Raw genomic sequence first — 72,089 nt, 5'->3', positions numbered from 1 at the left:
GAAAGTGTGTGGGTTTGAAAAAAATATCGCTGTGCTCAGAAAACGAAGCTCTTTCAGATGATATATAAAAACCGATATATTTTTTTAAATTAAAGAACTCAATTGACATCCTTTTCAACCAGAGGGTTACAGACTCAAACACTTAAAACTAGACAGTATGGACAACGGACATCACACAATACCGAGTAGATCTTTAGGGAAATTTATCTTAAGTCCAGGATTAAAAAAAAAACTAGTCCGGAGAAAAAAAAATCAAGCAACAGAATCTTGCACATTTTACTAAATCCGAAATCTCCAAAACTAACTTTACAATTTTGAAAACATTTCCAAATTCAAGTTCCAGCTTTCAAAATTCAAATCGTTCAAAATTTTAAAATACGGAGACTGCAAAATTTTAATTTATCAACATTATTCTCATTTAAAATCCTCTAGAATATTTCTGGAGTTCACCTCAGAGCCTTGAAATTTCAATCAGAATTATTTTTGAACTCTCCTAAAAATGTCCATAGTCCTAATTCCGTCTCAGAATTAATTTGCTTCCTGAAAATTCTTGAAATTCTCTTCTCATAATCCCCTTGCAGTTCTTGTGCGAGTTCCTTAGAAATTATCCTCAGAACCTTGTCGGTATTCCTTTCGGATTATGCTCATAGGACCTATCCCTTTGAAATCGCCTTATAATTGCCATTAAATTTTTCTCAGAGTTTCCTACACTGAACCAATATGACATATTCCCGTTATGTGGAAGTCTAATAAATTTGCGCTATTAGAAAATCCAATGAAAACACTATGATTGAAATAATGTAATTTAATTATTACTTGACCGTCTAATTGAAAAACATAATTCGCAAATAGATAAATGTATATCTATAATCTATAAACATCTTTAAAGACTTGTAACATGAATATTACATTATTATATGTATCCACGCAGGAAAACTGATTTTTGTTTCAGGGCCTAATGTATTTTGTTATTGATTCAAGCATATTGTATCACTATTTCAACAAAACATATTTTTGAATCAACAAAATGGTTTTTAGAATCAACAAACAGATTATTGACTCTACAACTGGTTTGTTGATTCAAAAATATTTTTCTTTGAATTAACCGAATAATATATTTGAAACAACATCAAAAATATATTAGGCCCTGAGTCAAAATATATCCATTTGAATTTAAAAATAATTTCTCTACGTGTTGCTTATACATTTTATATATCTGTCCAATCCTTTTTATGTATGTGAAGAGATGCTATTTTTAAATAATTGGTATATGAATACAAATGATTTATTTGTTTATTGAAATAACCATTTTTTTCTTCTTGATTTGTTTTCCGTCGAAATTGTTTTCCGTGCTGAACACCAATGCTACCGACGCCAGGGAGGCAGCTCCCACACCTGGACCCTACCTATCGACCCATCAACTCATGAACCGGGGACCAACGGCTTTACTTTCCTTATGCCTCAGAACATCCCGGCGGCGCCGACTGGGATTGAACCCAGTCCTAAACCACGGCATTTTTCTCCGATGGTGAATGTTGCGAGTAATCGTGTAACTTCCCACTACTGATCACTCCGTACGTAAAGAGCAGTCCATTTCTTCTCCGAATCAGTGATTGGATCAGCGGTTGAGCTGCCGTCGAGTGAACATCATGCTGGGTAGATGAAGCCTTGAACACATGCTTGAAGATGTACTGTGTTTCCATTAGGTTCATGATCTTGATAGTTGATTGTAATCCCAGGTTTTGCCAAGACAACCGTATTGTAAGCCGTGACTCGAGGACAGATCGAATTCACACGGTAACGGACGGACGCGGCAGTACATCTAGTTGCTAGAATTTCCATATTTTTGCAGGGGCATCACCTTCGGCCTTGATGGAAGTTTTCTGGCATCTGTTATCGAAGGAAAAGTTTAACCAAAATTTCAAATCTCTCTCCAACACCGTTTTTCACTTACATCGTTTTCATTTTAGAAGCTGTGGTATTTCGGCAGTCCCGTCCCGGAGATCTGCTAATTTTGGTGCAATTTTACTCCTGGGGTCAACCATGGCTAGTTTTCTCAACGATGTACTGCAGGACGTACTCGATCAGTTCTGGATTGATGCGAAGCGGATCTAGCAGATGGTTTTGCCGGTTGGCTTGGAGTAGTCTGAAATATAATATTGAGTTTTTTACAATGGATTAGAAGAAGTCGTAAACTGACCGGAGTACTTGGCATCTTCAGGTTATCATCCTTGATCGACTTGGCCGGGCAGCATTGGCTGCTTTTGCATTATAGTATTATAGCTTCTGAAGCAGTTCTTCGCCTGTCCGTTGCTTTCAACAGAACTGCGAGTCAGCCTCCAAAACGAATCCACTTTTCTCAGAACGTAAGGAAAAAACGGAATTTCCTCTAGATTTTTTTTGCTATTAGTTTCCCCTTAAGTGTCCAGCTTCGAAGAAACCCTCTAATTCATAATCCAATTATTTCTACCTTCCGTTGGATCACGTTCAGTGCTTCACTAGGGAAGTCGGCAAACAACCCGAATGGCCCCCAGCTTCACCTGGCATTTACGGTTTTCATGAAGCTTGGCTTCCAGATCAATGATTATATATGGTGGTACCTGCCCTGCACTGCACCACCGATTTTTTTTTTATGGTCTGATGAATGATGAAATCACATGTACATCACTTGGCACTCGCCATATTACGTACACGGAGATGAAAAACTACCCAAAATTAAGTACTTTTGCCTCAATTCCGGGGTTCAGCCCAATAACCCAAATTTGAGTAAATCGCATATAGTAGTTTCCATTTAACACCAGCAAAAAAATTACCTACTCTTAAGTATATTCTACCCAAAATTAAGTTTAATTCACGTAAATTTGAGAATATGCAATTTACTCAAAAGTAACTTATTGGGCTGAACTATATCGTTGGGTCGAATCTCTCGTTCCTTTTTTGACAACAATAACGAGTGCAAGTGAGAGGCTGAAGTCAATATTAAGTAAAAAGAACTCAAATTTTGGGTAGTATTTTTTCTCCGTGTAGAATGTCACATTAAAGAAAAATTTCGCCCACCGGTTACGTTAATTCAAAATAAAAATTGATCATGAAAAAATAAAAGCACATCAAATGACAGAACTTTCTCCCGACTTACAGTATTAAGCAAGCTGTCATTTCGCCGGTTTTTCGGCACTTCTTGGTATTGTGCACGGACAACGATTCCTTGCCGCTGTCGGCGTTGTTGCTGTCGCTTGCGCCATGGCTTGAGCTATCCGACACCCACATCTGTGCTTTGATTGATGGAAAAGCTGGTCTTGCTCGTGTTGTCCATATTGGGAACTGCATGCCACCAGAACGAAAATAGTTTCACGGGTTTTTGCAAAATTTCGCTCGGCTTGCTTCGTCTCCGGGTACACATCAGATCAGGTTGAACCACGTGCTCGCTCACCAGATAGTTCTAAGCGCTGGTGCCCAGCGGATTGATGCAAATTCCCATCCCGGAGCTGACCAGTACCATCACGAACCACAGATACGAGTACATGCAGTGGATGGCAAAGATAGCAATGTCCTCGTCATCATATGATCTGGCTACCAAACATGAAATATAACGATGCCAATAAAGCTAGCGACGAACAGACCGACATCGGCTGACTTCAAATGTTTGGTCAACAGACACGTCGAGATTTCCGTTAGTCCACTAAAGATCGGTGCTGAAAAGATATAAATAGACAGTAAGCATGTATAAGGGCGTAAACGCGGTAATCTATTATCTTCGTCGATTTTCTCTCTTCAGTTAAGCGAAACAATTTTCTGGAATGTGTTCAATATACTGCTGTGACAGGTTGTATTGGCTATCAACAAACTCACCGAGAAACGTTAAACCAACCAAGTTATTAATAAGAGAAACACGACGAAAAGAATCGATCATCGCGTTTACGCCCTTATGCATGCTCACATGCAACAGCCAATAGGTACCAACGCAGGTAATCATCAGTTCGGAATAGACGGTTCCACCAATGATATGTCCCAGTGGATATCTTTACGACTCGTCGAACCAGTTCAGTTGATGTACTCGGTAATGTTCGGTACCTGAAAATATGAATAATAATTTCAATGGCAGGTAATTCCTCGAATGTAACTCATACTTACATCAATCAGCTCCTACACCCTCTAGAGTGACATCCACGCATCGGTCAGTCCATATTTAACGGGTATTCCGAACGTCAACACATACATCAGCACCGACGTCGTCGCCCAAGAGTTCACACAACGCATCCGGGGCAAGTAACCGACCTCCTCTCGACGAATTCGTTCGATCTTACGGATGAATACATCTTCCCAGGCATTGTTTCGGTGGTATTCCGGCCCAAAGCATTATAGTCTTATATTCACCTGCCACTTGTGACCGATCCAGGGAAAATCCGAAGGAAAATCGAGAAAACAATGTAACTTATAATGGTTTACATTTATGTATTTTTTTTGTTTGTTTGTTCGCTTGTCTCAAAACGGGGCTTTTATTGAAAACTAGCTACACGGTAAGAAAAAAGTATCCAGAGTGTGAATGTCAAAGATTTTTTGAAAACTGTTCTAATGCTTCATGCATGATTATCATATAAGATAGATCCGAGGACAGATCTTCTTGGCAGCAATGTTCATCCCAAAAATAATTATAAAATAAACATCTGAAGGAACACAGAGAACACGCGCGCAGTTAGACGGACCGACGGAGAATCGCTGGTGCTGTGATCAATGTGATTGGTGAGGCAGAAGGAAAAGTCAACTCTTTCATTGTCACGACGTTCTTATGCATAATCTAGTGTGACGTAACGTTGGATCATGCATCGTAAGAACACCGTGAGAACGAAAGAGTCGACTACAATCCTTCTGCCGCACCTGTAGTAACGCACACGGTTCCCGCGCTGACTGTTCCTTACTTTCTCACTCTAACCAAAATTTTCTTTGATGAGTGAGAAAACAGCACTCCGTCAACGCGAGTTGCCAGATCATTGCACACAAAACCAACTTGAATAAATTCAAAACAAAAATACTAGCGAACCTGGCGGTGAGCGGCGGAAGGTGGACTAAAATTCTATTACAGATAACCACATTTTTTTAATTAATTTCTTCGGAGAAAGTCGTCTGTCACTTCGTTTGTGTTATTAGTGTAGTGTTCGTGACATCCTGCTTGGAGAACTCAATAATGCAAGGCCCAATTTCATTTACTTTTAAGTTAGCGTGTAAGGATCGAGTAAACTGGGAGCGAAAAGCGCAACGCGTCGTTTGCCATAAGCCTCTCTCACTGATAAACGAGTTCACTAAAGAAATAAATTTAATGCTAAAGCATGACATGCAGTCCATTCATGTTTGTTTATTGATCCTTTTAGCGAAGACATCAAATCAAGAAGACTGGCAACTCTGTCAGAATCCAAGCGACAGATACAGTAGCGCTTCGCTCGAGCGAAGGTGGAAGTAACGCATAGAGAAATGAGTAAATACACACACCTTTCTTCTGAGGTTGTAATATTTGCTATCAAATTCGTTCGAAGCATTTACCTTTGCACGGTAGATGACGCGACTGTGCCGGCCTTATAGCGGTCGTATGAGAAAATGGAAGAGTTGCCAGTCTTCTTGATATGTAGTTTTCGCTTTTAGAGAGTTCAATAGTTTTTTTCAACTGATTCGAAACCTTCACCCCATTCACCTTTCGTAACCCTACGTAAAATTTGCGGTCGTGTTTAGGATACAACCTTATTTTAGTGTAATAGAGGAAATCGATAAAAATTGGACACTTTCGGTTTTAGAGGGCAGCCATGCTATTAAAATCTGTGTCTATAACAAACCGTAAGATCAGGAGTGTGAAATTTATAACGGAGCACAAAAGAAATTGACAACCTAATGTGATATTGTGGATTTTATTTTCTCTCAGTTTTTTGTATTTGTAATAGTACAGTAGATGTCACCTCTTCGATCATAAAATGGGGCTACTTATGTGGTATTCCTATGCATGTATTACATACCATTATATTATTTTGTTTTGTTCGTTCGCAGGCGACAGCGATGCTCAAATGTGTGTTAATGTTGTTGCTTAAAATGATAAATAATAATAATTACGATGTGTTTTCGTAGACGACAATTAATTTAACATGCTAAATTGCTTAGCTTCGAAATGTTTTATACAGAATAAATTAAACGGATAAACGTAAAACGGTAGTGAAATCGCGCTTATTGCTGGACTGCATAAATTAATCTATTTTACATGTGTGAAAATTATACAATTAATTACATATTTTCTACATAAACCATTCAGGGTTTCATTTTCTTTTCAAATTTAATAACCAAGTTGTGCAGTGGGGGTGTTTTTGTTTTTAAATCGAACGTGTTCCGTATGTTACGCTTATATGTCTAAAAACAAAAATCTTTTTTGTGTGTTTGTGTGTAAGTGGGTTTACCAAGGTAGCTGATTACTATGTTTATCTTGTTTGTTTTCGCTTTGAAATATCTTTGAGTTATCCCATTTTTTTTTCTTTTATCTTACATGCCATCTGCTCGTATATACATTTTAATACAAATGACGTGCAGTTTTGGCTTTACTTTGAATGTTCTCTTGTAGGTATATTGATTCCAACAAAATATTTCACACAATCAATCCGAATCGAATAAGCGTTATTGCGAAGTGACCATCAATTGCACCAAAGTAGATTGCTCCTTTTTTTGGTGGTTTAAATCACTTAATCGATTGGTTGGGAATTGGGAATCGTATCCATATTTTAGATGATTTTGCCAAGGTAAAACTAGCGTATTTGTCAGCCTATTAGTCAACAAATGCATTATCTACAGTAATGATCAAAGGATTGGCTACTTACAAGTAAATTACAAAATTTAATCAAGAAAAATCCTTTCGAATTCAAGAAACAAAAATTAAAATCTTCCGCACTCTACGGGAGTGCTTAAAATAAACTGCTGCATTAAAAACTTTGTAAAACATTGTGATTTCCTATTTACACAATCATCATTCAAATGTACAACGACAGGAAATCCATAAAAAATATGTTGCTTTCGAGGTGTAGTTTATTCATGTTTCCCTGCTATAAGCTATGTGTGGTTCAATGGCCATTTCTATTGCCACGATGCTTTTTGACTGTTTAATCAGAAGACGCTCTTGCCGTCGTCTCTGCTTTTCTATTGATGCTAATTATCAATGTTCTCATGTCCAACTCATCTAAAATCGCTATGTTCCTTGGATATTTGCTATGAACTTCTAGAGATGTCTAGAGGGTTATTCAATAATATACTGCGATACGACGGGTGTTTACAAGACAGGATACCCTTTCTAGATCATGAGGATCGATGTTACACGTTCGTCTATTTCATTAAACTTATTTTGTACGTTCTAGAATGGCGAAGGACGACTACCTACATATGTCCGTCGAACCAGTTTAATTCAAACAATAGATATTCGACAGACGTTGGCCGAACATAGCCGAAAAGTGGGGAAATAAATTGTAAAATATCCAACAACGCATGGCAGTTTCGTTCGACTTTGCTGTTTTTTTTTACCACGTTGGATAGTGTTTTGTAAAGTTAGATCTCGACTTAAGGAACGATAGTTAGGGTGAACACGAATGCGAACAAAATGCAGTTACATTTGTCTGATTCTGTTGGTTGGTTGTATGTTAAATTGGTTTGAATGAAAAGTATGTTCCTAAACAAACAAAATGTGTACCTATATGACATACCTACGGCAATTCCATGAAAGCTGGGTGTAATGGTCTTATTTCTTTATTGAATGTATTTGATTTTATTGACGAAAATATTCCACTTTAATATCTGTTTTATTTTTTTTTATTTTACAGCAACTCCGGTTTTGCAGTCCACACGTTGATATCCCTGCAATGTTATCCACTCTCGCGTAACATTTGAAAACGGCTCAAAAGTTGAAAGGCCTAGAGGTGAAGCGAAGTTCGCCTACGATGATTTTTTTTATGAACAAGAATACATTCTTGATCAATCCGAACCTATTCTTAGGGGTATGACTTTACCTAATACAGGGAACCTTATGTTTCCTTCCCCTTGAGGTTGGTTGCGAATGTAAAATAAGCTATTCCGGACAAGCCGGTACTTAACAGCGGGTTCTATTAAATTTCTTCGGAAACCTACAGTTTCCGTCAATCGAGTTTCTACGGCTATACGTATAGGGCAAGGTGGAGCAAGATGGATCATCTACATGATTTATTTATATTTTTGTCAGACAACATCAACAGGCTTGGCCCAATGCTGGTTTGAAGCAGCTTGCATTGCATCTGTTGATATTAAGAAACAAATAAATTAATAAATGTACTAGCTGACCCATATCTTGTCCCTTCCTCCATAGGTGCACGTAGTATATGGATAGCCCCCTTTTTTTTTTGCAAAAAATCATGTGTGAGACACATGAATACAATTTGAGGATTTTTTCTAGTGCACGTTGCAACTTAAACCCTTAAAGAACGCAAAATTTCACTCAATGTTGAGCATCAAATGAGGATGGGAGTGATTTATTTTGTACGATTATCACCACATTCCGGAAGAAAAATTTAATAACCATACTCAAATTATGCTTATGGAATAATTTCATAGAAATGTTTGGGGAGTCGAATGGACTTGGTCTTGGGGGAATGTAATGGCGATGGTTCCATATTATGTAGACCTCAGCAAATGACTAATTTTGCCCGATTTTTCCTCAAATTGTAAAAACTAGATTAATCAAACGGAAAAATAATTGGCGCAATTAATATTGAATTAAATACCTATGTGAATTTATCTAGAGAAATAAATGGTGCTAATCTTATCTTGAAAAACATTGAGTCAATTGGAAGTTTGAGCAATTTCAGTAAATCTCTTCTTTTTTAGCAACCTTTTCCAAACTGCAATATTTTCAAGAAGAAGGAGCCAAATGAGCTGATATTTTGCTCATTTATTATAAAAACATAAATATTTTATTTGGCTTAAACTTTTTTTAAATATGCTCAATGCGAAAATAGTTACAACAGTTTATTTTTTCTGATAAAAAATGATCGTTTGTTAGCAAAAAACAATTTGGCAATATTATTGGTACTGACTAACAAAGGGTTAATAATAGCAAAGAGGCTCATTATCAATATTTTAAATTATTCTTTATTTCAAAGCTTATAAAAAATGTAAAGCAGTTCGCTTTCAGTTGTAGAAGCAGCAACAGTTGTATCTTTCGGTATCGATTGCTATCGACAGTTTGTTTACTCGATCAAGTGATTGTTCGGAGCGCTTTTGTTCTTTGCCTGCAACTCGATCGCTTTTGTGACATTGCCCTTGGAAGCAAATAATTTGATAATGAGTGGCGTTGAAATTAAGATTACCGTCAAGTTCTCCTCCGGAATGGAAGTGCGAAGCCCACCATGGGCGAATACTAATTTCATAAAAGCCCTGGACGCAAGTCTCGTTCAAATGCAAGCGATATACAGGATAGCTGAGGAGAAATCTCTTTTCATAAAATTTATGTGTATAGACGTTTAATTTGAATATTTAATTTTCCCTTACGCGAATTCAATGGCGTGGCCTTAACCTCAATCTACCTGTACATCAACTCCCAAAACAAACAATAGTTAAAATATTGCTTAAAATTGCTAGCTATCGAGGAAACTAGAAGATTTTGTGCATTTTGCAACCGATTCGAGCATGAATATGGCATCAAATCTGGTTTTGGAAGTTGGTGGTAAAGGGTGTCCACGATGAAATTGCCACACTATGAAATTACTCTAACTTTTCAACCGTTGGGTAGAATTTAATGAAAATTTGGGTGGATTTAGTTCATAGTGCATTATTTACATCCTGCAAGTTTTAAAGTCCTGTGATCAAAACTCGCGGAAATGGAGTCGAAAGAACAGCTCGTGCGTGATAAAATCTTGCGCATTCATCACGAGAACAAGGATCTCTCGCATCGTTCCATCGCTAAAACGTTGGGAATCGCGAATTCCACGGTGTCGCGAGTGATTAAGCGGTTCGAGGAACGGTTGACCACCGATCGGAAGCCCAGAAGTGAAGGAAAAAGTATTCCGTACAACACCAAAAATCACAACCGCGTAGTTGGGGCCTTCAACCGAAATCCGAACACCTCCGTTAGGGATGTGGCTAAGAAGCTGCACCTAAGCCGAAGTTTTGTCCAGAAGGCCAAAACTAAAGCTGGGCTTCGAACGTTCAAGGTACAAAAGGCCCCTAATCGCGACGAGAAGCAGAACAAGTCCGCCAAAACCCGTGCCAGGAAGTTGTACCTCAACATGCTGACGAAAGTTGAATGCTGCATCATGGACGACGAAACATATGTGAAGGCCGACTTCAAACAGATCCCCGGCAACCTGTTTTTCACGGCCAAGGATAAGTTCAGCGTTCCGGAGCATGTCCGCACTCAGAAGATGTCCAAATTTGCGAAGAAATTCCTGGTTTGGCAAGCCATCTGCACGTGCGGGAAGCGGAGTGCACCTTTCGTGACCCAGGACACGATGAACGGACAGGTGTACATAAAAGAGTGCCTCCAGAAGCGGCTGCTTCCTCTCCTGAAGGCCCACAACGTCCCAACAATCTTCTGGCCGGATTTGGCCTCATGCCACTACTCCAAGGACGTGCTGAAGTGGTATGCGGACAATAAGGTGAATTTCGTGCCGAAAATGTTCAACCCTCCCAACACTCCGGAGCTCCGCCCCATCGAGAAGTACTGGGCGATTATGAAGCAGCACCTTCTTAAACGACCTAAGGTAGTGAAGACAGTCGAGGAACTGAAGAAAGTATGGGTTTACATGCAAAAAACGGTTGATTCACAGGTTGTGCAGAATCTTATGGCCGGGGTTAAGGCCAAGGTGCGGGCATTTGCGTATGGACTGTAAATAAAATACGAGTAAAATGGTAAAATGAAGTTTAATAGTTATTTCTCAATCCCTGAAAATTTGATGGCAATCGGATGAAAACTCGAATTTTGCGAATCAATTTTGTGTGTGGCAATTTCATCGTGGACACCCTTTAACTCTAAGACAAGTAGGTCCCGAAGAAACGTGCTCAACTTTTTGGCTCACCTCTGGTACTATCTTCGGTCCCAAGCTTGTCGAATCACCCCTCGAAACATTGGAAAAACCAATAACCCCTCATTTTATCTGTCAAACTTTCATAGCGAATCAAAACAAACATTGCGTAGTACTAGAATTTCGACTAGAATAGGGTACGTTAATCGTTTGCTTGGGACCAATAGGCTACTAAAGTGGTGAGCCAATTTAAAATCGTTAGTTTCATATTGATTGTTGGTAAAAGTGAGGTTACGCGACGCCACTGTACGAATGGAAAGCCAGTTAATGTACGCATGTCGCATGTGAGGGATTATTATGTTATGTGCGAGTTGATGATCTTCTACCATAAGTTTCTGACCGCGATCTAGCGTTGGTGCTAGGGAAATACGGTAAAGTGAAGCGTGTCATCCGGGAAGAATTCTCAGCGTACCTGTGCTTCGACATGTACACTGATGTGCGTGGTGTATATAAGAATGTGAAAAAGTAAATTCCTACCTCGGTGCATTTCCTCTATCAAGGAAACAGATGGAGGGGCAAGACCAGGACAAAGAACGAAAACAGGGTTATGACAACCGCCAAGATTGACCCGATAGCATTTAAGGCCATCTATTTTCATCAAAATCATATCAATAAATGGCTGAATTTCAGCACAAATAGTCAAAAGCGAACACTTCTGCAAAAATTCAATGAAAAACCGGAGACTTTTGATGATCGATTCTTCAATTGAGAGAATAAATCACAGATCCAATGGAAAATATTCATTAGAATTTCACATGACTTACATGTGATATCATAATTGGGAATTGCACCACAAAATCACATGAACCTTATGTGTCAAATGAAATTTAAGTGATTTATCATATAGAACTCATGTGATCACATGAATGTTATGTGAAATATAATATGCATTCCCAATGGAAACTACATGAAAACTTTTTTCCGTGTATGATAATGACCTTCAAGAGAGTGTAAACATATTCTCTATACACCTATATAAATTATTATACTAACGTTGTAAACATAATTATGCTCTAAAGTGAGCGGTGAACGGGCACCACACGGTACTTGAAAAAACTTCATATGCCCCACGGTTATGACTCTAATTTGCCTACGCCAGCAAAATTACATGCAATCTATTCGATTGTGCTATATTTCCCCGAATGTCACTTCCCCGAACGCCATATCCCCGAAAAAAAAGTTAGTAAACAAATCCATAACAAATTATTATTCCTATCTCCCGCATAACTGAAAAGTATCTTAGTACAAGTTGCCGTAAGGTCCCATTTGGCATAAAACTTGTATGATCGATGGGGAATCCATAGAAAATAACCTTAAAAAAGTGCTAAGTTCTCAGTACTCAGTTCCATATACTAAGGTTGAACCATTTGTGGTATAAGGTGGTGTGGGATAAGGTTGAACCATTTGTGGTATTATATGTATATATGGTACTTTTATATTAGGGTTGACAAATTGAAAATATATATATCTTTCATTTTTGAATTTATATCAAAAAATTTGGCAAAATATCGTCGGTTTTACAAATTGGTTATAAATTTTAAGGAGATTTTGCCTTCGAAAACTTTGGAAAAACATGTGAGATCGATGGTTTGATAAATTGGTAAAATATTTTTATTCCTACTTTTTTACAAATCAGCAGTTCTTTCGGGAAATTTAGCAAAACTTGTTTGTATATATATATATATATTGGTACAGAAGGTGGCTTATATTATGGCGCAACACCCCTACCAAATATTTTTTCTCGTTTCGCCTCCACAAACGATAATTTAATAAAAATGTTGAAATCTGCATACATTATTTTTCGGTTTAACTTTTCGTCCATAGAAGGTGGCGCTATGCTGTCAGTTGTTGTGAGTGTAAAACTCACAGCATTCCTCGATTCATTTGTCAAATCATATATCTCACAAGTTTTGTCAAATTCCTCGATTTGAGTTTATAAAAGAAAAATCTCGTAAAACTATGTTATCAATTTTTAAATCCATAGACCTAACATAAGTTCTCGGAAGAACTGCTCGTTTATAAAAGAAGGAAAAATTTCCTCAAAATACATTACCAATTTGTCAAACCGTCAATCTCACGAGTTTTGAGAAAGTTTTCGAAAAAACATTTATAAAAGAAGGAAAAAATACGGCCTACGGCTGAAAATCTCCTAAATAAATTTAAAAAGAAGAAATCTCCTAAAAATATATTAGCAATCTGTCAAATCATCGATATTTGTTTTGCCAAAGTTCTCGAAAGAACTGCTCATGTATAAAATAAGGGAAAATCTCCTAAAAATATACACTCAGGTCTTTTTTTACACGGGGGATACGGTCCGTGTAAAAAAAAACCGTGTAAAAAAAAACCTACGAGATTTTGATTTTTCGCATGCTCAAATGTTTTTAAAAAATCGGATTTTGATGCCATTTGTAATTAAAGCATGATATGGTCCATATAGACATATTTTAAAAATTTCTGTATTTACACCAAAAATTGTGATTTTTTTTTTTAAGTATGCCATTCGATTACAAATAGCTTGAAACGGATAATGTGATTGGAATCAAGTCGATAGGTTGTATCGTTGTCAAGAAATCGTTAAAAACGTACCGTGTAAATCGTGGAAAACCGTGTAAAAAAAACCGTGTAAAAAAAAACCGCGTAAAAAAAGACTTCAGTGTATTACCAATTTTTACACTTCCACTTCTGGTACTGCCGCCGCCTCACTAAAACTCTCGCCCCATTGATTTACTTTGAACAGAGATTTTCCCTTCTTTTAATCATGAGCTGTTCTTTTAAGGTTAATTGTTGCAATATTCAAAGATGTCTTCTTAATACTCGCGAAACCAACCTAAGAAAAGTAGTACAGTCAAGGTATTTTATAAATTTTTGGATTTGTATTCGAGGAAATTACATTCGGGAAATGGGGTATATGTTAGTATGAATTTCGGGGAAATGGCGTTCGAGGAAGTGACATTCGGGGAAATGTAGCACAATCAATCTATTCCTATCCATTGAGGTTGAAAAATCGAACACAAGTTGCATAGTTTTAGTACAGACAAACAGACATAACGCATTGTATATTTTTGACTGTAAAACATCGTCACAAAATTGGAATTGCGCATACGCGGAAACTAGATCCTGGAATTTAAAAGTAAAATTTACCGACATATGATAGACAGCGGAGACATATTGCCAACGTCGGAAACACACAAAAAATGGCAAAAGTCTAGTAATTATATTTTTTTAGTCTACGATACACCGCTGGTAGAACCTTTTATCATGTCAAGTAAATGCACTGATTAGATAGAAACTTGCCGTAGGTATGTGATTACGATGATAATGCCAAACAAATTACGTAACTGGATGGTGATTACACATGTAATTATCTTTTTTTGTTTGGGTTCATTTTAGTTAAAATTCAGTCTTTCAACAAATGTATATTAGTTCCGGCAGGTTTGAATAACCATTAAAAGGTTGTGTCATATGTTTTACTACAATGAATTGAGCAATCGAACGGTCTCATATATGAACAAAAAAATATAATGTAAATTTCAACTATTGGTTTACATGAATAGGATTTATAGATAGTAATTTATAAAATTCGACTCGACGCTAAAGCTCAGTACGCAGCTCCAAAGTAAATGGACAACTCCTTAAATTTTAGCTAAATCTTGTATCCAAAGCATCAATATTAGATCAAACGTCAAAGAAAATGTCTGAAATACGCTAAAATAAATATTTGAATGCGTCACATCGATGTCTTGAAACGTCATGAGAGGCCACATGGATTTTAATTCTGGTCCTATTATTTTGCACCTTGCTTTTGGAGCTCCGTACCAGATTTGAAACTTAAACAATTAAAATAACAGAAGATAGTAACATTGGAATTTGAAAACTAGGATTGACGGCGATACCTACAGATTACTGGTTTACAGAAATGATTATGTAGGAGTGTTTCCCGAGCGATGTCGATGTGAGCTAGACGAGGAGGTATTAGAATGCTCATCGTCCCAGTTCCAGTCCTTGCCTTTCGGACGAAACTTGGCAGATTTGTGCTTGTGATGATGTAGCAGGTTGTCGCTGTGCTGTGAATTTTCTAGTGAATTTCCACTGCTCATACCAATCGAAGCACCTCCGGTAGCGCTACCAGTCGTTGTACCACCGTACCCATCGGCAAAGTCCTGATCCATTGGTTCTGCGCTACCCGTGGAACTGAGTCTTCCACCGATGCTTTCCTCGTATTCCTCCCAGTTTCGCTCTCGGAACTTTTTCTTGTAGTGCTTTTCCGATGGTACCTTAGATTGACGTTGGTATTTCAAAGGGATCTTCAAACTGCTTCCACCGTGTAGCAGGTTATGCGCTGCAGATGATACAGCTGATGCGGATTGATAGATTAGAGGGGGACTCGATGATGGACTCGGCGTTCGCGGAAGGCCTACATCCGAAAGCGGTGGGCTTTCTACTGGTTCCGCTGGTGATGATTTTATGATTGGCACAATGTGTTTCATTAGGCCGCTACTTGCACTGCTGCCGCTACCGGCACTTGAACTACTCGGTGGAACGTCCAGCTGAGAAGAGGAAGACGACGACGATAAGAAAGTGCGACTGTGGTCACTCTGGTTAATACCGGAATCTGGTGAGGTAGTGCAACTCGTCGATGAAGGTGGAGCGTCCTCGTTGGACCTTCGAGTTTTATCCAACTCCGTTGAAGCGAATGCCACCAGTCGGTCAAATCCAGAACTGACCCGATCGTGCCAACTGGACTCATCATCTCCCACATCGTCTGTTTTGAAGCAATAGATCAAGGAAAAGATGCAGAAAAGTTGAATGATTATTCCAATCGTTCTAATGTATGATTGACTGTAAAACGCACTCAGCGTAATTGTAGGTATGGTTATGTGTTTTGATTTTTTATGATGGTATTATGAATTCATGAGCTGCAAATCGGATATACTCGTTTTGATGACACTATAAATCACAATACCGAGATGGTTATAAAACGCCACTACCACCGGATCGATCTAATGTATATTAAATGGTTTAGAACCAGCGCGTTATATACAGCTTATCCTTAGATACTCCAACACCCAGCAGATTCGTTTCTTTATAACGGTTGAAAGTCTAACAGTTTCGGATGGAGTAGGATAGGACGATACAACAAATATAAAATTTATGCAATTAACGAGAGAAACGACAATACTACCATAACCAAATTTATGTGATCAGACGTTCATAGAGAACCATACAGTGAACATAGGCATGCATTTTTTTAGTATGAACTTACTACTTATTACAAACGTAACGTACACAAACGTGCTATAAACCGACCTTTCAAGAAAATCTAATAAAATTATACCCGAATTACTACGATACTCTGTTACCTTTCTTCTTGAATTCAATCACGAATGAGTTTTCATTATTAATATTGTATTGTTAAATTTTTGATTTCCTGGGATGTTCCATAATTTTAATTTTGAGTGTGCACTTATACAATATATGAAAATGGAGCACTGGTTGTTCATAAACTACGTATTTCTTAATTCTAGTGACCTTCCTTTCACCAGCACGAACAAAATGTCCAATTTTTGTATCATATAGAATCAATATTGTTTATGTTAGATACAAATGAACAGAAAACATTTTTAGCATTTGGGATACAAAATTTAAATAATAGAATTAAAAAAAAAACATTCATTGATTGTAGAACATTTTTATACCCGAACATATCACGAATAAACTAAAATGAATTATAGTGACTATTATAGCTGCGTCGTAGCGTTAAAATGTAGTGTTCGCAATTCAAAATGTTTATTAACCATTGAACTAATTTCCGGATTAAAATTTACGCCCAAGTGCAAAACGCAATAAAGCTGTCCACGAGACAGTTGCGATCAGCAAACTTTTTTGTTTACCAAGAACTTTGACCGATCACGGTAGAACTGGCAGTTTATTCTCATATGAATTTCTGCTTTGTTTATGCATCATTAACACCAGACCACTCAAACTCTGTAGATTTCTAGCTGTCAGTTCAATTGATAAACGGAATTCGGCCAATAGGAGCAACATCAAAAGAAACAAAAAACGGTAGCAAGACAACATATCAAAAAGACTGGCAACTTTACCACAATCCATGCGATTAACATAGTTTCGCTGCGCTTGAGTAAATGTGAAACCAAACAGATAGAAAAATGTGCAAATTAGCAACAAAGCTCTTTTTTAGGTTGGCATCTCCGCTATCAGATTCGTTCGGCACTTTAACTTATGACGTTTGTGCACGAAAGCTTAAGAGTTGCCAATCTTCTTGATATGTTGCCTTCGGTGGTAGCATAGAGGTAACTCTAAGACCAGAAGGTCCCGAAGAAACGAGCTCAACTTTTTGGATCAGCTCTGGTACTATCTTCGGTCCCAAGCTAATCGATTCACCCCTCGAAACATAGGAAAATCCACGAACCCCTCATTTTATCTGTCAAACTTTCATAGCGAATCAAAACAAACATAGTGTAGTACTGGAATTTATACTATAATGGGGTACGTTAGTCGATTTGCATGGGACCAATAGGCTAGTCAAGTAGTGAGCCAATTAAAAATCGTTAGTTTCGTATTGATTGTTGGTGGTAGTGAGATGGCCTCACTCCGGTGACAGAAACGTCACCCACCAATATTTTGCTTGAACCTTGTTGGTTCTTTGGCTCGATTATCTGCCAATCTAAGACAGCTGATGCAAACATTGGGAAATTATGCTCCGTCCACATAGATATTTGATTTGTTGCGTGGTAAAATAATCGTGATAAATGTTCAACAAGCGCGTACATGCAGGAATTATATTAATTTATAAATTAAGCAAGCTAATCATGAAAAATTCAAGTGTCATCAATGATTATTCACATAAGATTTTTTAACGCATACGTGTCGTTAATGCACATATAAACATAGCATAAAGACTACAGTGCTGACACCACCAATGGTGGTGACTTCAGCAACCCTCCTTCTTGGCAGAGGATTGGATGACCTTCGTGGGCAGCGTTACCACACGGCGAATGAGAACGACCCAAATATGAGTTTAGTTTACTTATAATCGCCAAAAGTGCAAGAACTCAGCGATGAGTAAATTTGCCTCATGTTTTTCTGGGGAAAACCTCAAAAATCTGCCGGAAAATGATGAAAATTTACGAAAATTTTACTCAGTACATTAGTAGTATCAACAGGCTGAGTGAATCCAATCTTTACTTTTCTCATATTCGGGAATTTGTTCCTGGACAAACGCTGGGTTCCTGAACTTTATGTGATGTATGAATAAGCTAAACTCAAATTTGGGTCGTTCTCATTCGCCGTGTAGCCCTACCGATAAATGACTGTTGCCACCTCCAAAATGAAACCTTACAAAAATTGCAAAAAAAAATAGTTAGCCCAGATTTTCATAATGATGAATAAAATTAGGCTAGAATGATATGGTTGCTGAGAGCCAGAGACCACGTCCGGCTCGCGGGCCGCACGTTGGACAGCGGTGGTCTGTACTATACCCCGAATTGAATGTTTACGGTCTGGTGGTGCAATGGTGCTACGTTAAAAATTGTACATTCTATACACTGGAGTCGCTTTTTACGCGGGTGATACGTCCCGCGTAAAAAAAAACCGCGTAAAAAAAACCGCGTAAATTCCGGAATCCGCGTAAAAAAAAACCGCGTAAATTCCGAAATCTGCGTAAAAAAAAAACCGAGTAAAAAAAGACCGTGTAAGAAAAAACCGCGTAAAAAGCGATATACCGCGTAAATTCTGAAATCCGCGTAAAAAAAAAACCAAAATCCGCGTAAAAAAAAACCGCGTAAATTCCGGAATCCGCGTAAAAAAAACCGCGTAAATTCCGAAATCCGCGTAAAAAAAAACCGTGTAAAAAAAACCGCGTAAAAAGCGACTCCAGTGTATATGCCAAATAGTGGATATTTTTATCATCATACATGGGCAATGTAATGCAAATTAAATCTCTGCAATTTTTCCAAATGTCATCTTTTTTTTTTTTTTTTTAACTCTTTATTTGTTCCAAATTCAAAATAAATTACATTTCATTTTAACCTAGGTGCTCCAGTTACTGCAGTAACGTACCAGCCTTAATTGTTATGATATATATCTAAGTGTTTTTACATTGTTCATGTCTTGGCAATTCAGTATTTTAAACAGGTTTTTTTAACCTGCATGTCAGTATAACAATTGATATCTTAAAACTAAAAACTAAAACTAAATCTTATCTAAGTATAAAGGGAATTAATCGTTGCAATTGAGGATTGCAACGATTTTTGCCTGAAATTATTAATTATTTTGTTGGACATTTGTGCTAAAGTCTCAACATTCGAAATTCTATGTACTTCGGTTGTACTGTACCAGGGAGGCAACTTCAAAATCATTTTCAGAATTTTGTTCTGAATCCTTTGAAGTGCTTTTTTCCTGGTAGTGCAGCAACTAGACCATATTGGCACAGCGTAAAGCATGGCCGGTCTAAAAACTTGTTTAAATATTAGAAGTTTATTCGTCTGGCAAAGTTTGGATTTCCTGTTTATAAGAGGATACAAACATTTTATATATTTGTTACATTTGGCTTGAATGCCCTCAATGTGATCTTTAAAAGTTAATTTTTGGTCAAGTATTAATCCAAGATATTTCACTTGGTTTGACCAGGAAATTGGAACTCCGTTCATAGTGACTATGTGACTACTACCAGGTTTCAAAAACGAAGCTCTAGGCTTATGTGGAAATATTATAAGTTGAGTTTTGGAAGCGTTGGGAGAAATCTTCCATTTTTGTAAATAAGAAGAGAAAATATCTAAACTTTTCTGCAGTCTGCTGCAAATAACACGTAGACTTCTTCCTTTAGCGGAAATGCCTGTGTCATCAGCGAACAAAGATTTGTGGCAACCCTGAGGCAAATCAGGGAGGTCCGAAGTGAAAATGTTATACAATATAGGCCCAAGAATGCTACCCTGAGGAACTCCTGCCCTAACAGGTAGTCGATTAGATTTGGAATTTTGATAATTTACTTGAAGAGTTCTGTCAGTTAAATAATTTTGAACTAATTTCATAATATAAAGTGGAAAATTAAACTTTTTCAATTTAGCAATCAAACCTTCATGCCAAACACTGTCGAATGCTTTTACTATGTCTAGAAGAGCAACTCCAGTTGAGTGGCCTTCAGATTTGTTTGAACGAATTAAATTGTTAACTCTTAAGAGTTGATGAGTAGTTGAATGCCCATGGCGAAATCCAAACGGCTCATCTGCAAAAATTGAGTTCGTATTGATGTGAAGCATCATTCTATTCAAAATTATCTTTTCAAAAAGTTTACTTATTGAAGAAAGCAAACTTATTGGACGGTAGCTAGAAGCTTCAGCTGGATTTTTATCCGGCTTCAAAATTGGAACAACTTTTGCATTTTTCCATTTATCAGGAAAGTATGCCAAATGGAAACATCTGTTAAATAATTTTACCAAGAAAGACAAGGTACTCTCTGGGAGTTTTTTGATGAGGATATAGAAAATTCCATCATCACCTGGAGCTTTCATATTTTGAAATTTTTTAGTTATAGACCTTACTTCGTTCAAATCAGTCCCCCAGGAATCATCAAAAATATTTTCCCGAGAGAAAATATTCAGAAAATCCCGAGCAACCTGATTCTCAATAGGACTACCAAATGTCATCTATTTTTTTTTATATTGAAACGCCAATGGGACAAAAAAAACCCCTATGGGGAAAAAGGGCCATGCGTCTTAAATTGAGTCAAATATATGAATGAGAAATAAACAAAATGCATCTCAAAACATTAATCGACCAAAGATACAGCCATTAAAAAAATCAAGTTTAGAAAGGTTGGGCCAGGCTTGCCATAACTCCTCGAACTCAGATTATGCCGTATAGATGCTCATCCATCGTGAGCTAGTTCATCCCTCACATATAAAGAGCAATGATGTCAAATCGAAAGAGCGCAAAAGAGCTCGAGCTCAGATTGATGCTTAAGCTGGACTTCTACAAACAAGCATCACGATGAGTGATGCGGGGTTCGTTCTTGAGTGAGGCGTGGTTTACATCGGCTCTGCTCACCAAACAACATTTTGAACTTCGGGATGGAATCGGTGAAACCGTAAATATAGAGCTACGTTATGCATTCGGTGAGAGCACGGACGGCCTTTGATTGATGCACGGTTCTTCCATTTATTATTATGATACACAACAATACATTCAATAGGACTATTCCCAGAGAACGTAACATTTTGAGAGATTAATATTTTTTTAACATGGGACCCCTTTTTGGACTCAGTCACAACATTTTTTGATCGTTTTTTTCGCTAAGTGCTTTATGAGTGGATAAACGAAATTATATTTCTGACTTAGAATGTACGAAGAAAAAACTAGTAAAATCACTAATTTCTTCGTTAATTGATTATCCCTTGGTGGTGTTTTCGTATTCTCCTGTTGTCTTTTAACATGTTAATTCATTCAATTCGCTACCCTCGCTTCACACACGGTAGTTCGGAAATCTTTCTGGACCAACAATTGAAATAAGCGGAACAACCCAACTTAAGTAATGGCTTTAAACACAACATTCTCGAGAATCAAAACACTACCACGTAAACTAAAATTGCCATTCTGTAAAGGAACTTCGCTCTATCAGATGATTGTGTTAGATTGTTTGGATGTGCTTTGAATTTCGAGGAATTGAGGGAAGGGAACATGAATTGAAAAGATTTCCCATTTCAATCTCTCCGCATTCCCGATTCCCAGATTTTCAAAACCGCCGAAAGCCTACCAATTTTTTTTTTATTTAAATCAATATTAATTGAAACGTTATTCAATGAACGCGTGATAACTATAGGTAGCATAATTATCTCGCGTTCATCGATTAACATTTTGAATAATCAGTTGGGTAAAAAATTGCTCTACCTAAAAAATCAGCATAGCATTAATATTGCATGATAGATAGCGTAGAAATTTCTATCTCTGACTCTATGTATATATTCCCGGTTTAGCCTAATATCTCTTGAATCTCAACTGCGATTTTAGTTTTCGACACAAGAGATGATCCACTATACGACGACGAGACAGTTGAAAGGTGGTTGAAATGCCGAAATCGAGAGCTATTCTGCTTTGCCTAAAATAGGGGCGTTTGCCGAGAATATAGACAGTTACCCTACGAATACAATTGCCACTTTGGAGTTACGGAATATATGCATAGTCAATTCTATGCGCACGAGTATTCATGGTCCGAAAGTGAGGATCAAGGTGACTACATATAGGTGTTCTAATGTGTCAAATTCATGATTCAGCCATAGAGGTAACTTTAAGACTAGAAGGTCCCGAAATAACGTGCTCAACTTTTTGGCTCAGCTCTGGTACTCTCTTCAGTCCCAAGCTAATTCACCCCTCGAAAAAAAGGAAAAACCAATAACCCCTTATTTTATCTGTCAAACTTTCATAGCGAATCAAGACAAACATTGCGTAGTACTAGAATTTCGACTAGAATGGGGTACGTTAATCGTTTGCTTGGAACCAATAGGCTAGTCAAGTAGTGAGCCAATTTAAAATCGTTAGTTTCGTATTGATTGTTGATTCAGCCATGTTGGATTTTTGTATGGGACAGCGACCGAGTTTGTTTACAATTTGCTCTAAAACCGCACTTCTCCCCCCCCCCCTCCCGCGACCTCCTCGCCTATATAGTGACAAAGCTGTATCACCATTTATATACCCACCATGGTGAGGATAACAATAACCAACCATTTTTTTGGCTGAAGCGAAAGTGAGGATAACAAACTTCGCACTTGGAAATGGGATTACGCAAGTGTGCGTGTTATAAACGTCAGAAATGTCAATACGTTCCATAATGTTTTTTTTTCATTTCTTGGTCGTGCACTTCTTTCTCGAATACAATACAAAATCACTCATTCATGCGCACTGGGAGAAGCCAGAGACGTTGATAGAGACGAGCAAAGAGAATTTATGTCAAAACAGCAGCACGGTTCTTGAGGGATCTTTTGGCAATGTCACCGGCAACCATGTTTGTTCGAGTCGCTTCAAATGACTTTCATACAGCGCCTCAATGTTGTTGAGAAAATTTGAACGTTTGACCGGAACTGAATAAAAATGAAGTGCGCGGCAACATTTTGCAAAAATAAAGCGAAGACGAGAGATGAAAATGACTCCATGACAGTATAACTATAACATATATTACTTACATATTGACGCAAAAAACTTGAATGTGGACCATTATTCATCAAAGAGAAATTAGTTCTACGAACCTCACTTTGTTGCAAAATGTCTCCTTTTTGCAGTGCAAAGAGAAACAAATTGTTGAGATATTGTTAAAAGTCTAACACTGCTTCTTGACGCCAAACTCGGTCTACGGCGCTTCATTTGTTTTTGCGAATATTGGGTGCAAACATTCATATTACGCGTGCTTATTGACTTTGCTCGGTAGCACTAAAGTATCGTATCAAAAACAAAATTTACCTGTTAAAGCCAAAATCATGGATTTATTTGATGTTTTCTGCTTGATAGGCCCAAAATGGGCGCTTAGGCCGAAGTAGTTCTCTATCCTAATGGTTTTAAAATTAGTAGCTATGATCAGAGATGGTAAATATCTCGGCCCTCATGTGACAATGAGAAAACAGGTTCTCTCACTATCACGAGACGAAACTACCTATCATGAGCTTTTTTGTCATTTTCCAATGTTCATGCACTCATGAGAATAATTTCCATACGGTTTTGGCATCTAAATTTCAAGCTAATTTAGATGAATTTGCAATGGATGTAATCTGATTAGTGAATATATTCTTAAGTTTGTTGCGGTGCATATAACAGTAATATCAATAAATGAGCTAGTAATTGCATTGATCTCAACATTGTCACTTTCTGTCATGACAAAAAAGTCAATGAGATTTGGAAGAAAATCTCTATCACTGTTTTCTCAGCCCATGATAGTGACAGAAGTATCTCTGTAAATATCGCGCGAGATCTTTCATTGAAAATTACATTTGTCAGCCCTAGCTATGATGAGGTCTCTATAATTCTGCATGATTACTTATCACTCAAGTTTGTTTATTTTTATCTCAAATTTGAAAATATCGATAATAGGGCTCTAAGGCCACCGAGTTTGATCGAGTTGTTGCAGTCATTCAAACCCGGCACCGACGAATACGACGATAATTTTCACAAAACACGATGAACAAGTAATGTGACTGTGAAACTCTTTCATATGATGGGGACTGGGTTTGATCCCATGATTTTCTGCTCAGTAAGCAAAAACGGCTGTCTGAGGCAGCCGAGCTCTTCATATCAAAACACCATTTATGATGGAGTTAATGGTATAACCGTTCAAACCCAACGGCGGTGCTTATTATACCAGAAGTGTGGAACTATTTACTTAATTTTAATAAATAAAGTTGATCACAAATTTCTAGTAAGTAATCGTTAATATTCCTTCAACTGCTACATAATTAGACAATGGTTTCTTGTATGACACGAAGAAAAAACAAAAACAAATACTATTCACATTAAACTTGTAAATCTATCAAAAATTCAAATACACATATAAGGACTGGACAGTAAATAAATTGTAAACAATGTGTTATAAATAAAACCCTTTAAAATATTTTAAATTGGTATAAGGTTATTACATTGTGTATGTCGTGTCGTTCTTAAGCAGTTAACTTCACAATCAAATATATAAAAATATTATTTTGGAAACTTTTATGATCCTAAATGTTGACCTTCTTATAAATTTTGGACAGTTTTTCGCACTTTGTGATTCCTAATCTTCTATCCGTTGTTATCCAGTTCCTGACTACTTCAAACTAGGGGAACAGGATTTTTCAGTAATCCAAGGAACACATCTTAGTCCTTGTTACTTTTTATGCCTTGTTGATTGTGACAAGACTCGGCTTTGTCTACCGAGGATGATCTTGAAACAAGGCAAAAAAATGAGTTAGTTGTCTTCATCTATGTGATTCCTAATCTTCTCTTCGTTGTTCCCTAGTTTGAAGTGGTTAAGACTAGGGTTCTGATGCATGGTCATTATCGGTGTCATACCTTAATTTTGTTGCTAAGGAATCCGATTTTGACTGACAAAGGGGCGTGCCTTTGGAGGGTGTTTCAACACTCCGAAGGGTATAAATAGCGGGACCTTTCAATTAGAGTCGGATCTTTGCGATAAATGCAAGAGTGGCAACTGTAAAAAAATAGAATACTTCATCATTTCTCAATAGTGATGGAGTAATACGACATGCACTAAACTAAGGACACGGGATATACTACAATAGATCAATTTACTGGTCGCAGTAGTGTTAGGTCCCGAACAGAGGAAAAAAAAACCATGAGTTAACGGGTTGATAGGAAGAATCCAGTTGTGGGAGCTGCCTCCCTGGCGTCGGTAGCATTGGAACTGGAACTGAACTGGAACCCCCGGACATCCACCCCGACGGTCACCCGGATCCCGAACTAGAACACCACCATCCACAGACCACCCTTAATCGACCCGAAAAATAGCGGGCATTCAGATGCCCTGTCTGCTGATCTTTTTTTTCATTTATTTAAAATAAATTCAAGATATGTAGGGGTAAGAGGGGCATAGTGAACAGGTAGGGCATAGTGAGCATCTCGTGCACCAGCTTGGACTTCCGGCCGTTTGGAACAAATTGGTTGGTAGTAGGATCAATATCGCAATGATATTGAACCTACTACCAGTTGATTTGTTTCATGCAGCTGGAGATCCAGAGCCAAACTGCGGGATGCTCACTATGCCCCTCCTCCCCTATGTTTGTTTTAAAAATGAAAAGCATGTTTAAAACAAACATATTTATTTTTGTTCACAATCAAACAAAATTATTCACGTTTTTTATCAATACGAATATTGTTAAAATAAACGTAACATTATTTTTATTTTAAACATTGATATCACGTGACTTCCAACATGGAGTACGTTTGAAATCAACCTAGTTTATTTTTGTGGCCACTGGCCAGAACAAACTGAGATTACGTTTAAATTTACTTGAAATATTTTCGATACGACGATAGATTTTTCCGTGTGACTGAGTAACTCCACTTTTAACAATTGTGAGTCGAATTCGACGCACTTCTGAGCTACTCTCATCGGCCGTGTATGATTGAAGATTTATCGCAGGAAAGTCTGCGGGAGTCGAAGCACAAACGAACGCATTATCTCTTAGATATGTTATTTAGAATGCACGACGCACCTTGGAACTATATGTTATTTCCTGTCATCCTAAGCCCGTATCATATTTACAAATTAATATTCCCAAACAAAAGAAAACATCTATTAGTCAATTGAATTTCTGCAATTCTTATTCCACAACAGCAGTATCTCGTTTTTCTATTATTGTGATGTTCATCCCAAATGTTATTTTCGATTTTAGAAATGTATGTACAACAAACCCTGATATCCGATTTTTTTTGCGAAGATGAGTTATGAGCGATGTCAGTAAAAACTGAATTTCAGCATAAGAAAATAAAACGAAATTAAAATCAATGTGAATAAACTAAAAAAAAAAAAACATAAAATAATAAACTAGAAAAAAGAAACATTTTGCAAACATTTTTTTCTGTGGTCGTGGTACCTGTATATGAGTTTTGATTGGGTGCGCTTTGCGATCGAGATAGCTCTCTTTTGCTCACTCGGACTTACCGTTTTAGAACATTTGTAAGTGTGGCTTATAGGCGCCCTGGTGGCGTCGGATTGTAATTAAAATTGGTCACTTCATGCTGCCACTGTCATTTGGTATATGAACTAGGGTACTTGTTTGGCGCGTGATGATGTCTTTGCGCCGATGGCATTTGTGCATCGTTACGAGATTGAACGCGATATTGTTGATTCTGTTGTTGTTGATGTGGTCTTTGTTGTTGTTGCTGCTGCATTTGGCGTTGATGCTGGTTATAGTTGCTTATGCCGTGAGGAGTCGAACAGCCCGTGTTAGCACTGTTCGTACCACTACCATACGGCAAGTTGATTACCTTCACAGATGACGAGGATGATGGTTGTTGTATACCCGCAACAGTGCCACTGTTGGTGGAACTCGCTACTGTCGAAGACATTTGAACAGTTGAATTGGTTACGATGCTTGCTACGGTTTGTGGAGCTTTGTACATTGTTGCGGTTGATGTGGATGTTGTTGTCGAGGAAGAAGAGAAAGTGGTAGTGGTAGTAGAAGAACTAGAGGCACAGGTACCGCGGCCTAGGACCAATATACATTATTTTTTTTTACATATTTTGGTTTCTGACGGAGCATTGCTTAGCGTACATCACACAATTGAACGCGCTCAATACCGATATGTATCGTTGAGGTTTATGTTTTGTTAGAAAAGGCAAATCATAAATATAATTAAAACTGAATAAAACAAAAAAAATAACAATACAATGTAGTGGAAGTACTTTTGCAATAAAGCATCTAGTGTATGTCCCCACGTGATCGGTGAAGACCCTTATATTGCGATGATGATAAATGAACATCCAAAATAGACCCTAGTATACACCTCCGTGTTGGTTGATAGGAAATTTTGAAATAAACTTTATTCATCTCGCTGCTGGTTTCGATGCGCTGCACATAATGGCTACGATCTTAGTTTTCGGTGCGAATCACTGTCATCCAACAAGTAAACACAACTCTACTTCTACCATTTTGCTAGAAATGAAAACATGCAGGAAACGCTAGCACAACCCATGCTGTATTAATAGTGAGAAGTGTCAAAAAACAAACATAAGGAACCATCCACAAATGACGTTGCAAATATACGACCAATTTAAGACCACCTCTCCCCATTGTAGCATATTTGACTGTACCTAATACATGGCCGGTCACAATTTTTCAATCTCCCGCCCTCCTCCTATCTCAAATGCTACGTCATTTATGCTTATTCCCTAAGAATTTTTTTTTTGCTGTTAGCCATCTACTTAGACTTAGAACATTTTGACCTAAAAATCTAAGGAATTTTGAAAACAGCAATACCCTTCTGGTCCCCAATCTATCTGAATCGCAGATAGATGTGGGATCGGAAGTAATGAAAGATACAATTGATTATTCTAATAAGGGAAATCTTTTCGATGCTTGTCACTTGAACGTTTGCTTTGTGAGTCATTCCATGTCAAATCAATTTTGCTAATGCTTTATCTGTTCTTTAGCTCAAAAGAAGGAAAACTACCCATTAAGGGCCGATTTCTTCATCTCCGCTTAAATTTTAAAACCAGGTTTACCCATGTATATTAAATCTGGTTGGAAACTTAAACGAAGGTGAATAAATCGACCCTAAATGATAATTTTTGCGAAACATTTGATAAGGGTCGATCAGTTTTTTGTAAACAAAACTTGCAATGTCACCCCTATGCCTATGCAAACCAACAACAGCATGAATGAGGAAAAAGACTACTTATAACGATAAAAAATAGTGTTGAATCTTCTATTTCATGGGCTGTTGTACTTCTACCGGAATATGAAAGAACAGCTCATGATCAAAAGAAAGGATAATAATTATTTAATAGGTATTTTCCTTTCTTTCGAACATGAGCAATTCTCCCATATTTTTGAAGAATAAACCATGATTTAAAAAAGCAGTTATGTTCGAAAAGAGCAATTATGCCAAACGGCGTTATGGCAAATGGGGTACTGCCGTTATATTAGCGGTTATTTGACGGATTTTTTTTTTGTTAAAAAATCCCAACAAAATTCAAGACTCTCAACTGTTCAAATGTCAGATTCATTTCATTATTGCAACTGCTTTGACATGGCATGATTGGTTTGCAGTGATTGATGTGTAGACCCGTCCATTACAAGAAACTCTTGCGACGTCAAGTGCATATATTAAGCAACATCAAACCAATCTTGTTAAAGCGTCACACCAATCGGTAAATACCTGCTTGATCGCCAAAATAACATTTTAAAAACAAGTTTAGTGGAAATCGCTTTGGTTATGGATAAATTCGTCGTTTGCAAAGCATCCTTTTTCGTATAAAAGAGAAAGTTTATTAGCAATTAGTGCAAACAATAATTGTTTACCGACAAGAGGAAAAGGTGTTGAAGCTTTCGAATGAATGTGGTTTTAGGTTTTGGAATAAAACGTAGGGAACTACTCGGTTAGACAACACGAAAAAGCATGTGCGGGATGAATGCTAGCGACAAGATAGGTGACACAGAGGAAACGTACGTATAATGAATCTATGCTAAATTAATCTTGAAGTGACAAGAGACACTATTCAACGGGTTATCACATGTAGTAAAACATACAGAACATTAGACAGCGGGATATGGCAAAATTAAATAGAAAGACATACCGTCAACGTCGTTCCTGCCATGACGCAACAGATGCTGCCGATCGTCAACGGCGGAGAGTGAGTTGATTTCGGGACTCATAAGCGGTCCCATTCCTCGTGATGGACCTGAATTGCTTCGACCTACATGCAGTAGGTCGGAATTGATCATGGCGTCCGAGCAATCGGTGTACAACATCTTCGGAGGCCTAGGAGGATTCTCTATGATCGGCGATGTACGCTTCATTCCGGTTGAATATTCTACAATTCGAAGGGCAGATTAATGAGACTTCATTACTTAATCACTGAAAGATTTAACTTACTCTCGGTTTTGACGTGGGGTGTTTGTACTAATTGTATGGTATTGTTGCTGCTGCCAGATCCGGTATGGTCTGTCCGTCGGTGCCGTTCGACATCTTCTTCTTTGCTGTTCAACTGTGCAATCACTCGAGCTCGTAACGATGCAGCCAAGCCTATGGATAATACAAAGTTTAGACCTAAACTTTTATTCATAAGTGTTTTGAAATTCATGCAAACCTTCCAAAGGTGGACTACCGTTCATTCGATCATCCACTACGTGGGAAGCTACCGGTTCTCGGCGAGGGTGTGACTGTTCAATCGCTCCAACCGCATGACTGCGGTGATACAAATCACCCATGGCACGCATACCGCTACCAGTTTGATGATGGGAAGTAGGTGGATGATGATGAGGACCAACCGACTGGGATTCCTGCCTATGCAGTTGATGTTGTTGTTGCTGCTGTTGATGTCGTTTATGTTCATCGATAAAGTACGAATCTAGGTGCGGCTTTATGTCAGCTCGCGGAAGAGCCATATAAGTTGATTCAGATGCAGGACGTTCCGAAGGCTGGTAGGACGGCTTATCTCCCCTTGTTGGTGGATACACGACGGATGAGTGCGGCGTTGCACCTTGTTGTGGGTATTGCTGCGAAGACACAGGATGTACTCGGCTGTCGACTTGCTGAACAGGTCCACCACGAGGTGATATGACCGTCGACGAGGCAGACGATGAGGACGATGATGGCTTCTTGTGATTATAGGTAGCCACCTGGGCTAGTGTGGCCAAATTGCTTTGACCATGTATATGTACGGGCGATTTGTCCATTTCTCTGCTGTTTGGCCGAGAAATGGGACTGTAGGATGATGATGGTTGGGCACTGTGAAAAAAGATTTGATTCATTACAGAATGATAAGCTTATATTTCCAAGAATCTTGACTATCCCGACTATGTTCCGTAAGGTTGAAATTTGGTTAATTCTATGAATCTCGAAGCCTCTGATTCTTGAAAATTTGACTGATTTCCGAAGTCTTGAGCCTTTTTGCAAATCTTGGAATTTTGAAAATTGTCTAAAAAAAGGTTGGTATGTTTGAAAATGTATGCAAGCTCAAGACTTACAAACATTTTCAAAGGATATCGAACATTTGGTCTTGTTGTTTCAGAGTAGTTAGCCAAGAACTCCTGCACAAAGCTATCTCGCATGAACAGGAAATCAATTTCTGGAATCATGAAAATTTGTCCAAGTCTTAGAAGCCTAATTTTTATCTCATGTTTCGGAAGTTTGATTACTCTTCCAAGTCCCGTATTTTTTTTCGGATACTTCAAAATCCAGCTAAAAGCAGAAATTGCAAATTCTCGTAATCATGTTATTTTTCAAGACCTGTATTTTTTTTACAAATTCACGAAATCCTCGAATCTTAAAAATTTGATAATGTACGGAAATATTAGGCTAATATATTTGTATTCTAACTGCCAAAACCTTTTTTAAAGCACTGGATGCAAGCAAATGTGACCCGTAAGTTCAGGATGCATGAACATGTATGTCCGGGATCAAGACAATTTTTGTAAGCCATAAGGGACATGCATTTTATTAAGTAAGATTTTTCTTTGTAATTTGCTACACCAGCCCCTTAGTAAGTTAGCTTACATCGAACATTAATATGTTCTGTATTCTTCATAAATGCGTTAGGTATCTATTTCTGATATTCTTTTACTCCCTTGTAAGAAAAAGTAAGAAAGTTTCGCTATAAATCTTGCGTAATATGTGGATTATCCCTAAAATGTTTTCCAAATTCTTGAATCTTGAAAGTATGGTTAGGTCTCACGCTCCAGAATCTAGAATATTTTTCTTAGTCCCATAAGCTTAAGAATTTTGCTTAATTTCGATAGTTCTTGATATTTTTCTCAAGCTCCGAATGTTTTACATTTTTTTTTCTAGTTCTGGTTATTTGAAAATTTGGTAGATCTTTTTTCCTTTATTTAGGTTAGGTTAGGTTATCTTTATTAGCGAGACTTTTAGCCAGAGGCTGGTTCATCTCTTCTTTCCTTTATTTAACGTTGGTCTCTGTTCCGCAATCTAGTGCCAATCACCGACGGACATCTATTGCCATCAATTGACGGCAATCGAATGTGTAGGAAGGCAGCTTCCACCCCTGCGTAGGATATCGCACCCATTCAACACACATGAGCTGGGACCACCGCAACGGCTTTACTTCCCTTCCGAAGGAAGACGTGACCAGAGATTTTTATGCCTCAGAAAAATCCCACCGACCTCGACTGGAATTGAACCCATATCCATTGGGGTGAGAAAGCAGCCACGCTTACCACTACACCATCGGTGCCGGCAAAAATTTGGTTTAGTATTTTGAAGAAAAAAAAATCTGATTTCAGGGCAAAATCGTAACCTTTATTTTGGACTGATAGCTCAAAATACCTGTCTGACGGAAGATCAAATTCTTATTCTAGCTCAAAACTCACCTGCCATTGAGAGCGGCTTCTTCCAGAACTCGAATGCTGACGCGCTCCGGTCGCTGAACGTTGGTATTGATAACGGTATGCCCTGCAGGCAATGCTGCTGCAGCCGCTGCCACTGCCGCCGATGTGCTCATGTTGACCGCTGCGTTGATGATCGATTGGTTGGAAATTTCCAACGTTCGTTCGATTTCTCCATTCACCAAATCACCGATGGTCTTTACGGTGCTGGTCGACGGCGGTATCGGATGTGTCAGTTTCTCTTGAGAAAGGTGTCGTCGCAGTGCCATTTTTGCCGGCGATACCTGGGTGTAATCCGGTTGCGAGGATGACGATCCCGGCCGAGAGTTGTTACCTCCGGGCAGCTGTTGTTGTTGCAAAGGTGCTTGTTGAGGTTGCTGCTGTTGTTGTTGCAGCGTTTGAGGGTTTGTGGGTACACCAACGTAGCGCACGTTTACCCCAGCAGGATGATATTCGCCATCCAGTGAAGTAGCTGACGAGCTTCGTGTATGGCTCTGAGCCATGGGAGGTTCGATCGGATTGCGATGATCATAGCGGAATTGCTCGGGCGTTTTGAATTCCATTTTACCGTCCAATGCGCCACGCAGTGGCAGTAGTTGAACATGAGGGTTTTGTGGATCCACAACTGTGGAATGGGATTGGCCACTGTGAGATCCGTAATGCATGACCATTTGAGATTGTCGGAGTTCGCGTTCTCGTTCTCTTTCCCGTTCTTGCTGTTGTAGTATCTGCTGATGCGTACTGTTGGCCCCTGGTGAATGGTGGTTGATTGGCATTGATTTCTGATAGTACTTGGAACTCGGTGATATTTTCGTACTTTGGCTAGTGCCGTGTCCTTTATACGGCGAAATTGGGGCCGATGTTATGGTAGTGGTGGCATTTAGATGGTGCGTAGATGTCACAGTGTTCATCATAGCAGGATACTGACTTGGCGGCTGGGAAGATGATGGGCCACCGCTAGACGGATGAGGTAGATGGTGTTGATTGCCACTACTACTTCGGGACGTCGTATCGTGTAAAGAACTGTGCATCGTATTCGGTGGTGGTTGAGCACCAGCTGCAAGGTATACCGTTTTTCCGTACGGCGATGATTTGCTTGGTGATACATGTTCTCCGTGACTGAGAAGTATCGGTTGTGGCAAGTCTCGCAAGTGATGTTGCGTTGAGACTTGGTGCGGTGGAGGTTGCTGCTGTTGTAGCGGTCCTCCAGTGCTGAGCGTCTTCGGAGGTGCTTGAAGAACTGAGGTGATGATACTTTTCAATCGATCTTCGAAATTCACCACCTTGTGCGAATCTTGCAGTTTTGCGCGCGATTCGACTTTGACACTTGTTGTATTACCTCCTGCCGGTGCTCCTACCATTTCTCCAGCAGCGGTTGGACCAGGTACATAAGTTTTAAGTATGTTTACGTTGGCAGTAGTATTTGCGCTATTGTTGCCACGATGGTGCGATTTACTTAGGGTCGAAGGAGCGGGCATCAACGCAGCATCACCTGGATGGGGATGATGGGGATGCTGAAGCGCCAATTGTGATTGTTGTTGATACTGTTGTTGTTGAAGGTGGTGATTTTTACTATCCCGGTCTTTCTGATGCTTACTGGCGCTGTTTGCTAGTAACTTTCCGGCTTCAATCTGCCTTCCGGTTTCCAGTATCTTTTGTGCCAGTATTTCTGGGTTGTTTTCCTCTATCTTTCCAATGTCGGGGATTTCTGGCCATTCTTGAGATCTGGTTCGATTTTCGCGGGACTTTCTCTGAGATCTAGAAGATCCAGAGCTGTGCTTTGATGAAGGCGGTTGAGTAACATGAACAGTGACGGACGTCGATTGAGATTGCGACTGCGTTGAATGATGAACATCGCGTCGCAGCTCTTCCCCACGCTGGTGAGGTTGTTCTCGAGAAAGAACTTGCTCACGATGCTGTTGGTGATGTGATGATTGCTGTAGCGACTGATCTCCTCGTTGGTGTGTAACGATGGTTGCTTGTACTGCTGCGGCTGCCCTCCGCTCGTCGGCTATCTTTTCTATTACGTTCAGCTCGTTCTCCATACTAGACACCTGAGCGTAGAGCTTTTTCCTTTGAGAAAGTGTGTTGGCAATTTCTTTGAGTACCAATTCGTGCGATGTTTTAGGTGTTATCTCTACCTCTTCCGTTTTGATATATTTATCGGCTATCCTCTGGACGTGCTGCATCACCAATCGTTTCTGCTCTTGTTCGATTGAGGTAACTTGGTTCTGCAGTTTGGCTGCCATCACTTGTAGTTCTTTGTGTCGACCGACGATTTCCTTCGCTTTGCAAAGCAGATCATTTTGGCTGGTTGTGCTGATTCCTAGTTCATTCATCCGAGCCTTCAGAAGGGCAACACTGTCATCTATCAGAACTTTGATCTGTTTCTCCAGCTGACCGGCACGGTTCAACAGACGTTGATTGCGTTCTTTTTCCCGGTCGATTTGGTGTTGAACATTGTCTTTGTACGATGATTTCCGCATTGCTTCAATAGCTTTTATAAACTGAGTTTTGTACAAATCTAGCAATATTTGCAAACCGTAAGGCGTCTCGGAAGGAGCTTCCGGAATATTCAGCTCGTTGTGTTGCATATCTCCTGCCAAAGAGGTAAGCAGTTGATCTACACAACCTGCAGCTGGAGGCAGACGCTTACCGATAGCTTGGTCAGATGTACTCAATAAGGTTTCACTGTGCAAGAGATCGAGACCGTTGATTTTAAGGGCCCGTCTTTGGCGACCTTTCTTTACCCGTCCTCTTCGCTTTGTTACAGCAGCCTGTGCTTCTTTTGCCGCTTGTTGAGCTGCCTGTACAGCAGGATCTTTCTTGGCCGCTGTCTTCGTTCTGGTGATCTTTTTACGCTTTTTCGATGCTGTCGGAATTCGTCCATTCCGCAATACAGGTGAATTATTGTTTTCCTCCTCCGATTGACTACTTTTCTCTTTCCCACTGCACCAATCCGACCACGGTTTTCTGCTCGCTGGACCAGCAGCTTCCACGTCACTATCAGAGCTAGTGTCGTCATTTGTCACCGCTTTCTCGCATTTATCTTTCTTAGCCCGAGTTGCTCTAGTATTTGTACTTCCGCCAGCTTGATTATCATTCTCGTTTCCCTTTGTCTTGAGGCGTTGGAAATACCTTTCCAATTTGGTACGATCAATAATGTGCAAATAGTAGGAAACAGGCTTGCCAGTCCACGAAACAGACCCCTTCAGAGGAGTCATTTCGCTCACATGCATAATGGTTCCTATGTCGCTGAGATTACGGTCTGTTATTCGGAAATTCAACGGACAGAAGCTTTTGGACGATACTATCCTGGCACCATCTCTCAAATCAGCGAATCGTTCTTTCAGCTGATGGTCAACATTCGGTCCGAAAGCGAAATTGTTCACGAAAACGATCGTCGCAGACATAATCTTTTCCCGATGTTCGTCCGCTAGAAAATCTCCCTTGATGAGTTCATAGTCCCCATACTTTTTGCCAAACCACCGCATCCACAGTTTGAAGGTGGCAGTCATCCCTTCAGCATACCGCGAAGGAACATCAGCTTTCTCTACTCCATAGCAGATTTTCACTGGCGTCGACGCTGCCATCTGAAGCACAACCTGCCCAACTCCGGAGCCCAGATCAACGAATACATCGTCTCCGGTGATTTTGATTTCGTCAATCATCTGACAAATCAAGTCGAACGACGTTTCACCGTACACTTCCGGTGAGAACGGTTCATATTGGTTTAGTTTTTCCGGTTCAACAACTGCCTGATTGTAGACCTGCTGAATGATGTGCCGTAGAAGCCCACGGGAGGGATACGTGAATCTCTGGTTCGAAAGGGAGGTGCCTTTTTCCTAAAATGTAAAGAGAAACAAATTATTAGAGATAGATGCATTTAGTAAACTTGTGTAGATGTTAATAATTCATTGAAAGTTTCTATGTAAATCCGAGAAAAACAATTAGGGGAAAGAAAGTTTTTTTTTGCCGAGATGGGCACCACCGAGCAGCTCGGCATTTTATTTTGCTGGATCTCAGTGAAAAACTTGCCGAGATTCAGCTAACAAACATAAATTTTGCTGAATCTCGGCAAATTTTTCACTGAGATCCAACAAAAAAATGCCGAGCTGCTCGGTAGTGCCCTTATCGCCAAAAAAAAATTATGTATGTAAGAACATCATCACTAATGATACTATGTTCAGTGATTTTTTTTTATTGGGTATCATGCTGGAGCTGCGTGACAGCTTAGTTTTCAAGACTTGACCCATTTGAATAAATTTAGCTTCTATCTTTGACAATACAGCAGAAGGACTAGCCTATGTTAGGAGCTTGAATACTGGATTCCGTGTGTATTGTTTCAAGATAGTTATGGAAAAAATGCTGTGACGTGTGCGCGTAGTTAAAACCGCGTAGTAAACCGATTGAATAAGTAAATCCGTTTCGAACTAAATTATGTAAGTTACGAAAACCGCGCGAGTTCCGGAAGCCGTGCGCGACTCCACTATAAAGCATGAATTTAAGACCGCCCGCCCACCAACAGCAATATGCAAAAACTAGCCAAGGGGAGGGCTCTAGCGATGTAGTTCCCAATTAAACCTATATCCAATGGCATAACACAGTTCAACAACTTTGTACATTGAAACAAATGAGATAATCCACTACATTCCCTATTAGTGAAAATTCCATAAGCTGTGGGTTATACGCGGTTCCTTATTCACGCTCCCTATTAACCGGGAATAAGAGTTCCTGACTGTAATTTCCATATCCTTTTAATAAAAATAGTATCCTGGAAGTGTTGCAAGACTATCCAGCAAATTATAAACCAGCAGAGTTAGAGTTTAAATTTTTAGTTGAATAAAAGTGGGCGGCATTACAAACATCACTCGAATCAGTGCGCAAAATTATATGCACCGTTCACAATTATTTTGCGAGGCAAATTTTGAAATTTTGGTGCTGATTGTAACAAATCTTATATTTTTTAATGAAAAATCTATCAATGATACATTTGACCGAAGCATTTCTCTTCTTCCCAAGTTTCTGAAGAGGGAAAGGCTTTACTCTCGAGTTAAGTGCGCGGAATAACCCACCTTCACGGTAGACGAAAGTGTTGCATAGCTGTGAAAGTGAAGATATTGATTCATTGAGTAAAATTTTCCCGGTGGTGCCATTGAATCCCGGAGTTTTCCTGGTGATAACAAATTCGTGGGTTTTTTTTTCGGAATTCCCGGTGGGTGGCCATCTTGAACTGTACCTGAAAATTCATTATAAAAAGACCTGGAATCCTCTTAACAATGATCATGGAATTTTCCACAGAACTTTTTAACAATGCTACTCTGATCACTCATCATTGACTTTGAGTACTAGTCAAAACTCTCTTAGAGTGCTTCTTCCCAACACTTATTTGGATTTTTTTCTCTGATGTCTCTTGATGTTATCCCTAAAATTCATTCTAAAATCTTCTCCCAATTTCTTTAATTTTTTTAAATTCTCTTTTTAATTGCAGCACAGGAAGACGTGAATCTGTTGGAACTATGATTATGTAATTATGATTAAACGAACGATCAGCCGCGACCTTTTCCAATGTCCATGAAACTTTGCTCAATTCAAACGTAACTTTTCAGAAGGCATAAACTGTTGGGAGAAGCACCATCGGCGCTTGGCACGGCGTAAGAATGTCAGACGACATAATGGGCAAGTTGGATCGACCAGGTGGAAGGCGACCTGCATAGTCTTCGCAGACAGCGTGGCTGGTGAGTTGAATGGAGACTAATTTTGTTACAACAAAGGGCATCCAGACCTTAACCTAAATGGTAAGGTAGATAAGGTAAGGTAAGTAACTTTTCAAAAGGACGTATCTTATTTCGTTTTCGATTTTGCAGTGTAGCTACACCAGAACTGCACCGATGTACACCAAAATTATTCAGGGTGTACATATCTGGTGCACGTTTGTTTACAAACATATGATGTGGTCCTGTCAATGAATCGCGCTTGTGGTGGTGTTTGTGCTACACTGAACAAACGAAAAAAAAAACATAAAATTTCACATAAAATCAGAAATGGATTAACAATTTCCAGATTGTATAATTAAATTCTAGTTAGAGAACTTCCATTCAGAACGTTTTTCCTAAAACTAATATATTGTTTGTAAACCCCCAATCCTTAAGGGGGTATTCCCAATCTTTTGCCTTTTTTCGGCCTGTTTTTCAATTAATTTTTTCAAGGAAAATGAATAGTAATGCGCCTAACTCTTTGGGATTCTTGTTTATTGAACATTAAAGTTAACAAATAATTTTTTTTCGACACAAAATGGCGGCAAACAGACCCCTGTTCGCCGCAAACGCCTGGACGGGCGAAGACTTTTCTCTGGATCGGCTTCATCTGAAACAGATTTCGTGATGAAATTAATAATCTGCATAAGATTCTCTGGAGCTTCTCCCGTTGGCAGCAAAAAATCTTACAAATTAACAAAATGGCGGCCATATGAAAAAACAGGCGATTTTTAGCCCGCTTTTTTGCAGCTTTAAGGTGCTTCAAACAATGTTAAATGTTAATATTTTTGGCTGAAAGTGGGAGAAGCTCCAAAGAATTTAAAACGGAACAAAATGCGCAAAGATTCAAGTCAATATCTCTTATAGTTTCTGAGAAAAATCTTCGCCCGATAAAAAAATGTGGTTTCGAGAAAAACGCGTTTAAAGTTTTGACTTTAGTTAAAACCATTTTGGGGGTTCTTACCATTAGTCAGCTATGCCTGGACACCGAATACGCTGATCGGAAAACGGCTTGGGGGGGATGAAAGTATATAGTCTAAAGTACAAAAAAACGTGAAAAAAAAAATTTGATTTTTTGAAGAAAAAGATCGGGAATACCCCCTTAAGTACATAATGGATCGCCCCTTAACGGCTTTGCTAGTTTTGTTCGATCTTGAAGTTAGGTACAGTCATAAGTCGAGCCTTATGAAATTCTTAAGTCTATTTGCCTCAGTGTATGGGCCGTGTAATTCCCCCCCCCATAAACTGTCTACGTAGTTTATGGTCAGCCCCTAACCGGAATGTAGTTTGAGTCAAAATTATAGAAAAATAGTCGGCCAAATTATGAATATTTTTTTTCCCAAAAGCTTCACAAGGGAAAATATCAATTCTTCAATACCGTCTTTTGACACTTTTTTGGTGTTAGTAAACTTTAACCTGTCCTTATAAAATAAAAAAGTAGATAACAATAGGATGTGGTACATCCAATAGGGATACCTTTATGGTGTGTAATGTGAAGCATATGAACGACCAAGAATGATTTTGAAAATGTTCGCCATATAGCCGTCAAACCGCAGTCAGAAATGTAAACAGAGGAACTACGTTGGACACGTGATAAATATTCTTATGTTTTGCTAATTAAATGGACAAAATCAATCAACATCATAAACTCCATAAAAAAAAATGTATAAAACTCACAGTCAGATCAGTCGAGTTACTGGTTTGAGAGAACTTAAAAAAAAACTCATGAATTTTTGGTATGATGGAGATTTAGTATATCAACTCTCTTTCATTTACCTGAATCACATTGCTATAAACCATTTTCACATGGAATATCCTCACTATCCGGTATGAAGAATGCTTGTCGACTCCCGAGAGGAGGTTGTGAATGTTTTTACAAGTTTCAACAATTTTTTTTTCTGTTCGTTTATTTGGCAGGCTCGAATGTTATAAAAATAACTTAGCGGAGCCGAGTAACATAGAATACCAATTTTGGTACTCAAAATACAAAAAAAAAAAATATATATACAAACATATTTTATCATATGATTTTTCTTGGTGGCGATCGAAGCGGCGACAAAGCGGTCTTCTCCCGTGCACGCAACTTCTTTCTTTCCCGAATTTGTTCCTCATTTTCATTGAACCCGAATCGTGATCGCTGCTGCTGCTTCTGAACATCGTTTCCCGTTGCATGCTCTCCGCTACTCTCGTCGGTCGTCGGGGTCGTCACGTCCATTTCGTTTTCTTCATTCAACATCTCGAACCCCGTGTCCGTTTCCTGATCGCTAATGACAAACGACGCACCTTCCACCATTACACCAGCATACGAACTGCTGCTGTTTTGTTTTCTTTCACTTTGCTTTCCTTTTTCCTTCAGTTGCTTCTCCGGTTCCTTCCGAGCCTTCCGCTTGGGACAGGAAAGCTTCCGGTGTCCGTCCGCCTTGCACAGAAAACATTTATCTTTGTTGCCATCATAAAAAATATTTCCTTTGCGATTGAAGAAATGTAATGACGTGGGGATTTCCTTCTTCACATCCATATATACACCGCGTATCCCTGTATATACCTCAAAACACAGATCAGTTGGAAATTTCTCCCGGATGATGCGTTTAATTTTCCCATATTTCCCCAGCACTTTATCCAGCTCGTTGTCGGGTACCTCTGGTGGCAAGTCATACACACGCACATATTGAATGAATTCACCAGCATGCGACATGCGTACCTTTGCCGTCGTTCCATTCGCATAGTGGAAGATTAAATCCTCCGAATTGAATGTCAGAGCATGGAGCATCGCTTCCTCTGATTTGAACTTCATGAAGACTCCCCTTTCCTCACCAATGCGATAAACAGCTTCCATTTCAGCCGGATCCGCGTCGAGTGCTTTGGCGAAATTTACGTTTGGTTTAGCATCACAATGACTGAAGCTAAACTTGATGGTATTTTTTACTTCACACATCTTGCACCGTAGCAATAAAAGGCACCGAACTGCTAGCAACGAACAAAGAGCAACTATATAATAGCAAGTCTCGAAAACAGGCTATCGCGTGGTTCACAACGAAATAAAAAATCGACTGCTGCTGTAGACAGCTGTGGGACAACTGAAGTTTCAACAATGATTTTGGGTAAATTTTTTGAGAAGTTACACTTTTGATAAAACTCGTCGCTAAACTTGTTCACATAATTCTGAGAATCGCTTAATGATATTATATGATCTAGTATACTGCGATTTCAGTAGAAAGTTGTGGATAAATTTCGAATCTTTAATCTACTTCATTTTGTTCAACAAATTTGATGTGTCCAAAGTAGCCCCCCGAATCAAAAGTAGTTCCTCGCGAATGTACTTTGTTTTTTTTTAATTTATTACAGTAAATTTAACAGTCTTGGGTCATTCGTGAGATTTGAACACTTAACTTTGACGTGAGAGGTATGGATGTTAACCACTACACCGGGGTCCCTTAATACAAAAAAAAAATACCATAAACGAATGATTACCCAATTACCCAAATGATAGAACTATTCTACAAATGGTTTGGATGATACCCAGAACACGTCGTTAATTAAAATAACCATTACAATTTTATTGGGGTCGTCCGTCCCTTTTGTTTACATTTCTTATAAATAACGTAAGAATCATGGTAAGAAAATGGTATGGTATATAACATTTAACACTTACCAGTGCGGACACGCTATCGATTGCTTTGTTGAAACGATCGCACAAATTCTTCATAGCGTCGTAGTCTCCGGTGTCGATATCGTTCAGGTTGATTTCCTCTATGGCGGATTTGATTTCCGGCATGTCCTCGCACACCCAGCGAACATTCTCGATCAGCTCGATGCCATTATCGTGCCCTCCGCCGATCGAGAAAGGCCAATTGTATAGAAACGGTTCCGCTCCAGCCGGAGACTGCAGCTTAAGCTCTTTGTAGTTTGGGGTTGCCATATTCTTTTTTTTAAACTTTGCTTTGCTACACTTTTAAACACTTAAGCATTAAGCACTACACTATCTTTCCTCCGTCACTGTTGTAGATCTTTCTCTCTTTTATCTCGAAGGCAACCTATTCCCAGATATTAGTAACATTGTGAATCTGCAAAGAGAAAGAAAAATGTAATTTATTAGAATGGTAGTGTAGAACATCGAAAAGAATAGAAAATAAGGTATGAAAAACCACAACAATCCTAATGTTATGCTTTGACTTGCTGTTTGAGACGGTCAACAACCTTGATTTGCTAGCTGAGCTACTAACTAGAGACGACCTGGCTGCAACCGTCTATCGTTGCCAATGTTTGGATTGTGGCGTGTTTCTATATATTCCATATCTCCATTGCTCCCAGTCAGTCGTCAGAGATGGAGGGTCGTATTTACACCATTGCATGTCGCGTGTGCTTTGCGTCCCAAAAAAGCACGTGTTCTATGCCCTGTTATAGATATTATTGCCATCGTTGCAAGCGACTGGAAATCACGTGGCTATCTAAATAGAATTTAAGTCGGCCCAAAATAACAATTTTCCCGTTTGGGTGTCATGTCATAGACAAACATACGATTGAAATTCAGTTCGCGTCCATCATTGATAAATGTGATGTGCGTAAGAATGTCGTGACGGCTTGAAAGACTACGGTTTTATACATCAAGCAGTCTATAGGCAGTGTTCTGAAAAACTCAAAAACTCAAATCTTATAAGGGAGTTTTTATTCGCGTATGAATTTTCCCTTGCAAAATTCAACTGCGCAAACTTCACCGATGAGATTTCAGGTTAAAAAATTCATTGCTTTATATTCTGGCGTAATTAACGTTTGAGCGGTTTTTATGAGTTTCAAACTGGAATTATTTTTTGGCGTTATGAGTGTGAGTGCATAAAAATACCTGAGAATCTTAAGCGTGAGATGTGGTGTGATGTAAATGTAATATGACACGCACTAAGGAGGGGAGTGTAAGATTTTGTGACAAACAATTCATTAGTTATAGGAAAAACGTGACCAATGGGGGAAGGGGGGCTACATTTTTCCCCAATTTAGAATTAATGCATGGCCCCTTAGTTGGCCAGATTCGCACACGAGTTTATTCTCTCTTAATGAATGAGATTTGAGAATGATTTTCCGAACACTGATTCTAGGTACTTTTAGTTGGTGCATGACATTATTAGTATTTTTTCGAGAGTTTACTAACTGCATTCTTAATAGGTTATTATCTCGGTTGGGCTCTCCATGTAATACACACTACTGAAAGACGACTCGAGTCATGGTGCTCACTAGGTCATTGTAGCTTTTCAGCTCGTATTGCGATTACAAAATCGAGAACATGTAAATACGAGACAACAGCTATCAAGAAGAAGTATTGAAGAGTATTCCAGGGATATTCCGGTGATAATTTTTAGAGTTCCATGGCCATTATGAGGAGCATTTCATTGAATCCAATTTTACAATTTTCCCGGTTATTAAAAAAAAACACCCAAAAATCACCGCTGCCTTAAACTAAAAAGGCGAGGAAAAATAACCGTTTATAGATAATAATATGTTTTTTTCAGCGGAATTGCTCCAGAGTTGCTCTACAATACGTCTATTTTGTAAAACATATATGAGATGAGATTTGCATTAATATGTTGATGATCTAGATCTCCAACATCTCATGGAATTCGTATAAAATCAAAGAGTCTCCTGCAAAAAATGAGCCTTAATGTGGTTTTGTTATGTCGAAAAAAGCATATATCAATACAAGAGACCTGGTCAGGGAAACGCAGTATTAAAAGTTTCTAAAATTTTCCTGGAGTTTGTATCTTGAACAACATTTTGTGGGATAAAAAGATGTGTTACCAATATATTTATCATTCTCCAAATTGTCTTAAAGATATTTTACAGGCTAAGCATTTTGAGCAATTTTTAACATTTTGAGTTCATAACATCATTTAAAATTATCAATTTTGTTAAAAAAAACATTGTTGGATTATCCAAATCATCCAGGATATCTGTTCTTGAAGTTCTGTAGACTCAACAAGGTATACGATGATTCGACTTAATGATAGAATGGGCAATATAAAATAATTGGTTTGGATTATTAGGTTTTCTGAAATGCCTGGAGTTCATATCTTTTTTATAATATAGTCACTTTAACACTCTTGGATCATTCGTGACTTATCCCGGTTATATTTGAACTCAGGATAATGATGATTTCCCCTAGGTTTGAGCTGGACGATTTACCTCTAAGATAATTAAGTACTTCGACCTTGGCGTGAAAGGTATGGATTCAGATCTTTATGTTTTACAGGCTAACCAAGGTATACTACGATGTCCTGGCTTATGTTGTGTACCTGGTTAGCACAAATGCAGACATTATATTTTATTTATCTCTGAACCGATCATTTCATGATTTTATAATTTTGTTGATTGTGTTCGGTGTCGAACATTTGCATGCCAAGCATGATCGGGAGTTTTAGATCAGGCATTCTTTTATTGGCATGAATCTACTTCTCTATCTTCAAGTAGCTTCGTAACAAGATATGCCTCGCTCAGGCTTTCTCCACTCTGAAAACTACAGCAAAATAATTCAAACATTTTTCTTCCAATGACACCAATATAAATTATAAAATTTTAGCTTACAGACTATCTTGGTAGGAACAACGGCAAAATCACCGTTTGCCCCGTGCGCAAATAGATGGCGAGTGAAAGAAAATAATATAGTTTTTGTAATTTTAATGGTGTTTGATACTTTACCACAATGAAAGACATAATATCTAGACTAATATTTGAAAAGGGCGTAACTCCAAAATGTAACCAAACCATATTTTGCCAAATATAGAGAGAACGGTTCACAAACTACTCAATAAACACGAAAAAGTAGAAGAAAATAACGTTTCTTCTTACATGGCGTATTTCCAACTTTCAAATCTATAATGCATCTGGTTGTTACGCATTGCTTCAGAACTACGAATTATATTGTTTTAATATGAAAAAAAATTATTGATTTACTAAAAAATAACATATTTTTTAACGCAAAACAGCAAACATGGAAATAATTATACGAAAAGTTCTGGAAAAACCTGTAAAACAACAGCAAAATGAGTACACACCCTGCATAAGAATCAGCTAAAATGTTGCTTCAATTTCATTAAATAAATCCACAAGACGAAGGCATACGAAGCTCCGATAATTTAAAATAATATTGGTAAATAAATAACAGAGATACATCATTAATATTGACGACAATAATTTATATGGTTCCATTACTGATTTGAAATTTGACATAAAGTCTGTCATAATACATAATACCAAACCTGCAAAATGCGTGTCGATGCTGTGACACAGCACGCATGTCCTGTTGCCGTGAAGCGAGCTTGATCGTAGCATCACCACGCATTTTGAAGAATTCAATTGCAATATTGCATTTCCAGATTTAAATTGCAATATTAAAGTTTAAAGTGTAAGCATCTTAATTATTCTGTACTGGTAATCATACTTCAAAATATGTTGCTAGATGAATTAAAAAAAAACCGGAAGATTCCAGTTTAAACTGGAATGTTGGCATCACGCTTACATCATAATACACGATAACAAAAAAATCGCGATAATTTTTCCTAAAAATTACCGCGCAATGAAAACGAATTCCGAAATTTTTGTGATAGCACATCAGTTCCTTCACGATTTTCACGACTGAAAGTTCAAATCTGCTAAAATTGCGAAATCTGTAGCTGTTGTAACAGCTCTACAAATGTTAATCGAGATATAATGTATTGATTTTAGAAATTCACACAAATTATATTTACGATCTATTGATGCGAACCTATCAGCTCAGCAATGTAAAGGGGCCTGGGATAAAACCCACGATCTTTTGCTCAGTAAGTAAAAACGGTCACCACTAGGCCACCGACCCCCTTACATCACAACAAACCATTATCAATGACATGAAGCTATTCAAATGATGTTCTCGGCCGACACATCCGGACATGTTCCGGGTACCCCAAGGGAAGTGATCAGACTTAATGACTTGGACCAAAACCGATCATGCGATGCCTCAAATCAAATTGGAGCTCAAATAGAAGTGCTTTGTTGGTTAACTTAAATGTTCTGAACCACATTGGACACATGCGGACCAGCGCTGCAAAATACTGAATTTCACTAGCCAGCTGATTTCAGTATCAGCTCACACAGTTAGAATATCAATATCATTCGCCTCAATGTCAGTGCGCAAAGGACATTGACATCGTAAAGGGACCACTGATATTCAAAGTTCTACGGCAAATGTTTCTTAAATACGCCAACTTATCGAGTAATGATCTTTAGAAAGTTCATCAGTAATGTTAAAACTATGCAACGGTTATACAAACAAGTAGATTTATTGAGATAAAGTAACATTTTTAACTTTTCGCTAGTGATATTCATATGGATGGTAATATCAAATCCGTACCGCCTGACATTATGCTTACCAAGAATATCAGTGTCGGAAGTAAAAATCAGTGCTAGACCAATATCTTTCGTCAATTGACATTGTTGACAACACGGATCCGGACATGTTCTGGGTACCCCACTTTCTGACTTGAACCAAAAATCCATCATCCATAAAAATCACATTAGCATTAAAAAACAAGTGCAATGGCGGTTATATCAAATGGCTAGGAGCACATTGGACACATCCGGACATATTCCGGGTGCCCCAGGGAAAGTGACCTTGGACAGACTTTGACCAAAGTCTATGCGACACCTCAAATCAGACGGGAAACAAAAAAAATATGGAAATCATAACAAGTTTTCATAATCACATTGGCCCTATCCACATGTTCCAGGTGCACCTTGGATAGCTTCCAGTTCCTTTAAAAGACCAAAACCCATCATACGACACATTAAATCACATGATGAACTTAAGAACAAGATCGTTGACTATTATGTTGAGTTCCTCCCAGACCCACAACAAATCACATGAGAATTTAATATAAACATTTCTGGTTATTATTTTTAGTAACGTGAACCGCATCTGCCATTCATGCTCCGCTTACCACCGCGAAAGTGGCCAGAATCTGACGTAAACTAAATTAAAATCTGCTGCCCTATATATCAGTACCGCAAATAATTCAGCAAATTAATTAAAGTTAAAATCCTGAAATCGATATTTCACACAATTACAGCACAGCACCGAACTAGGAAAAGTACCTACTCTCTCAATGATACTGAAAGCGGTGATCACAATAGAGCACATTTTCCCGAACGTAATCCAGCCACAGATATCCTCATTCCACTTCACTTTCTATCTTAAACACACGACGTTACTTAATCGTCAGAATGTTGAAAAGTAGTTTTCTGCTTTTTTTTTTCTTCGTTTCCGTTTACATCACAGTTCCAGCATCACAAAATCATGGCGCGTAATCCCAAGTCGCGTGATGTTATGTCGAGGAACGGAAACAGCGTAGGTGTAGGCCTGGGAAAAGGCAGTTTTGCGAGGCCTGACGACGGCAGGCACTCATAGTCTAACATTAAAATAGGATACATGGCCGTGCCCGTTTCATCGGGGGTGGAGCCGGGGTGGAAAATCACAACAATAACAAAAAATCAATGTTTCACTTCACTTCTCGCATTCTCTTCCTATGTGGGGCGTTTGCTTTTATTGATTTTTCTTTTCGTGTCTCTTTTTTGCACCCACATTTCACCACCAACCGAGAGCGATGTTGTCACTCAGTGTAGTCCCTGTCCAAAATAGATAACAATTCCGACGACTGAAGGCAGACGTTTTCATTTTCGGTCGATTATTCCACCTCCATTCGCTTCATTGTGAGCTATTGTTGTGTGCGGAGTCGCTCCCACGATGGGAGCTATTTTTGCTCAAATCCTGGCCAAAACAAAACACATTTCTAAATAGCTTTGAAAAAATCCGAACGGAGGCTAAAATTAATCTCACACAAATCACTCAAGCGCATCATAGTGGATGGCAGAGGGCTCATATATTTGGCACGATACGATAATACGAATGCCACAAACACGCCAACCATATCCATCCTCGAGGATCCTCCTGTGCAGACTGTGCCTCAATAACGACCGAGAACGGGCACAGCTTGGGAGCGAGTTTAAACTTTTCCTGACTGTGCGAGTTTGCTGGAAAATCAATAAAATATTGATTAATTTTTCCTCACTCGGTTTTCATGGTACACAAACTGTATACATAGGAGGAAACGAGACGAGAATAACAGCGGCAGCAGCAGCCGAGGCAAAATAACATAGCCAGTAATAGAGGCCTTGTGGGGGCGGGAGGCCAAAACATGGTGGATGGAATGGGATAGCGACGAAGAAGCAGCAGGAAGGAATTACGGTCAGTGTTGCTAGCTAGTTAGTCGATTTTATGTTGAAGAATGTTTACAATGGGAAAAGTTAAAGCTGCTGTTGCAACTGTTTTTTGCTTATTGTATTGTAGGAAGCATCCATTAAGTGCGTCACGTGAATTTTGAAAATCAGGCTTTGTCCAAGGGTCTTGACAATTTTACAATGTCTGGAATATTTGTTTTCCCGAAAGAGGAGGACCCATTTTTCATCATAAGTGATGTTATGGGCGATCCATTGAATACGTCACGCTTTAAGGTAGAAGGTGGGATTGACAAATCTGTGACAAGCATTGTATTAGCGCTATGCATAGGGAAAAGCATAGCGCTAATACAATGCTTGTCGCAGATTTGTCAATCCCACCTTCTACCTTAAAGCGTGACGTACTTAATGGATCGCCCATAACTAATTTGCTAGAAAATTGCCGATGGAATCATTAGGGTAGAGCTTCATATCAAGCGGAAACATAAAAATATCAATGACTGCGTTGTAAAACATACCAAACATGCGTTTGGTACGATAGTTTAGTTTCTAAAGCTACAAAACAACGTCTATAGAGTCAAAATTCCTGAAGTGGACCACTGATTTTTCACAAATCATTGGATTCCATTCAAAATACGTCTATATATTGCTCTTACCACGACAAACAATAACCCAAAATATTTCGGCAAAATTCGCATTTAAACAAAAGTTATAAACAATTAAGTTTTTTTGACCCTTTTTCGAAAAAAAATCTTATCTCTAGATCGGGCCAATGAATTTTTCTCCAGTTTTGATATAATCACAAGAAGACATGTTTCTTCCAAAATCACTAAAATTTATTCATCAAAAATGTAATTTGTTTATAATAATTACAATTTTTTATAAACAAATGCAATTTTTTTGGTGTTCCCCGCGCGATACAAGATTGCTTTTTTTTTAGAATTGTTCTCTGACTTTTTTCCCATACAGAACCGTTTCAACATTTTTGTCACCAGTATTGGGAGCCGAGTTATAGCTATTTTTGTAACGCGCCGCACCAAGCGCGCGGCGCCGCGACGCGCCGCTCGCGCGCGAGGCGAGTCGCTACGCGCTCTTGGTCCGAACTCGTTTCCTCGTTTCGTCTTTCCCGTGTCTTTCCCGATGCGTGAACGCGCGAGCGGCGCGACGCGGCGCCGTGCGCTTGGTGCAGCGCGTTACAAAAATTGCTATAACTCGGCTCCCAATACTGGTGACAAAAATGTTGAAACGGTTCTGTATGGGAAAAAAGTCAGGGAACAATTCTAAAAAAAAAGCAATCTTGTATCGCGTGGGGAACACCAAAAAAATTGCATTTGTTTATAAAAAATTGTAATTATTATAAACAAATTACATTTTTGATGAATAAATTTTAGTGATTTTGGAAGAAACATGTCTTCTTGTGATTATATCAAAACTGGAGAAAAATTCATTGGCCCGATCTAGAGATAAGATTTTTTTTCGAAAAAGGGTCAAAAAAACTTAATTGTTTATAACTTTTGTTTAAATGCGAATTTTGCCGAAATATTTTGAGTTATTGTTTGTCGTGGTAAGAGCAATATATAGACGTATTTTGAACGGAATCCAATGATTTGTGAAAAATCAGTGGTCCACTTCAGGAATTTTGACTCTATAAAGAAAGCATAATATGAATATTTACATCCATTCTTTTCGAACACAACACAAGCGCACCTAGCGATTCCTTTTTTATCTTTATTCGTATGCCGAAGTTAATGACTTTTCAATTTGTTTGGATGGAATTGAAACTCGTATATCTTTTTCCAATATTTTTAGTAAAATCAAAAAGCGCCGGGCAGTTAGTTTCCCGTTAGCGTGAATATGAATATGGTCAATATGGTATGATATTAAAACAAAAACAAAATTTAGTCAAAGAAACTTAAGGGGGGAAGTACAATTAGAATTTTTTTTTTCGAAAAAAATTTTGTTGGCTCAATTTACTCTATATGTATCTGGGAATGAGCCTTTAAAAGCATAAAGCCGTCCGGAACTTATTTAAAAAGTTATACGCAATTCAGTGAGTGCATGTCAAATGGCTGAACATGTCAAAGTTGAACTTTAAATGCTTCTACTGAAAAGTAGTGTTTTCAAAATCGCCGTGCAATGTACAGGTCAGAGTTTTCATTCAAATCGATTCCGGTTTTCTGTTTTATGTTCATAATTAAATTCTCCACAACATGAATAGAAAGATTTTTTAGATTTGTTTGTTATAACATGTTTTTTTATAAACAAAGTCGAAAAAAATAGGGTTTTTTATTAATTTTTTTTTTCAACTTCAAATTTTTTTGTGAAAAAAACATTATTTTTACATACGAATTAATTCATGTTGTGCGCTTTAATGTCCTGTTTTTTTTTGTTTCAGACGTGATCATGGGCGTAGGGACTGCACGGCGCGAAGTGCTGCTTTAAAAAATTGACTTCACATTATTTATAATAATTGGGCTAAATTGCAAAATTTAAAAAAAATGTCACTGATAATTAATCTTCATTAAATCCTTAATAACATACATAAAGAATCGCTAACATTCATTTATTTCCCTACTCGCAATCCACTCTCAAAGATAGGCCTCATTTTAGGCCTTCTAATTGTACTTCCCCCCTTAAATTCAAAATTCATAATTGATATATAAAAATGAATTTCTGTCTGTTTGTCTGACCCTTATAGACTCGGAAACTACTGAACCGATCGGTGTGAAAATTTATATGCAGAGATTTTTGGGGCCGGTAAAGGTTGTTATGCTGGTTTGAGACCCCTCTCCTTTCTGTAAGGGGGGGGCCCCTGCTCCCATACAAATGAAACATAAATTTCTGCATAACTCGAGAACTAATCAAGCAAATGGAACCAAATTCGGCATGGTGAGGTATAAGGAGATGGTAATAGGGGGTAGCCCCTTACATAAGAGGGGGGGGCTACGAACAATATAGAATGTTTTTTAATCGGCGCATAAACTCAAGCTAATATTGAATCGCGAGCAAGGCCGGGTACACTCAGCTTATTTTTAGTACACCGGGTACTAAATTCTATCAAACCTTTTAACGATTACTAAAAAAACAGGGTGTCGACTCAAAGTCGAAAAAAAAAATTCCCTGACTTTCCAGTGGGTTTTCAGAAAAATTCCAGTCCACAAAACTCCGATATTTAAACCTAAGAAGCTACAACGTGATGTGCTTTATTATACCGTAGTGCAAATTATGGTTAGTTTAAAATGAGCAGCAGAGTAAGCTTTCGAAAATATCAAGAATAGCATACTCATGGCACGCACAACTGAACTTGATACTAATACAATTTTTACAGAACATATGACCGACTACCTAACGAAGGGTGTGAATAGGCCTAGGGTTATAAATACATATTATAATATAATAATGAATAACTACTGCTCACAACTAGCCTCACTATTCATTACTAAGTAATAATAGGAATATTTAATCAATGTCACCAAGCTCTCAATTTGAGTTCATAATGTCACAACTAAATAATAATCAACCCGTAGACGATCCTTTCTCTTTACCAGTGTTCGGAAAATCATTCTCAAATCTCATTCATTGAGTGTCCTTGCGAGAATAAACTCGCGTGCAAATGTGGCAAACAAAATTCAAGCTTGAGATTCTCATGCATATTCAGTGAATATGCATGAGAATCTCAAGCGTGAATTTTGTTCACGCACTCACACTCACAACGTCGAAAAATCATTCCAACTTTAAACTCATAAAAAAAACCACTCAAACGTCAATTGATACCATGGTTTCGTTAGTTTTCCAACCCCTGATGCACAAACAATAGTAATAACAATAAAAAACGCCAAAATATAAATTAATTAATTTTTTAGCCTGAAAACTCATCGGTGATTTTTGCGACAATCACGCAACCAAATGTTGTTCATTTAAATCAAAAATATTAATGTTCATTATAGAGCATTTCCAGCCCAAAACGCAAACCGGTTGGACATGAGTGTTTCCGATTTGAATGAAACATTTCTCACGTTTTCGCTGCTACTAATGGTTGCATTTTTTCAATTAAATGCTGGAAATGCTCTATATAAACATATGAGTAATTCAAAGTAAATTTGAAACATGTTTGAAACAAAAATATTTATTTTTGGATAAAATTCAAAAGCATATTTATTTCAACAATATAGAATTTGGGTAAACGATTTTTAGCGTGTCCTGCCTTGTTTACATTCGGCAAAAATTGACTCAAACTATTCCTCGGAAAACGTGAAACCGAGTAAATGGTCGTGAAACCGAATAAAAGAATCCGAAAACCCATCTAGGAAGTGTCCAAATTATGTTCCAGTTCCGATCCACATAACACCCTTTCCCAAGACGTCGAAAGAAAAACGACAATTCGAAATGGATGCTGATGTTATATAAGGATCCATTTCTTTTACGATTTACAATGGGATCAGATAGTCTCAAAATGTGAACTACGTAAGATGTGAACTGTCCCTTACCAATCTCATTTCAACGCTTTGATACATGCTCCTCTGAGTGTGGGCTATAATATACATTGATCTTTTTTTCTCACTTGTCGAAGAGATACCATACAGCGCGCTGCAGCGAACAAAAGAATGATGATACCTCATCTCATTTTACTGAAATAAATGTCAAACAGTGAAAGTGAAACAAATGTCAATACACATTCGCAATACCGAATGGAGTTGCTGATAAACAATCATCAGTGATCGGTGATCATATTGATAAAAAGTAGAGTTCCATAATTCCAAATACTTTCAAATTGTTAATCACTCTTTGTGTGGTTTAGTGGAAATGTGCTCTAAGAAAAACGGTATAAAGCTTGCTTCAGATAGAATTGGAACAAAAACAATTACCTGTATTTCAGTTATTTGTTTTTGAATTCTAGATCTTTTTTATACAAATGTAACGTTTTCTTCATACTTTTAAGAAAAAATACGGATAAAATTATTCGTCACGGTTTCGAAGGAATTCTCGAATTTTTCCTGTAACACGGCTCATTAGGCGGCGCACACCTTCTTCGTCCATCGTTTTAGTTATCTTATTCCACCAGGTCTTCATCTGATTGATGTCTTTGACAACCTTTCCCTTTGCCTTGAGTCTCCTCTTCATGATTGCCCAGTATTTCTCAATAGGGCGGAACTGGGGGCAGTTGCGTGGGTTAAGGTTTTTCGGAACAAACTGGACCCCTTTCTCTGCATACCATTCTTGAACGACTTTGCTGTAATGACAGCTTGCCAAATCTGGCCAAAACATTACGGGATGGTCGTGGGATCGAATGAACGGCAAAATTCGTTTTTGGAGACACTCTTTTTGGTATAGTTCCGACGTCATTGTCTTATTTGTAACGAAAACTTTCGTTTTTTTGCCACAGCTGCAAATGCCCTGCCAAATCATAAATTGTCGTGCAAATTTGTCGGCAAAAATAAATTTAAATTTGGCTGGAACATCCCCCCGAGCCGTTGCCAAGTAAAATTTTTGACCTGGGATTTGCCCGAAGTCAGCCTTGACATAGGTTTCATCGTCCATCAGAAGACACCCGTCGAACTTGGTCAGCACCTGGTCGTATAGCTTCCGTGCACGGATTTTGGCCACACTATTCTGTTTTATGGTCCGATTTGGCTGTTTGCTAGCTCGATACGACTTGATTCCTTCCCGGAGTCGAGTTCTCCTCACGGTACTATGGGCAGCTCCGAAATTTCTGGCCAAATCACGGTCCGACAGATTGGGATTCCTCTTAATTGTCTTCAAAAACTTACCACGCAGTTTCCGGTCGACAGTTCCACTCCGACGATTGGCTTGAGGCTTCCGAATCGTCGTCAATGTTTCCTTATACCGTTTGATAACGCGCCATACGGTATTTCTGGGCAATTTCAGCTGTTTAGCTAGCCTAGATGCAGACCACAATGGATTTTCCAAATAACTGTGCACAATTTTTTACCTTCTTTCGGCTTTCATGTTGATTGTTTACAAAGTACAGTCGATTTGCGGAATGTCAAAAATACATACGTGAAGCTGACAAAATTCCCGACACGTGGGCGCCAAGAACTTCCAAATCCGTCCACCAGGAGCACCACAATATGAGCAAAAGTTTGTTCCAATTCTAAATGAAGCAAGCTTTAGATAACACACAATGAAATTTCTAGTTATATTAGAAGTAATATTTGTTTATATTTTATAGAAGTTTACTTAAAAAGAAAAGACGTATTGGAGGGTGCTCTGAACTGTAGCGATGTGCGTGTAGAGCAGAAAGGCAAAGCTGTCGACCAATATGTGTCGCTATATGTTGGATGTATGGTAGAAGGTCGTGATGAGATCGTTTCCAAGCTTTTTAAGGAGTTTCAACGAAGATGGCAGAGTGCGAATCGAAAAAAGGATCAGTTTTTGAAGACCAATGAGTAATGGTTTGTAGTTATTGTTTCATGTTTTTTACGGTTGATTATTTTTTGCTTTTATTTAATTTCTTAGGTTAGAAGAGCGAACTCGTTTTTGGTGAAGCAACATCATCTTCAACAATGCGGAATGTAGGTGGTCGTCCTTCAAAAGATTTTGAAGACGTTTGTGATCGAACCAAGCGGCGAAAAACAGAAGTGTTGCGTAAATCATTTACTCCGCAAGAACTGAAATTTGCTGCAGGAATGGCTTTGCAAGCAGAAGGAAATGCGGAATTGGCTTCGTTACTAAAGAAAGGCACCTGCACGACAAGCATTTCGATTGAGCATGCTTTGGCAATATATGTCGACGCAAAACTTTCGAAAAGAAGATACAATATCGTTCGCGCACCCGTTAAAATTTTTTATCCATCTTATGAAAAAATATCTTCTTCGAAAAATGAGTGCTTTCCATCACTTGAGCACTTTGAAATTACGGAGACTGTATGTAACATTCAATTACAAGCATTGCTGAACCACACTTGCTCTCGGTTGATTGTACTTGTTAAAGATAAATTTGAAAATCTAGTTCGTGAAGGTTTCAACGATTTCAGCCTTTTACTAAAATGGGGCTGTGATGGAAGTTCTGGTTTTAACGAATACAAGCAAAAAATTATGGATCCTAGCTGCTCCGACGCTCACATTTTTTTTAACATCGGTGGTACCATTGAGATTAATTACCGACCGGAAAGTAGTTTGGGATAACCCTCGATCGTCCTCTACGCGATACTGTCGCCCTGTTTCATTGAAATTTGCAAAAGAAACTGTCGAGTTAACAAAACAAGAATTTGAGCGCATGAATGACGAAATTTCTAATTTAGAACCAGTGTCTGTTTTTATCATTTACCATCACATGCAAGGAGTATCGCTTCAACCCAGTGTCGATGAATTGCGTTTGTTTTGAACATCTTCGTAGTTACGAAACGAGCGAAATGAACAAATGAGTTTATTATACATCAACGAATACGCGTTTGTTGATATTCACCAGTGCTCGATTATCAAACCCAAAATTGTCAAAATCAGAAGTGATCCTCAAAAGCAAAATAATCAACGACATTTTGGGCAAAATGATTATTTTGAATATTGTCGACCACACTGCCTAAATCATCGATATTATCATCATTTGCCGTCGACTTATGTCTTAAAACCACGTACTTCAGCGCTATATTTGTTTAAAATGAAAATAATCATTTTGCATTTGATCCTCAATATCATCCCGACCAAGATGAAGACGAATATCAATATTTACAACAACAGAGGCGATAATGAGAATCCAGCCACGAATGAAGAAAAACAAATGTTATTTTTGATACTCAGAGGTTGCCTAGATCAAGGGAATTTGTTTAAATCAAAATTCATATTCATGCAGGTAGTTGGTCTATCTGTTAAGGTTTTCTTCATTTTCAGCTAAATTGAGTGTAGAAGAAAGGATTTTTATCAGCACTGTTTAGAAACATTCGAATTAGAAATTTCAGGCATCAAGGTGTTAAGGTGATACGGCACGTCATGCAACAATGGCTGTCCCTAAAATCATTAAATAAACGTATTATGGTATGCGTACGAAAGACATCTTCCTACAAAACAGTAAATTACTAATTACATACCTTAAAAAATGGGCCTGAATTGTATGAATAAGATCTGGATACATATTGCAATACTTTGCCACCCAAATATTGCCAATTCATTCACTCATTGGTAATATTTACATTAAAAAGTACGATCAGCGGATTTTGCTCTGCTCAGGGCATGAAATTTCAACAACTGTTTTCACTAGCTTTCACTTCTCAGAACCACACTAAAAACAATTACGACACGTGCTTCTACAAATACTTTCAAGTTAATTCACTTTTAAAGACGATATTTTCTTAAATAATATCATTTGCATCGTTAAAAACGCGAGCCGCGAATAATTTTGCAAATTGAAACTGTTTTGATTACCTTTTTTCTACACACCGCATTACGGAGGTGTGTGTAAGAATCATCTTTCATCGTATCCAGTGTTGTCGATTTAATTTAAACAAAGTGTGTAAAAACAATGTTTTTATTGCTTTTTAAAGTATTTAAACTGGGTGCAATTTAGAAACCATCACTAAAAAATGTTTAAAACAATTTCTTATTTTGCTTCTCAAGGCAAAAAAATGATAGTAAATGATCCTAGAAATCTTCTATAGAAAAAAATATGTGTCGTTCTGGTTGCACTGCTCGAAGCCATCAGCTGATATGCAAAAGGCGGCAAAGGATGATTAAAAAACAAAAACATACACTATAAGAAAAAATATCCAGCGGCCAGTTCATTTTTGCCTACTTTTGACTTTGAGTGGGTAGAAACGAATTGTCAGTTCCATACTAATTGAAAACAATCAAATAAAAACTCTTCGACCCACATTACCTACTTTTGGCCTCGCTTTTGGCTTCCTACAATATAGTGCCGAGATTTGTGAAATTAAGTCATTTTGGGATCTTTTTTCTTACCGTGTACCTGGAGGTTTGAGCTCTGAAATCACTTTTGGACAGGTCGTATGTAACCAAAGTGTGATGTTGAATCAATTAACTTTCTATGATGACTTGACATGTTGGTCTTGGAGGCTAGGCGCAAAATTGTTTTCTGTATAGAAAGGGGTGTCCTGGGAGGTGGTAGGTCGATAATATTGACAAATTGAATGGAAATGTAGTGATAGTCTCTGTTACACATTCGACCTAATAATAACGAACTCTAGCAGCTATGTTTACGGTAGTTGCGGTAGTGCATGATGTACACTCACACTACTACAGCATCAATGATAATCAATTCACTGACACATAGAAAGGAGAGAAAAAAAGCAAAAAAAGCGTGACGTATCGTATCACCTTAATCACATTTGATCTTATGTTAACTATGATTGATGGAAAGACTGTTAACGCCATCACCAATACAAAATCTTCTCAGAGATGCTACCTTTGCTATGCTACGAATTCCAATTTTAACGACATTGAAGAAATGTTCAACAGAGCTATCATCTCGGATAATCTGGAGTACGGTATGTGTAGCTTACATTGCTGGATCAGAACATTTGAGTGTCTGTTACATATAGCATACCGACTTAGCTTCCGAAAATGGATAAAAACTGCACATATGGAGGAGTACAACAATGCTAAAGCTCGAATTCAAAAAAGTTTCTTCCAGCAACTTGGATTACACGTCGATAAGCCTCGTGCTAAATTTGGAAATAGCAACGATGGTAAGATGGCATTTTATAAGACTGACTTTCTTTGATTTGCACGCTAGGATTCTTCAATATTAATACCTTTTACCTGTTAATATTCTAATCGTATCGTTCTTATTATCTACAGGTAACACCGCGAGACGTTTCTTCAAAAATGCTGAGATTTCATCTCAAATCACTGGAATTGATCTTGATCTTATCATTCGATTGAGAACGATTTTGCAAGCCGTTTCATCTGGAGAATCCGTAGACCCAGAAAAATTCCACCAATATGCAAAAGAGACAGCCAAACGCTATGCTTCTTTATATGGATGGTATAATATGCCTACAACGCTCCATAAGTTGCTTGTCCATGGGTATCAAATAATAAATAACGCATTGCTTCCCATTGGTCGTATGTCCGAAGAAGCCCAGGAAGCAATGAATAAAGAAATTAGGCAGCTAAGAGAGCATCATGCGTGGAAAGGTTCACGCAAGCAAACAATGAAAGATATATGTTGTGGATTGCTTGTTGCATCCGATCCCATTGTTTCAAGTTATCGCCATGGGCAAACGGTAGTGGCAGATGAAGTGCCTAAAGAGGTGCAAGATTTGTTGATAGTTGAAGATTGCGATGAATAAATGTTAGTTTGTTTAATAAATGTTTGTTTATAGAAATAAAAGTTAAATTTTAATATTTTTTTGGTATCCCAAATTGATTACGTAATTGACTGTTTAAACGCTACTCAAACTGTTTATCAAAACTCTCAAATCACTTTTTTCTGGAATGAAACCTCTCCAAAAATAAATGTCTTAACAAATAAAGGCTAAATCATTCTTAGTCATCACTCTCCTCCTCTCCACATTACTGTTTTTTTTTACCTAATATGTAACACTCACCTCCTTGTGGTCTTTTGTCCGTAGAAAAATTCTAAAATTTGTTAGGGCCGTGGTCATGACCCCCTCCCCCTCTGCCCCTCGCACCTCCCCTCCCCTCTAAGACCACGTGGTTTATTGACGGCCATTTACCTACCAGAATAAGGATTACACTAAATAGTCAGTATTCAGATGGTAATTTTATTCATGTTAAGATAAAATACAATCTTCAAACTATTGTGCTTCCTCCACAACCATGCGTCTCCATACTGACTTAATAAAAAAAAAAATTCGTGCTTTGCGCAAAAATGCGCAAAGAGTGGCCTATATACCCAAAAACTAGACAAAATTTCGCGTCAGATCCGGGATATGGCATCGTTTTCTGATGTTTCCTGTAAAAGTACTGGCTATCCTTAATACTAAGTATTTCTCCAAAATTGCATATAAATCAATATTTTTGCACGCTGGAAAAACACTATAATTGCGAATGGATTTCAAACAAACCTAGAAATGTTTTGGTTATTTATGCCCAAAAACACCTACAGAATTGTCAGATTATCCAAATTTTCCAATGTTTTACAACGAGCTCATGAAGAAAGCTCATAAAATAAAGAGAATAAAAATTGAAAAACTATCACACAAACCTCAACTTTGAAAAAATCCCTAAGACTCAATTTTTGACAAAATGACTTGAAAATTTGGGATTTTCTTAGTTGAAGTATCTATATTGAGAAAAAAATATAAGAAAAATAAAATAATGAAGTCAATTTTTGAGGTTTTGTCCGACTTCTGGCCACTGTGCCGCGGTGGCGTCCCGTAACCTCACTTTTTACCTGTACACCAACTTTAAAAACCAGATTTAATGCCATATTCATACTCGGAGTGGTTGAAAAATAAACTTAATCTTCTAGTTTACTCGATACCTATCCATTACAAGCAATATTTTGATAATTGTTTATGTTTTGAGAGTTGGTGCACAGGTAGATTGAGGTTAAGGAAACGCCACTGTGCTACCGAGTAAACGATCGCGGGGCACGAGTACCTCATTTATATTGGTTGTGAAAAAGTGACATTAGCGACTGTTTTTTTTTGGGAAATAGTGACTTTAGTGACTGACTTGAAAATAGTGACCTGCTACCAACCCTGTAAGATAGAAATGTTATTTAAAAGGACCAGAAATTCAATAGTACTTTTAATAAATTAATAGGATTATTTGTTTTAATATTTGTTTAGCCTGTAGAATATTTCTATACAGCTTCATTGTGCACATACAATGGAATAGTCTTAAAAATCTATCAGTTAACAACTGTGCGAATTACAATTACTCAAAAATGCACCCTAAGCTGTTAGCAGACCAATAAGTCTACAAGAAGACGCATTGCTTAAAGTGGGCATTCATAAGGGCCTAAGCAAATCACTAGGATGATTGCGTCTCTCCATCCGATAATAGTGTTGCATTACAGGGATAGACTATAAATTACGAGAACTTTGTAAGCCAAATGTAACAAATATATAAAATGTTTGTATCCTCTTATAAACAGGAAATCCAAACTTTGCCTGACGAATAAACTTCTAATATTTAAACAAGTTTTTAGACCGGCCATGGTTTACGCTGTGCCAATATGGTCTAGTTGTTGCACTACCAGGAAAAAAGCACTTCAAAGGATTCAGAACAAAATTCTGAAGATGATTTTGAAGTTGCCTCCCTGGTACAGTACTACCGAAGTACATAGAATTTCGAATGTTGAGACTTTAGCACAAATGTCCAACAAAATAATTAATAATTTCCGGCAAAAATCGTTACAATCCTCAATTGCAACGATTAATTCCCTTTATACTTAGATAAGATTTAGTTTTAGTTTTTGGTTTTAAGCTATCAGTTGTTATACTGACATGCAGGTTTAAAAAACCTGTTTAAAATACTGAATTGCCAAGACAGGAACAATGTAAAAACACTTAGATATATATCATAACAATTAAGGCTGGTAAGTTACTGTAGTAACTGGAGCACCTAGGTTAAAAATGAAATGTAATTTATTTTGAATTTGGAACAAATAAAGAGTTAAAAAAAAAAAAAAAAAAAAAAAAAACGAGAACTTTGTGGAAGAAGCTATGGTTGCGGCTCTTATGACTGCTCACTGTCGCTATGATTTCATTCAATTAACCGATACCGATTACCGAAAATCTGGCAGCGCTGATTGTGTGACATCATGCCAAGCCAAGGGCGAGTACAAGGCAGGGAGTAAAGCAGATGAAAACACATTGCTTAGAGAGAAATCCAGCACATAGAAGGAGGGTAAAGGGGGAGCTTGGGGGGAATTTTAGCAAGTACAGGAAAAACTAGTAAAATAACGCTGCTTTCGCAGTGATGCTACTGTCGGTCGTACATATTCCAAAGAGGAGGAAGAGGATGGTCGAATCGGCACATCCACTAAACACATACACGAGATGAAGAGAACGAGATTCACGAGATTATTACAGCACAAAAGTTGTGGAGAAGTTTCAACTAAAGTGTGAGAACCTGGCTGTGCTGTAATGTTGTGAGTGGGAGACCCGTGTGCGATGTAACCCGGAGGTAGACACTCACACAACTACAACGCTGGCTGCTACAAACGTTAGGTAAGGTATGGTTTGCATGGAGCGCATCATAGGAAATTGGGAGAACCAAGGAAGTATTTTCGCGATAAACGTGATCGCCCTGTTTGGTTGGTCGCGTCGTGCTCACTACAGTGTCAACTGAGTTCAAGTAAGTAGCGGTGCCGCGTTGGATCCAGGTTTTGTTTGGGTTGATGCTGCAGCATCGAGGAAGATAAAGCATGTACATTATTGGCTGCGCTAGACGTGACGTAGGAGAACGGATGGTTTTCAGCATTTCATCATCGTTCTTGCCAGTGCTTCGGCTAGACTAGATAATATTGTGGAACATGTTTGGTTTTGTTTTTAACCGGAAAATGTTATATTCATTTACAGTTTTCTGTAAAAGATATGCAAAATCTGTAATAAACTGTGTGACCGTTCCGTAAAAACGGTCGAAAGCAGAAAGATTTTTTTATGATACTATTGAACTTGAAAATTTGTTTAGAAAACAAACAGATCCACGGAATAACATTGGGAGCTCGGACTGAGAATCTTTTCGAAGATAAAATGATCAAATTTCCATGATTTGGGACCACATTCTTTACCTTTTGAGATTCCAGACACAGAAAAATTAAAATGTTCAATATTGTGTAATTTTTAAGATCTCAGATCTAAAAAAATCGTGGCTTTGAAAAAAAATTGGATTTTAACACTGTACAATTGTGTACAAGATTTGAAAGAGAATGCCAAATGAGTGTTGATAAGAATTCATCACCATTGCAAAAGGGCGAAACTGCTTTTATAAACTATTACTTTGGCCGTCAATTTCTCGCAAATTAAAGCTTGCATATGAAAACTAATAACACTAACAAGTAGGTGGTTGTTTTTTTTACTAGATGATATGGTTAGTTTTCATAAGTAAACATTTATTTGTAAGAAATCGGCGGTTTAAGTTATTGTTTATAAAATCAGTTTCACCCTAATGAAATCAAATTGCGTGATGAGGGATCTCAAATTCCGATATGAAGAAAAAAAAAAAATCAATATACCAGAAGTCCAAGTGTCCATTATGCCAAACGTCCTTATGTCAAATGTACCATACCCATCCTAGACATGAATAATCTTACTAGGTTCTGTGACATGAAAAGGTTTCAAGCATCTAAAACTAACAAACTATTCAAAATACCGGACATCGAATATGGGAACACAGTGGCGTCACTTAACCTCAATTTTTACCTATGCACCAACTTTCAAAACCAGATTTAATGCCTTATTCATACTCGAATCGGTTGAAAAATACACTTAATCTTCTAGTTTACTCGATATCTATCCATTGCAAGCAATATTTTGATAATTGTTTATGTTTTGAGAGTTGGTGCACAGGTAGATTGAGGTTAGGGAAACGCCACTGTGGGAACATGTTTAGAGATAGAGGAGTTAGCAAAAAATCAAGTGCCTGAGGCTTGGATTTTTTTTATGGATTCCTCAGGATTCTCACTGGAATCATTTAGAAAAAGTTTCAAGATCATGGCACTTATGGACAAATTTATGAAACTCTGGGACATAGCTGATTTGATTAGGTATCAGACTAAATCTTTAGTACCTCATGCTAAGGGAAAGATAACAATTCCGAGCTTGAAGAAATATTCAAAATAACAAAATATTGGACTTTGAACTTTTATTAGCAGAATGAGATTGAAAAAAGCATTTTTCAAAACGACGTATCTGATATCAATCGACGATTGTTCTTACCTGCTGGCTTACCCACGCAAATTGACACCACCATCAGGTAGGGGAATTTCCCCCACCAGCTGGTGTTGTTAATTTGTGTTAGTGAACTGCCATTTGCAACAAATCGTTGAGACTGAAGTTACTGTTTACCAAATCAGACACGTCGATTTGAATAGTTGATTTCATGATTTGAAGGATCAAATCAAATTCCCGGTTATGTCCCGAATGTTTTCGATTCCTGGTTTTCCAGATTTTCTGCGTTCAATGGTCATCCTGGTAGACAATCAATCAACCCCCTCCCCCCTCGTATGTAGTGCATGACAAGGTGGCTCGATTTAAGCATGTAAATCCAAATTCAATTAAATACGGGAAATGTTGGCCTATGGATCTAAGATTGGGCCCATCGTTAGAAATCTGCTATTTATCAATTTTATCTAGATGAACGCGTCATTGAGACTGTACTAATGGATATTTTTAGTTGCTATTGAAAACTTAGTCGATTGCTGAATTTATGTATGGGCCCATTTTAGGGGCATTTAGGCTGACATTACATCCATTTCCCCTATATCGGTTTTCTTTTTCTCGGTTGTTCAATATAGTCCCGGTGTAATAGAAACAACAAAAATTGGTAAAAATAATGAATACCGGCAAGGTTAATTTTAGTTTATGAACAACCTCTATAATATAATATTATGTTAAGTAAGCAATCAATCCAAGGGATTTCTGAGGAATGCTCCAAACCGATTATAATTCCAATCGAATTCTGAAGATAGTCCCAAAAAATAATTTGCAGAATATTGAGCTTATTCTGGAAATATTTTCAAAGGATATCTGAGCAGCACTCTAGGGAGATTCTGAAGAGGGTTCAAAGGGAAATCCGAGAAAAATCCAAGGGAATCGAATTTCCAGGGAAAAACAAAATTTCAAGAAGAATCCGAGAGTTTTGAGCGGAATCTCACAGAAATTAAGAGGAGAATTCTAATGGAATTCCAAAGGAGTTTTGTGTGGATGCTATGGAAAGACTTCGGTGAATTCAAAAGATTTTTTTTTATGAAGATGCTGACTTCTAGATAATTTTGACTAGAATTCAGTGACGTCACGTAACCTCATTTTACTGGTCCAACAAAGTTGAAAACGTAACTTAAATCCATATTTACATTGAAATCAGCCATAAAATGCACAGGGTCTTATAGTTTTACTGATTTTTGTCGATTTAAAGCCATATCTAGATAGAGCTGGAATAAGGGCGAATGTCGCAAGTGTAAACAAACTGAGGTTAATACATCACGTTATACTACTATTAAAATGCTACAAAGCGATACTTAAATTTTTTGTACAAATAACGTACATTCATTGTACAAATAATGTACATTTATTGTACATTTTTTTATTACAAATTGAGTTGGCTCTTACGGCCGCTTCCTCCCATAGACATATTTCCTCAATACAAGGCGAATGATATAATTTGAATCTTTTCACTACTCCTTGCAATTACCGGTTGGTAATCAAAAGAAAACATTGTTAATCTGATCGAAATAAGCGAAAACACCCCAACACATGAATTTATCTAGAATCCAACAAACTGCAAAAGGTCGATAGTAACAAACCATCAGGAAAAAGAACGTAAACATTGAGGCGAAACAGACAATGTCAAAAACTAGCAGGTGAAACATAGGGGCGAAATAGCTTCTGTGAACAAGATACTATAATTCAAAAGGGCGCATGCAACATTTTCATTTTTTTCGAGCTGTAAATAAAAATAATAATATTTTTATTTATCTCACCATAATGCAAACCAATAATATAATAATTAGGAACAGTTCATTTCTAGAAATGGGCTTATAGTTTAAATTATATTTAATAATTTTTGTTCAAAACTTCAGATTCATTTTTCTCAGTTCAAGGTCATTGCGACATTGGCCCTAATTCCAGCTCTATCTAGATATATACGGTGTCTCAGAATGTCTATGCACAACTTCATGACACCCCTGCTTGTTTCAGATGACGTTTAAACAGCTGATTATCACGCTGAATCATTGTTTACATTTCGACCAACAGTTTCGTGTATCGCAAGTGTCGGTTCTTTATACTCCCGTGACAATGCGAAACATTTCTCCGAAAAAGTGCAAACAGATCGTTCACAAATGGTGTACTATCCCCAACATTTCTCTGAGTCAATTAGCGAAATTGGAAGGTGTAAGCATCGGGGCCGTGATTTGGAAGTGTGGTGATGAAGCAACTTTCTAGGACAAGTAAAAATCTGGACGTAAACCGAACCTTGTTGACCGAAATCTGGACTGGAAAATCGTGCAAGCTTTCACTTCGGTTCGAGACGTGGCTAAAAAAGTGGGATTCTCGAAGAGTAACCTCCAGCGGGCCAGGCAAAAATGGGTCTAAAGACGTATAAGATGCAGAAGAAGCGAAGTGGAAAACAAGCCGCATCCGTCAAAACGAGGGCTCGGAAGTTATACGACCAATTCAGGCATAACATTTAATAACGGCACAAAAGCATTTGTAAACAAACTTTCTAAGGCCCTTTACACGCGAACCAAAGTACGAAAAATTCGGTAAAAAGGCTATGGTTTGGCAAGCCATTTGTGAGTGTGGTATGCTTTCCAAACCGTTTGTGACAACGGAGATAATGACAACTGATGTTTACGTGCGTGAGTGTTTAAACAAGCGTCTGTTACCCATGATCCGCAAACACGACGCCTCAGTACTATTTTGGCCGGATTTGGCGTGGATTCACGATAGCTTGGTATAGAGCCAACAAGGTCCAATTCGTGCCCAAGGAGATGAATCCGCCAAACTTCGAATTATAAATGTGCTAATTAGTTGGCCATTTTCAACCAGCCCGTCAATTTCCGGCAAGCGCTTCCAATAATTTGATATTGTAGTTCTGATAGATCCGGTCAATGATGCGGTCGTGCTTCAGACGGAGCTCTCTTTTTTTCCCTAGTTTCTTATGATTGCACCAGTTTTGAACTTCTATATGTTCACTTTAATTTGTTGTAGTTTTTGCAGGAAAAAATATAGAAAGCAGTGAATAATATTATAATAGAATTCAATGCGGTTAAGAAAAAAAAAACTATTCCAGACATATGTAACGCAACATTTGTAAAAAAAAAAAAAACATTAAATTCCGTCATAACATGAGATTGTTTGCGAAAAAAGTAATAACATTGTCTTAAATCTATTAATATCTGAAAACTACACTGAAGCATTTCAGACGCATTCGAATGCAAAAACAACTGAAAGTAACTCGTGCTTTTTATGCTTGTATATCAACAGTTAGATAATGTACCTTTTATGTGTGTGCTGTAAGCAAACAATACTTTTGTTTACAATCAGCGTGTTGAAAAAGTGATGTTTTGATGTTCAACCATAATAAAAATCCAAATAAAATGTACGGTCAAAGGTGCAGATACTTACGGAAATGATTCCTTCCTTCCGGTTGCTACAATCTATCAACACTCAATCCATCGTGATAGACGAATCCCAAAAATCCATCCATTGCTTGCAGACTTGCGCTCACGTTTGCCACTCACTACTATACTGGCAGAATGAAGAAGCAGCTGCTGGTATCGTCACCGCTGAAACTATCATTCTCGCCACCTTCAACCAACCAGCTCTCGACCGAGAGCACACTTCCGCTAATCCAATGCACTATCCAATAATGTGGCCTAGCAGCACCGTTCCCGCTTTCCCCCCTCTGAGACAGGCGGGCTACCGCTGTGTTCTTGCACTGTTATATTATTTTCTTCTACCAACCCAACTCCCCAGCCGAACCACTCTACTCTTGGTCAGAAGAAGCAGAATCACCACCGTGCCCTCCGGGCTGTGTGCGTGAGAATAAAAATCTTCCTGAAACTCGCGTTTTTCACTACTGACTTCTTGCTTCTTGTTGTTGAATATTCTGCTTTGGTCTCACTCACACACGAATAGGGAACCTCTCGCGGAGAAACGCGCTCCGCCACCGAAAGAAGAAATGGCTGCTCCCAGAAAACAGCACCAACTAACGATTGAGACGGAATCGCGCACTATAATCCGGTCACACTGTCAAGCCCAACTGGAAAACTCCATATTAGACGAATTTTCACCATGTCGTTTTGTATTTCGCACACTTCAAAAAAAGTAATAATATCCTGTTATCTCTGGTTTCAAGTCACCCGCGAGTTTTTTTTCCTGTCTTCTTTCTGCTCCTCGCGAAGACGACGACGAATCTACTCTTGCTGTGCCCTTATTGATGGGTGATGGATCTTCGAAGGAAATGAAAGGGGAGAGATTTTACACCGTTTTCAAACGCACTTTTTCCCCATTTGGCACTATTTTCCGCTGTGGAATTTACACGCAAACACTAGATTCGCACACAAACTTAACCTTGGGTACACTTTATCCCCTAAAGAAGCGACTTTGCGGGTCGAAAAGTGCAATAAACAAAACAGATATTTCGGACCACGCACCGCAGCGAAAAAAATGGGGGTTGCACTCAAAGTCTTGCTTTGCTCTGTGCTGCTGAATGAGCTGCTCTTGTATGTAGAGCTGTCGTGTGTTTGAAGATCGTCTTTGCGGATCAAAGGGTGTTTGAGTGTGTTGGTGAAGGCGAGCGCTGCTAGTTTTCAGAACTCTCGCCGAGATGGCGTTGTTTTGACAGTTCTTGACAAGGCGCGCATCATTTTGGACAAAATTACAGTCAGGTTTGCAGCGTGACTGATGCGTGACCTGGCGTAACGATTCAATTCGAATTTTCAACATGGCAGTCCTCGAGGGACTCATAGATTCACCTCGAAGAAGTGATATAGACGAGTGCACGGATGGATTTGAGTTCACTCACTCGACAAAAAGTGACACAACAGAGGGCCCTGTTTACTAAAAATGAACACATATGTCTATTTATTACGAGATTTATTATGCCAAAAAAGGTTCTACATTACTGTAACTGGCGGGTACTAATTTTGATAGACATGATTGTAGTACCGTTGTGGGAGTACTCCTTTCATCCGGTACCGCAATCGCAGTACTAGATTAAAAAAGTATAACCAACGCTACTACAACGATGTCTGTCAACGGTATACCCATTAATGGGTAAACATGTCTAATTACTATAATGAAGCAGTCAAATGATGGGTGAATGTCAATTTCAAACAATGGGTTCTTTTTACACATTTCTCAGATCTCTTTAGACGATAATATTGAGTACTTTTTTACTCATGTGTGAAAAGCATGGATATTGGGTTAAATGCATTTTCGTAATCTTCATTAAAAATGGAATCGGAATACATACACAATTTCATCAATTTCGGTACACATGAACCACCTGGAACTATTTTAAATAATTACAATTACATTAGCTAAAATCACCATCTTAGCGCTTCTCATTGGAACTTTGTATGGGAGTGAGCTGTTAATTTGTTAGTTCAGTGTCAAGCAGTGAAGTTATTATTTTGTTAATCTTGATTCAAAAATCGAGATGCCTGTCTATGGGAACGAAAAAAAAAATCGATGTACTCAGAAAACGAAGCTCTTTCAGATGATGAATATTTTAAGTAGATTTTGAGGGGAGTTTCTAGGAGACAATTCTTAGTATTCTAAGGGAATTCTAAGGATAGTTCAAAATAAATTCTTGGCCAATGAGAGTTTTAGTGGATTGCCGGCGAAGCAGTAAAGTTGAAGTGGTTTTCTTGGTGTTAAATTTTGTTCACCAAGAGTTTTGTGTAGCAGTTGTTTTTGATTTTGTGTATTCGATTGTGTGTTATTTTGCTAAGCTTCGAAGAACACAAGTAAGTAAATACAGTGAATATGTTTTACCCAGGAAGCTTTCGTTCTAAAATCATGAAATACAAGTGTTAAATTTTTGTATTAATAATATGAGAATGTATGTGTAAACCAATGATGATGATTGAAGAATATTTCAAAAAGAAGACGAATACAAATTTAATTACCCTTTGTAGAACCATAAAGAAAAAAAAAATAGTGTTTAGATGTGTTGATTTTATAATCAAAAATCCAGAATTTTGAAAAAAAAGAAGATAATTGAAAAATAAATGCCAATATTACATTGGAGAGAATCTTTAGAGTGTTCAACTGAAAAATCCTAGAATGTTATGAATAAAATTTCTGCAGAGGAATTTTAGAAAGAATCCCAAAATGTATCTAGAGAATTTTGAAAAGAACTCTGAAGAAATCGATCGTTGGAATCGCTTCGGCTGCTAACATTTCTACTTCATTTCGAGTTTCGCCTATCACCGTTAGATTAAAGGCTGGCGCACAATACACGGATAGAAATCCCCTTATACCTTTTGGCAAATTTTTATTGTTGATTATTCATAAAAAGTATAAGTCAACTAATAACCAGACGCCTTGCAAAAAGTTAATGAAGATCATGTGTCAATTAAAATTTATAAGTTGCAACACATACCGTTTATGCATTCTTATAGTACCTATGTGGTTTGCTTTATGGAATGTATAAGGCTGATGTTTTGGCAAAAATGTATAAATGAAACACTTGAATAAATTAATTAATTTTCGTTTCGTGTAGATACGTTTTCAGGTTTTTTTGACAGTTAGCTCATGCATTATCTGTCAAAAAACCCGAAAACGTATCTATTGCGCGCCAGCCTTTAATCTTTCAGTACTCGCGCCGTTGTACAAAATACAACACGAAAAAAAGAACTAACTAGCTTTGGAACTCACTCAACGAGAAACTAAACATGTTTCATGAAATTCAATACCCATGACAAATAGACCAATAAGTGGGGAATATTTTGAAGGAAGTTAGGTTTCAAGAAGTTTCTCAACAAAGATATTTTTTTAGTGAATTTTAACTACTGGAACAGGTTTTAAAATATGAAAAATTACACGTTTAACTGTCTTAAATTAAATTAATTATGGCTGAAATTTACACGTTCATGTAAATTTATATCGTTGTTCGTTGAAAAATCAATTTCAATTCAACTTTTGACATCCATGTAAAACCACGCATGTATGTTAAAATTCAATGAAAATGAATGTGTTATTAAATACTTTCATGTAAAATTAATATTTTTTGTTGTATGTTTCACCTAAGGGCAGAAAATACATCAATCTGACAAATGTAAATCAACGAAAATTTTGCTGTGAATGTGAAAATAACATACTGTTGTATTTTAAACAATGCACAAGTGCTCGTGTTGAACAAGTTCGCGCGAGTACTGAAAGGCTAAGACGCTGTCATCAGCAAAACCTACAATTTCGGCACCATAGCGTTTGACCAAGGTTGGAGCCTTGTGACCCCTACGGTGATCCTAAAGGCCCAAACGCAATGTGGGCGGAAGCGGAACGGAAACGGAAAGTTTGACAGCTGTCACAAATGACATCAAGCTGCCTAACCGAAGTCGATTTGGTTCTAACTTGTTTTCAATCCGACAAATAGGCTTACTAACATCGGGCTTTTCCGCTGCCGCTGCCGTTCCGCTTCCGCTGTCATTGCGCTTAGGCCTTAAGAATCGTCCGCTGTCTCATGTTTGCATAATCGAGAATCCGGTCTTAAAGTAGCTTTTCAGAATACTGCATGCATAGGTAGACAGGAACCCTCATTCTACTTCTTACTTTGTCAGCCTGTTTACGATAATCTTTCCCATTAGCTTTCCAAGTGTTTCCAGTACACATATAGGCCAAAAGGATGATTGATCTCTTTGAAACTTTCTTGGTTTCATAAAAAAAAAACTATCAACAATACTTATTTATGTACATATCTTCCATCGGTCTGAGAAATGACTTTCATCTTAATGTAATTAAAGCAGTAGTTGATGGAATTAATTTAATTACAGCTGTTGCTTGCGTCGAAGTTAAAGCATAGAGGTAACTCTAAGACCAGATGGTCCCGAAGAAACGTGCTCAACTTTTTGGCTCAGCTCTGTTACTATCTTCGGTCCCAAGCTAATCGATGCACCCCTGGAAACATAGGAAAATCCATGAACCCCTCATTTTATCTGTCAAACTTTCATAAAGAATCAAAACAAACATAGTGTAGTACTAGAATTTCGACTAGAATGGGATACGTTAATCGATTTGCTTGGGACCAATAGGCTAGTCAAGTAGTGAGCCAATTTCAAATCGATAGTTTCGTATTGATTGTTGGTTAAAGGTTATTGTGTGTCCCTAGTGTGTTAACCTACTTTACTTCAAAATGGGTGAAATTGTACTCATTAATGGGTACTATAATGTTAGAGTGCAGAGAACAAGAGCTGAAGCAAACAGAGAGGAGCGCAGGGTGGTGTTCCAAGAGGCCAGGGCTCAGCTAGGTGGCATCCCTATATTGTTTGCCTTGCCTTGAAAAGAGCTAACATCGCTGCGGGCCCGCGAATTGTGGGCCCCACTGACAGCTCATAATTTGTAAACAAATAGAAGATTCAAGCCAGAATTTCAAAAAAGGCGTGACTAATATTATGGATATTCTTAATATTTTTGCTTACATTTTGTGAAAAATAAACTTAGGACTCATAAAATATTATTTTCTGATTTTCTACCACGAAGTCAACCATTTATATGGCATAAAAGGGAAAATAATTTCATTTGATAAAAATAAGACAATTCAGTCACGCCATTTTTGCAGTTCACACTGGAATTGTGACGTTCCAGATGTTGGTTTCAATAACATGGCGGCATGTCACCCAGCTGCCAGGGCTGCACTAAAACGAAAGATAAAGCTGAGCAAGTCAAACAGTTTCAAGGAGCTGTGCCGCGATGCCGATACCAACCTCTGGGGCAACGCATACCCAAGCTGAAAGTCATCGTGGAGGGACTTTTCCCATAGCATGACCTAACAACCTGGCCACCTACACCATATGACGAGGAAGATGGAGACAACGTTGAACAAGTCTCGAACGAGGAACTCCTAGCAGCAGCGAAAGGGTTGAAGGCGAAGAAAGCTCTTTTTTTTTTTTTTTTTTTTTTTTTTTTATTATAGTCACTTTAACACTCTTGGGTCATTCGTGACTTGTCCGGGGGTGAGATTAGAACTCGTGGCTTTGGCGTGAAAGGTATGGATGCTAACCACTACGCCGGGGTCGCCCCCGCGAAGAAAGCTTCCAAACAGAAGTGGAGAGGAAATCGATACTGCGCCGTGACTACGATTGATGTGAAGAATGCATTCAATAGCGCCAGC

At 38.1% G+C, this 72,089-nt stretch overlaps 1 protein-coding gene across 4 annotated transcripts; it reads right to left on the bottom strand.

The window, feature by feature from the left end:
• Positions 1-13,669: 13,669 nt before the first annotated feature.
• gpp (grappa) lies at positions 13,670-67,478 on the bottom strand. Of its 4 annotated transcripts, none has more exons than XR_010518737.1 (8): positions 66,377-67,478; positions 41,537-41,948; positions 32,114-35,973; positions 29,875-30,515; positions 29,661-29,810; positions 29,362-29,598; positions 26,725-27,175; positions 15,754-15,828 (listed from the first exon to the last, which is right to left on the bottom strand). XR_010518737.1 is itself a non-coding variant. In XM_065236639.1 (7 exons), exons 2-7 carry the CDS (start codon positions 41,801-41,803, stop codon positions 14,987-14,989), a joined length of 5,997 nt encoding a protein of 1,998 aa, XP_065092711.1. In that variant the 5' UTR covers positions 41,804-41,948; positions 66,377-67,478; the 3' UTR covers positions 13,670-14,986. The 4 variants fall into 4 exon arrangements, 1 of the variants encoding a protein (XP_065092711.1); XR_010518738.1 differs by having other exon boundaries at positions 26,725-27,118; XR_010518739.1 differs by having other exon boundaries at positions 26,725-27,115.
• Positions 67,479-72,089: the final 4,611 nt, after the last annotated feature.

This window comes from Ochlerotatus camptorhynchus, unplaced genomic scaffold (genome assembly GCF_037179485.1).
Source record: "Ochlerotatus camptorhynchus isolate MF236.1 unplaced genomic scaffold, CSIRO-AGI_Acam_v1.1 ptg000558l, whole genome shotgun sequence".
In the NCBI taxonomy this organism is placed as follows: Eukaryota; Metazoa; Arthropoda; class Insecta; order Diptera; family Culicidae; genus Ochlerotatus; species Ochlerotatus camptorhynchus.
Note: the sequence above shows the minus strand (reverse complement) of the source record. Positions and strands in the feature narration are given on the sequence as shown.

Bases quoted from the DNA above. Each gene is read 5' to 3' on its own strand.
- gpp (XM_065236639.1), bottom strand. From the start codon at position 41,803: ATGGCAACCCCAAACTACAAAGAGCTTAAGCTGCAGTCTCCGGCTGGA. The intron at 35,974-41,536 runs GTAAGTGTTAAA...TTTACATTTTAG, and splicing joins TCGATAGCGTGTCCGCACTG to GAAAAAGGCACCTCCCTTTC. The intron at 15,829-29,361 runs GTATGTCTTTCT...GCTTCAAAACAG, and splicing joins TGGCAGGAACGACGTTGACG to ACGATGTGGGAGATGATGAG.